The sequence below is a fragment of the Mytilus trossulus genome, chromosome 6, assembly GCF_036588685.1.
Source record: "Mytilus trossulus isolate FHL-02 chromosome 6, PNRI_Mtr1.1.1.hap1, whole genome shotgun sequence".
Lineage (NCBI taxonomy): Eukaryota > Metazoa > Mollusca > Bivalvia > Mytilida > Mytilidae > Mytilus > Mytilus trossulus.
In genome coordinates, this window is record NC_086378.1 from 36,473,687 (window position 1) to 36,544,171 (window position 70,485).

The window sequence follows — 70,485 nt, forward strand, 5'->3', positions numbered from 1 at the left end:
TGTTTAAAGCCATTGGCCCATATGGGAGTGAACTGTCACTGAAAAGTCTAAGACAGTACTTTACAATAAAGAAAGATATTGAAATATTGACTTCACAGACACTAAGGGAACACCCAAAAACTTCAAAGGGGTGGTAGTGGTGGTATGTGTGTGTGGGGGATGTTAATGTTTAATGTTTTTTCCCCTCAAAACATATCTTGATCCCCAATTTGATGGTTAAAAAAATATTCTCGTCAAGCAGATGGTTAAAAAAAATAATTTCGGAATGCAGATCCCCCCATACCTTAAAGTGTTAAATTTTGAAAAACCAATTTGATCAGTTAAAATCGTCAAAAAAATAATTTCTAACTCAGAAAAAAAACTTACCCCCCCCCCCCTTTTAATTTAAAAAAAATAAATTGTCTTTTTCCTTAGTACCAAAAAGCGGCTGGCTCATTTGATGCAAAACAATACATTTCTACTTTTGAACATATTTTCTGAATACTGTGAACTCACGGTCTATTGTTGCTCTTTAGACTGTATTAGTTTTTTACTTATTTTTATCTGAGACTACTATGGGAGTCTCAGTTTTTATCGATGGCTCGATGCATCATTGATATCATAACCTTGACGTTTACCTGATATCATCGTTGGTTTAATGTATCCTTGGCTTGATGTGTCATTGACTAATCCCTCACATCTCCCGTCAGTTATTCTGGCAAACTTACTGTTCAAAAACTGAGTATAGCCATGTTTATATACATGATATCAAGCTCTTAATCGTCACGAGTCAATAGACTGAGTTGTGGAAATGATTTATACAAATAATAAAAGATTTGCAATCAATCTTAAGATTTACATGAAGAAGTTCATGACACCATTGATATTTTAATAGGTTAAACATAGTAATAAAAAAATGGATGGAATTTTGTCATCGTGAACTTTCCTTTTCTGTGTAGCAGTAAAAAATGCTACAGCAGCTGTATACAATACAGGGTCGTAGCTAGGTATTCTGTTAACTGTAGGCACCAATCGGCAAGGGGTCTGGGTCCAGGCAAAGCCATGGTAGGTGGTTCAGGGGGGCGAAGCCCCCTCCACCCCGACGGAAAACGGTTTTCAGCATTTCAGCTGCAAAATTTTATGTACAAAAATATTAAATTTACTGGTTATTTAATCATGATAATTATAATATACATGATGAAAAGTTTGAAAATTATGAATAATTCACTAGAACATCTGAGTGGTGAATTAGATAACGCGCAGTACAATCGGAAATATGAAGAAAAAAATATTTACAATATGCATTGCCTAACTGTAGATAAGCGTATCCCTTTAATTAAGTAGTATTTTCATATCTATACTGTTCTGATTGATATAGATATAGGAAGATGTGGTTTGAATGCCAATGAGACAACTCTCCATCCAAATAACAATTTATAAAAGTAAACCATTTTGTTCAATGTACGGCCTTCAACACCACGGTGGGTATGGTTGTCCTGCGAGAGAACGTACTGTGCTGGTGATTAGGTCCTGACGGGTGCTGGTGATCAATGAAAAAATGTAAACAAAGACGAACATGATGATTTTTGACGTTTTCACTCATAAAAAATGGAAGATAACAGTTGAGATTTTTCAATTTCGTTTCTTATGGGTTCATAAGTAAATCATTAAAAAATGACCCTCTAAACTGTTTCAGTAAGCGTAACACAAAAATGCTCATTTTCAGAAAATCTCGAACTGAAAAAATAAAACAAAAATGCTCATAGAGTCCGCTTTCTATACCGCAATCCACACGACAAAACAATTTTGTGAAAAAACATTGCAATTTATTAAAATTTAGCATTTTCTCAATTTATTCATGTCCTGATACTGTGCTGGTGGGTCCTGTCATTGTGCTGGTGGGTCCTGATACGGTGCTGGTGATTTTGGATAAGAAGTTGGTCATATTTGAAACAAATGTTACAAAATCAATTAAATTAGCCAGATAATTGTTGCCAACAGGATCTATGACTCCTATTTTAGCTCTTGTTCATCCATTTGGCTGTTGAATATGTGTTTTCAAATGATCTGAACTTGTATTACATAATAACATAAAAGGGCAACATCTTTCGTCTAATATCAGATAACAATATATAGTATCTAAAATAAGTTAAAAATTCCACTTTACTATATAATTCATTTTATGTGTCAATTTGTTCGAAAAAAGTCGAAAAGAAGACTTTTTTTTAATGTCATGATTATATGTCGCTTTCTAGATCTATGCTTAGCATTTATTTCAGATGACATGGACTCCTCACCCTGATGACCCTGCTGCCTTTCATAACTTTATCCGTATACATATATTAATAGATAAACAAAAGGCTGCATGCAACACGTATTTTTGTATTTAAAATGATTCGTTGTAACGAGAATATTTGTGGTGAATGGAAAATGTGAGGGTCACAATCTTAAATTGCTTATAATTGTTGCTGGAACCAGTTTCGTTATCTGATCTGAATTTTCTGAAATGTGCAAGGTAGATAGACATTTTGATTTTTTTTATTCGGTAATGAACCATTGTGTTGATCCCATGCTAAACATAACAAAAGTCTCTGTACAAAGGTCTGTGAATTTTCTACAAAAATAGTGATTTTATTTTCACTAAATTCTCTTTTTCTACTAAATACAATAATGAACTATAAATAATAATGCTTTGCAAGAAGTTTCCCCTAGATATATGTACAAAATTATATCTCTATTATTCATTGTCCGTGCTGTTTTGATACTAATTACAGTTTGCATATTTTGGAATTGACAGGCCACAGGAGGGGTCATAAACCGTACACGAAAAGATAAAAAATCTTACAGCAAGTGATTCTTAATAGCTATAAGATACATCTTTCTTATACAATACAACTTTTAAACTTACGGGAAACTATTCCAAGCTTTCACTGTAACCTCGCTCTAACTTATCCCCATCCCTCCCCCCCAAAAAAAAAACCCAACACCAAACAAACAAACCCGCAATACTATTGTCATTCTTATAGTCAGCACTCAATTGTTCACAAACAAATGTGTTTTAAGCTGCTAAAGACAGGATTCAAACGCTCAGAAAGTCCTTTGTTCTATATTTTTGCTCTCAATTTTTAGGCAAAACCTTTTACATTTTTATTTTATGGGTTATTGTTGAAGGTCGTACGATGACGTATGGTTGTTAACACATACTTCCTTTGGTTTCTTATGGAAATTTGTCCATTGACAACAAACATACCACATCATCTACTTTATATAAGTTTTGTATAAATTACAACGTATTTTGGTGATCTTGCAAAATGATCATAATCCCGAAAATCGTAAACATATTTTCTTATCTTAAAAGGGGGCAAGAAGGGTTCCATTAACAGGCCAATAAATAAGATTACAGTTAGTTTACATATTTTTTTTAAAATAGGGGTATTTTTTCTCTCATAATAACAGTAAACAGATTCCCAACAATGTCAATTTCAAGAAAGCAGACAGCAGCTAATAAGTCAATACCAGTACAGCATCAATGATCTTGAATATATGCCACTTTTAACTAAAATATAAAAGCACAGAACCAGGACATAGGAGCACAGAACCAGGACCGTTTTTCTTATCACCAGCACAGCGTCAGGACAATTCCGTTTAACGAACTTGCACGACGTTTGCAATATAATATTGTTGTAATATACTTTGCATGGTACTTGTGACACATCAGAGAAAAATTAAGCAACAAAACAGTCGTTTTATTGCCGTTCTGCTACAATGTAAACAAACCCACCAGCACAGAATCAGGACCCACCAGCACCCGTCAGGACCAAATCACCAGCACAGTACGTTCTCTCGCAGGACAACCATACCCACCGTGAACACGGAGCCTTAGCTCACACCGAACAACATTTAAAAAAAATAGGCACGTAAACACTGATATTACTATATAATAAAACTATCCTTTTGGCTAGACAAAAAGAATAAGCTGATTGCTTGTTACTTGCTTAACGTCCACTGTCAATTATTTCATGATTATTTTAGTACGAATATATACGATATATATTTCCTATAATTGTTATGAAAGGGCTTGCGTTTCATTGATAGAGGATTGATTTTAAGCCAGCTTAAGGTTTCAAAGTGGTAAAGCTTCACTAATTCGCCCATCCGATAGTTTAACAAAAAATGTCATGATTTGGTTGATAGGCATATTATAGTTATTGGGGAACATTAGTTGACTTCTCAGATGACTTGTCACCACATTTATTTTCCATGTTTCGTTGCCACAACCTGTATCCTTTCCCTAGATAACGACTAAACCGGACAATTCATAAAGTAGTCGAAGAAAAATAGATAACATCGTACACACCAGTATTCAATATAAGCATCAAAGTGATTACTTGAACCGCTAGACAGGATTTTGCAAATCTCGAATCTCAAACGTTTGTTGGGTAAAGTTTACTTTGGCATGACCCGGACTTTGTCATTGCTTCCTATACACTTTTCTAGAATATTTAAAAAATGTCTCAGAACCTTACTTGCCATAATCTTTTTTCCTCTGTTTAATCAGACCTATTTTTGTATTTCCCTATGTATTTCATAAAGTCTCATAGTCGTTGCTTAATGAATAATGTATTAATTTGTTAGTTCTGATATATACCTTTAGTTTGAATCTGATGTTATAACACGCATTTTTCAGTGCAGTTTCTATGAAAGCATTCGAGGAATCGGTGGATTTTTAAAAATAAAACTTGGCACATTAGACTGAGTACCAATGTATAAACTTGCACGGTTTGTCAGTAATGTACATTCATGCAATTTTTATTCAACCGTGACTACCAAAGAATATACTAAGAAGAACTTTTCCTATTTAGTACTAATATACAATTTGTTTTGTTGAATCTTGATGTGAGCCCATTGAAGAGTATCTTGTATGGTAGATCATCACTCGGCTTTAGAATTTTCTGTCTGTCTGTCTGTCTGTCTGTCTGTCTGTCTGTCTGTCTGTCTGTCTGTCTGTCTGTCTGTCTGTCTGTCTGTCTGTCTGTCTGTCTGTCTGTCTGTCTGTCTGTCTGTCTGTCTGTCTGTCTGTCTGTCTGTCTGTCTGTCTGTCTGTCTGTCTGTCTGTCTGTCTGTCTGTCTGTCTGTCTGTCTGTCTGTCTGTCTGTCTGTCTGTCTGTCTGTCTGTCTGTCTGTCTGTCTGTCTGTCTGTCTGTTATATACTTCAAGATAACAGGGAAACATGTTAGAATTCGTTCTTTTAAAAGTTTTCGAGATACTAATAATGAGTAATAATAATACTTTTAAAGTTATGTCACCAACCAAAATGTTCATCAATGTAAGATTTTCTTAATTGTCACAATGGCAGAAATCCGGTTTATTGACCCCCGAAGGCACGAAATCAAAAGATCGATGTAGGATAAAAAAAAAACCTAAATCAAATAGTTTGGGGGTGGGGTGGGTCAACATTGCTGCAAGTTTTGTTAATCCAAAATCGATTTTACATATATACATGTCTTTAAGGAGCAACGATGATCCACAATAAAAAATCTTCAGAATCGCAATTTGACCAAAACTATATAGTGGCTTAGAATAAAGAAATTTTACACTTTTACAGTTTGTCAAATATAACGAAAACTATAATAAGTATATTATAAGTATCCTTAAATGACAATTCTATGAATATTGATCAACTCAACTGATTTTCATATAAAAATATCAAAAAGGCATTTTTGTTCACCAAATCAGTTTCAGTGGCGGTAAATTTGGTTGTTGTACTTAATATATTTTTCGAGATGCCAGTTATATTTTTGTGTGTATTGTTTGGTCAATTTAGAAATTACCAAAAGATATGAAAGCTTTTTTATTGATGAAGATGGTGAAGTTTTTTGTGTTGCACGCACTGTTGTTTTTTGTTTCCTATACTGTTGTTTTCCGTATTGTCTGGAATGTTGTTCTTGTGTTGCCTGTGTTGTTGTTTTTTTGTGTTGCCTGCAAATCAATGTTTTTTGTGTTGCCTGGAAATTCTTTTTTGTGTTGCCTGCACTGTTGTTTTTATGTTGCCTGGAATGTCGTTTTTATACAGCCTGTACTCTTGTTTTTATGTTGCCTGGTATGTTATTTAGAATTGCTTGCAATGTAGGTTTTATTTTGAGGTGTCTGTTATCATGAAGCGTTTTTATGTTACCTGGAATTTCGTTTCAGTAATGCCTGCAATGTTGTTTTAGCGTTGCCTGGATGTTTTTTTTAATTGCCAGCAATGTAGTTTGAGTTTAAGTATTGCCTGGAATGCCGTTTTTTTATTTGTTGCCTGGAATATCGTTTTTGTTTTGTCGTACTGTTGTTTTTGTGATACCTGCACTGTTGTTTTTGTGCTGCCTAGAAGGTTTTTGTGTTGCCTGGAATGTCGTTTTTGTATTGCCTGGACTGTTGTTTTTGTGTTGCCAGTAATGTCGGGTTTTTTGCTGTTGCCTGGAATGTCGTTTTTGTATTGCCTGCAATGTTGTTTTTGTGTTGCCAGTAATGTCCGTTTTTTGTTGTTGCCTGGAATGTCGTTTTTGTATTGTCGCACTGTTGTTTTTGTGATACCTTCACTGTTGGTTTTTCTATTGCCTAGAATTTTTTTCTGTTGCCTGGAATGTCGTTTTTGTATTGTCGCACTGTTGTTTTTGTGATACCTTCAATGTTGTTTTTCTGTTGCCTGGAATATCGTTTTTGTATTGCCTATACTGTTGTTTTTGTGTTGCCAGTAATGTCGAGGTTTTTTGTTGCCTGGAATGTCGTTATTGTATTGTCGCACTGTTGTTTTTGTGATACCTCCACTGTTGTTTTTCTGTTGCCTAGAATGTTTTTGTGTTGTCTGGAATGTCGTTTTTGTATTGCCTGCACTGTTGTTTTTGTGATACCTGCACTGTTGTTTTTGCGATTCACGCAGTTGTTTTTCTGTTGCCTAGAATGTTTTTGTTTTGCATGGAATGTCGATTTTGTATTGCCTGCACTGTTGTTTTTGAGTTGTCAGTAATGTCGTTTTTTGTTGTAGCCTGGAATGTCGTGTTTTTTATTGTTGCACTGTTGTTTTTGTGATACCTGCACTGTTGTTTTTCTGTTCCCTATTAGGTTTTTGTGTTGCCTGGAATGTCGTTTTTGTATTGCCTGCACTGTTGTTTTTGTGTTGCCAGTAATGTCGGTTTTTGCTGTTGTCTGGAATGTCGTTTTTGTATTGACTGCACTGTTTGTTTTGTGTTGCCAGTAATGTTTTTTTTTATGTTTTCTGGAATCTTGTAGTTTTTGTGTTGCATAGAATGTCGATTTTGTATTACCTGTAATGTCGGTTTTGTGTTGCCTGGAATGTTGTTTTCGTGTTGCTTCTGCTGTTGATATGTTGCCTGTCCTGTTATTTTTGTATTGCCTGCAATGTAGTTTTTGTTTTGTGTTGCATTGACAATACTTTTGATATAGTATTTGTGCTTGGCCAATTTTCATGGATTTAGTAGGTACATTTTTTCAAAGAAGAACTAATTTTCTTTAGGTTTTTATGTAGACTTATATAAACTTAAAAAATAAATTTGATATAAAACATAATTTTCTTAATCACTAAAACTGGTATCCATGAAAATAAATGAATCAACAGTATTTTTACAAACAGAAGTTTTCAAAACAATTTCAGCCTATGATATAAAAAGATGGAAAACAGCAATAAAATCAATGCCCCTTGATATCTTTTTATTATCTTCCAAAATTTTATTGAAAAAATTGAACAAATAGGTTTTTACTTTTCAAAAAATTTCTATAGAAATTATAATACAAAACCAGATTTAAGCAATTGCAGGATAATATATTAAAGGCTGGAGTTATCACTTTTGGTTAAATGTACATCTCCTCAACATCTGCCATACACAACTGTAAAACCTGTAAAGCTGGGATAATATCAAAAGATTATTTGTATAATTTAAACTTTATTGCACTTGCCATATTCAGTTAGAATAATTTCTCTCTTTTTAACTATAAATTGAGTAAAATAAAACCAATGCATGTACATATAAATAATTTTGCTTCATTTAAAATCATTTGTTAATTATATTTCCTTGATGATTTCCCTGCTGATGGCCTACATCAGACTTTTTATTGTGTATTTTAACAGTTTTTGATTTCTTTGCACTTGAAGTTCTTTTGTGCTGCTTTCCATTCTCTGTTGATTTTTGACATGTCTGCTGTCTCTGAGAATTTTGATCACTTTGCTCTGATTCCAGATCGCCATTGAGCTCCAATTTTGATTTTGTTTCATTTTCGTCCTCATTTTCACTTTCAATATTATCACCTGAATCGTTGTCAGACTCAGATGATACTTCTATTGGCGGACAGTGAGGAACTGAACACAAAGACGGACAATCAAATGGACACTCACGAACATCCAACGGCTTTTTAACAAAATATTGATCTTTAATATATTCGTTGTAATGCAAATATTCTTTCAGCTTATCGGGAAGTGGTAACTCATGGATTTTATTTTTTGGATGTCTTCCCAAATATCCATATATTTGAGCTCTGCAATGAAACATTAGAGGTCTTACTTTCCGAGATTCTTTCTTGAGCCATTCAAAGATGTCAGGTCTGTGATATATTGAAACAGGCCAATCTTCTTTGGTTATCCAAGGTTCATTTAAAAACACTGGTTTTAGAGCTATCATAAACTTAACAAGTTTAATCAATTTTTCGTTGACGGCCAACCAAAAGTATGATGGTCCTTTTTCCTTTTTGATACTACACCCATAATGTAACAAAGTCATTGCACAATTATCAGCATGCATAAAAATAGCCTGCTGAAGAGGAGTTTCTTTCCATTTAAATTTCTTGTCCATGTTATACCCGTAATCTAGAAGAATTCTAACCATGGCAGGATTATGATTTTCTATTGCAACTGCTAAAGCAGTAACCCCTGAGTTTGTCCTAGCATGTAATTTAGCACCATGTTCTAAAAGAACTTCACATATATCATAGCGTTTGTATGCAACAGCATAATGTAAAGCTGTTAGTCCATTTTCAGACTTTGACTTCATTTTCGCTAAAGAATTTAGAAGAAGTTGTACAATTTCTTTATTATCCTGCTGAATAGCTCTGAAAAATAAATATCAATGATTAATGGTTAGTAATAATTTTAGAAACAAATGTTAACAACAAATTATTTACTCAACTATTGAAGATTAAATGTGAGAGAGCGAGGATCACAACAATTTTTAAGTTTTGTCCCTTATAACAAAACAAGAAAGTCATGCTTCAAGACATTTGTCACAAGCATAATGACAAAACATTTGGTAAAATGATCTTAATATATTGTAGTTTTATTTTTCTTTATCAACTTTTTTTTTGCATGACTGAAAATACCACAATCTATGAGTGTTAAAAAGTGTTTTTTATAAAATACATTTAATACATTTTGGTAAATTTACAATTTATTCTGAAAACATTTCATTGAAAAAAAATCTCAATTAAAACTAAATAGAGTTATCTCCCATGCAAAGCAAAATAGATAAAAAACCCACACTTTTCTTTAAAGAATTGAAGTTCTTTCAAACCAAATTTTGTTATTTTCTTATTGTATGGTTGTTTATGTTGTTTTATTTTGTTTTGCAAAAAACTTTGTTTTTCTCTAATCAATATTTGAAAATTTCATATCAAAAATTTTACTTTGTCAATGGAGTATCAGGGCCATTCTCCTGACCAAGTTTCCTCATGTTCACATCTGCCCTAGCATGTATCAGAATTCTGGCCACATCTGGACAACTACCAATCACTGCTTCAAAAAGTGGACTTGTACCTATAAAAATGATAATACATTCAATTCATAAGCATTATTGGTCATAAAAAAAAATGAGATTGTAGGTCAATCTCATACTCTTGATTGTACGAAAACAAAAGATATCATGCTTATTGATCCTCATTGAGAGATAACTTTTAAAACAATTTCTCAGTTATAGAATTCTTAAGTAAAAGTATATATAAATATATACAGAATTCAAAGAATTATTTCGGTTTTAATTAATTTAGACTAAAATGAATTGGCGCAGAATCAAAGTCTAGCCTCCATTGTCTTTGATTTTTTTTTTGCCTCATAGGTGACAATTGCATAAATGTATGTTAGTATGTTATTTGATTGATTATAGTGATTTTAACACGAGCCCATTAGCAAGCTTCTTTGTGTTGACATGAAATATCATAGATGGCCCGAGAACACAGTTATTTCGTAGTGCATTTCTTTTAGACAATAAATTCAAGTTAAAAAAATCGCACCTGCTCTTTCTCAAAAAGCTTTTTACAGTGTAGTGTACTACCAGTGAGACAAATAATATCAAAATTATAGAAACTTCTACCAGCTCTAACTCAAAATATTGACAATTCTGTGTTAAGGGATTGTAAAATTCAGTTTGACAGCTTCAGACGTGATAAAATTTGACCTTTTAGAACTGAACCGATTCACTACTTAACATAAAGATTCAGCACCAAAATTTTTTTGACATGTAATTACATCCCCCAACTTAATATTTTATGCATTTAATATCAAGAAATAAATTGGGAAAGTATATCAAATAAAACATGCAAGTTATACACTGTTTACACTAGGGACTATATTCGTAGACAACGAAAACCAAAGGACGATAACTGTGTCCTTGGGCCTAAGAGGACAGAAAGACTTGACCAATCTTTATAAAACTTTGCATAAACTAAGCTTAGGCAATAATGAGATAGTTTGCCAAGTTTCATGGCCATATGTCATATATAAGAGAAACTGGGGTCATTTTAGTATTGACATTTGGATGTTTATTTTTGACGTATAAATTAAATATCTTCAATTGTCAAGATTTTGGCCTAAAAATTTTTAATTTTGCTAAAATTTCCTTTTTAAATGCTCTTGAATATTAAATATTAAGTATTAAAAGCATCTGCACACTCATTTTATTTATCAGATGTATTGTAATTAATCCAAAGTCAAATTTATATGAGCCTATGCCTGAACATGGAGATTTTCCTATTTAGGGACGCCTTATATAAATATGCATTTTTCTCAGCCAATTTGAAGTTTTTGAAGTTTTTTAAGCCTAAATTATTCTTTCATATATATTAAATGTACTTTAAATGTATAGAAAAGATACAAAAAGTATACCACATGGGTATAAAATGGTCTTGGGCCATGTAGTTCTGAGAATTATTTAGAGTCAATTTAGGCGGTAGTCCATATTGACATATAAAAATGCACACAGAAGCTATCAGAAGTGAAAATGTGTTACTTTTTGCTGATTTCTATGCTAAGGTGTTATGATACAAGAAGTTTAATTGCAAAAGGACTCTTGCATTTAAATTTTTTAAAAGACAATATGGTCTGACGGCTGTTTTTTTCACTTTTCAATGGAAAACTTGCATTTAGTTTTAGTCTCAATAGGCATAAATTTGGACCACTTACTATCATACAGGGAAAAAAATATGGTAGCCTATAAAGGAGTTAGGTGTACTGTATAAAGTAAAGTGCTTCTTTTACAGATTTAGTGAAATATTTGTGATGGACTACATATTTGATGTACAAAGCAGTTCACATTTTACATACATCAATTTGGCCGTTTAACCAGGGCCATGAATATAAAATATGCTGAACTTTTTTTCTGTGATAATCTACTTTTCTCTTTATTCAGAGTTCACAAATGGTTAATTAAATTTGATTTAAGCATAGCAACACAAATATCAGGTACAAAAAAGCTGTCAGATTTAAATTCAGCATGCCTCTAAGGCATAAAATGTAAACTGCTTTAAAATGCTTATTATAGCTGTAGAATGCCAAAATGGTACATTTTAACAGAATTTCTGTAAACCAAAGATGTAAATCCTTTACTTTGATTGAGTTTGACGAATTGAAACCAGCAAATCATTCAGGAAATTTGCCAAAGTACAGAATCTAGATTTCAGGAATCCATCTCTTAGGCCCGAGAACACAGTTATTTCGTAGTGCATTTCTTTTAGACAATAAATTCAAATTAAAAAAATCGCACCAGCTCTTTCTCAAAAAGCTTTTTACAGTGTAGTGTACTACCAGTGAGACAAATAATATCAAAATTATAGAAACTTCTACCAGCTCTAACTCAAAATATTGACAATTCTGTGTTAAGGGATTGTAAAATTCAGTTTGACAGCTTCAGACGTGATAAAATTTGACCTTTTAGAACTGAACCGATTCACTACTTAACATAAAGATTCAGCACCAAAATTTTTTTGACATGTAGTTACATCCCCCAACTTAATATTTTATGCATTTAATATCAAGAAATAAATTGGGAAAGTATATCAAATAAAACATGCAAGTTATACACTGTTTACACTAGGGACTATATTCGTAGACAACGAAAACCAAAGGACGATAACTGTGTCCTTGGGCCAGATGCATTCATTTTCATTGGTTTTTTATTATTTTTCAAAATACTAAGGTTTTTTACACAAAGGCAATAGATAGCCTAAGGCGTATTTGGCACATCTTTTTCTGAACATTTGATTTTAAATGCTCTTCAACTTTATAATTGATTTGAGCATTTAAGCTGGTTTTTTTTAATTTGCCTATGATAAGTCGTATGTAGACAAAAAGACCTCAAGGCCTACAAAATAATAAGCCTAAAAATCCTTGTGTTATTTTTGTTTTATGTATCATCTTCCAAGACTATGAATTTATGTTTCCTATAAAGTTTATAGGAATATTGTCTCATATACATTTACCCAATTTTTCTATCCAAATTTCCCCTTCAAAAGTTGGTGTTAAGCTGCTGTGTAAACACACACAAATGGACATGTATCAAATGGAAACATGAATTGTCATGGCAACCTACCTTTTTCCCTGTCTGTAAAATTCACTTGACATTCCTGGTTACCTTCAACCAAAAGCTCCATTATCTCTGTATTCTTATTTCTAGCTGCTATCCTGAAAAAGAATAGCACATGCTCAATGAAATATTTCTGGACATCGAAAATCATTTAAGATTTTCCTTTTTTGTCCTTTTTAATGATAAAGGATACTAATATTAAGTATGCACATATATATACATCTGTTATGCAGAGGTTAACAATTATAGATTATTTGAAAGACCATATTGTCTTTTTTTGCAGTTTGTATGTTGCAAACTTAAGGCCTATTAATTGCTAGGTTGCTATCTTATAGATATATATGCAACACACTATCAAACTTGAAATTCATTCATATATCCTGATTCTGTATAAAACATGTAAAAGTTACTACATATTTTTGTACAAAACTTATATTTCTTTCATTGAAAACTTTTTGACTGTCTTTAATGAAAAATAAATGCCTTGAATTTGGATTTACCTTTTTGGTCTTATCAACTCTTTGATGGTTGATATTTTTTTTTGATCTGAAGATTTTTTTGCATAGGAGGATCCAGGGGGCCCGGAGGGCCCAGGCCCCCCCTTTTGTGGGAAAAATTTGGTTGATTATATAGGGAATCATTGAAGCATGACTGGAGCCCCCCCTTTAGGTCAGTAAGCGGGCCCCCCCTTAGGAAAAGTTCTGGATCCGCCACTGTTTTGGCCTCAGCATCACTGACGAGATATTTTAAAATTATCCAAATGCCTATCTGGATAGTAAGACAAGTACCCATAAAGTTACTGTTTGATGTTTTTTCCAGTACTTGGACAGTTTATACAGTCTGGTTCAAAAGTTGTATATACAAACAATTCTGTTAAAACTTATTATTCAAATATACTTTTATATCATATAAACACCATACTAGTAACTAAAATTTGTCATGTTTTATTACCATTGTCTGGCTATATACAATATACCATTACATGAAACCACAAATATATAACTGTGAATTTACTCAATGCTAACCTTACAGTGTACATTTTAAATGGATAAATACAAATTAGTTATCGTACATATGTAAATATTACCTTCATTGTTTAACGAGTTGTTAGTTCAACTAAATTATGTTTATTGCAGATTTTAATCTTGTAACTTTCTTTGATATTACATATCTTTATATTGTAAACTTTTAATGACTTTCAATTTCTTTCCTTTAAATGTCAAATCAAGAAATCAAAAAAGCCAACGAATATTTGTTACAGTCTGAAACATAAAACCGTTTGATATTACTTTTGGGCGAACACAAATGTTTTAATAAATACATTTTTTATATGAAGATTGGACCAAATACTCTTTAAAGTCTTTTAAAAAGTGTTAGTTAATAATATAAAGCACCCTGAAAAAAAGTATTATATGGGTTTTCCCAAATGGCTTCAGATTGAGATAGTTCATGTTGCATGAACAATGTATCAGAGGAACAAGGTTTGAATTGCCCCTCTCAAAGGTGTTAGAGGTCTCAGCAAAACCAAAACCCCTCATCTCTACGTTTTGAAGGGAAACATTTAAAAAATATAATGTGAAATAACAGTAAAACGATATTACATATAGGACTTTGTAGTCCCTTTTTAAAAGAAGCTTTATAGTATTTTTGATGTCATTGTTTTGTTGGGTTTTTTTGGGGGGGAAGGGGTGGAGAGCTTCTAAATAATCTATAAAATAAAAACATATCTTTTATTAAAATGTGACTAAGCTATTTGAGTGAGCCTGTTAAAATAAGTTTTGCTCCATATACAAAATGTATTTACCAAGCAGGTCTTCTTCCATGTAAATTTTCATCATTTACATTAGCAGGACGCTTGGCACTGACCAACAATTTTACCATTTCAGTATCATCGAGTTCTGATGCAACAATCAAAGGTGTTGGAAACAAAGGATCTTCAACATCCCTTCCATTCTTATCACAGTCTTTTGATTTAATCAATTTCTTCACTTTAACATAATTTTTTTGACGAATGCATTCGAATAACTCAGCAGTTTGTTCACTTATGGGTGGATAGTTCTTAACCAATGCTCTTATTTCTGGATTGACCATTTGAATGCTAAGTGCAAATTTTGTTTGTTCGTCAATATTGTTTTTCTTTAATCCATTTTTTGTCTTTTTTGCTGATTTACTTGATTTTGGCCGTGTTCCTCTGGCAGATGGTGTTCTTTCATTTTCTATGTGCCTAAAAAGATAAAAATATTATTTTTACAAATTTTCACTTGCATGAATAAATTTATAAAGACCTTATAGAAAAAGAAGTAACATCTCAAAAAATATAGGGAATAACAAGACAGAAGACCAACAATTAAAAAAAAATCAAAAAAATCTAAAACTTCTTAACTCATTTACCCACAAGTGTCTAGGTCTAAACTAACTGCCCAGCATAGTTTTGATTAAATCAATATGTAATAGCATAGACTTTTAGAGAGACCTTTGATAAACATTGACCAAATAAAAAGAACTCTGGTTTTATTGCAAGCATTACATTCTCAAAAATGGCAATACATGTATTTGTACTGTTACCTAATTTTTAAATTGAAATCTTTGACACACAGAAAAACATTTCATGATGATACAAAAAGTTATATCAAACGAACAGTGCTTTCATTGCAGTTCTGCATCTTGAAGTTTCTTAATTATTGGATTACAGAATTCAGAGGCTGTTTTAAAGCCCCCCCCCCCTTTTTCTGGGATAAATTTGTTGACTGTATAGGGAATCACTGAAGCATGACCTGAGTGAGCCCCCACTTATGATAATTTCTGAAACTGACACTAGAATTAACAACCTAACAACAAGCAATTATACATTGGAGTTGCCAAGTCTGTAGCATTTATAATAACAATACAAGTATCATGAAATATAAAACAAATAATATAATGTGTACTTGCATTTTCCCCATGACCTGTACTTTAAAAAACCAACTAGAAACTAATGTGTTCACATCTACATAAAGTAATTCAATAAAATTGTAAAGTATTATAATCAACTTCTAAGGGCTATTTCTGTACCTATTCATAAATCACTGTTAAATAGCAATTCATATCAGGGTGGCGATAATAGGCAAATTATCACTATTACTCAACATGGTTTTAATTTTCAGAATATGTCTGGACAAATTCTTAATTATAGTCAATTGTGAAGATAAAATTACAAATTTAACAAAAAATGACAAACAAAATTTAAAAAATAATCCTGGATTATTAACTCACCCAGTCCCCATGTTGAAGAGAAAGCCCAATAAATCCATTCTTAGCGAGCCAACACAAGTTTTACCCCAATTTAAAAACCACGATAGGACCTACATGTGAAAATTTATGTGAATTAGATTGTGAAGATTGTTTCTATAACCAAGTATTAACTTTACCTACGGAAGGGTTCTTTAAAAAAGTAGCATGTTAAAAAGAGAACCTGCCGATTCGTTATCAAACTTTTTTACAGGTGGTACCCATTCAACAAACATGTTTTAATTTATCAGATATTTTCTATTTTAAGTTTTTAACCATGAATGTATCTTTTATCTATCAAAGTTGTTTTAAAAATCAATCTTGTTACAGTTTTAAGATTACAAACTTAGTTGAAATTAATCTTATTAAAGAATGCAAACATATTTAATTAAAATCACAATCCTCTTAAATCTTAAACACTGTGAAGGTTGAGATTAACAAAAGGTCCAAAAACTAGAGCAGATGTGGGAGGGGTGTTGTTTTCTTCCCTTAACCTGGGTAGAAAAGTGTTTTTGACTTACATTGGTTGATCTAGGCCCCCTCCTTTTGTGGGAAAAATTTGGTTGATAATAAAGAGAATCACTGAGGCCTGACTGCAGTGGCCCACCTTATGTTTCTGGATCTGCCACTGACTTTTATGTTAATTGAAGAAAAAAAATTCCTAATACTTTGTTTTTTTCAAAATTTGAATCATTAGTTCAAAGGTAAAACTTAACCAGAACAACTGAAGGATATGAACATAGTGTCTAGCAGCAAATATCACAGGTTGATTGATTTGATTTTTGGTGTTTTAACGCCACTTTTAGGCTATTTCGTGCTGGCCAGTTTTTATTGGTGGAGGAAGCGGGTGTGCATGGAGAAAACCATATGACCTTCTGTAGGAAAACTGACAATCCTAGTCAATTAAGATTGGAGTTGAGTGCACCTGCACCAGCGGGGTTTCAGACTCAAAACCTCAGTGTTGACTCGCTTTTTTGAGGGGGATGAGGGGTTGGTGATGACAGTTTAACTAACTGATAGCTTGTAATAAGACAATAATATAACAGGGAGATTTTAACTTTTACTCTAAACAAGATCTTGCATGTTTCTTTATCATGAAAAACCTTCAATTAAGTTCCTAATGAAAAGCTGCAGCAAAGACCTTTTCCCCTACAGACAGCAATAGCATTGATTACTGTTTTTAAATAATTGAATGGATTTTTCAATATTTTAAATAGATTTATTGTTACATGATATTATTTCATCATTTTAGAATGAAATGTAATCCTTTTTTAACAATACATGTATAATTAAATAATCTTATCCTTATGATTTTAATTGTAGTATTAGCAAATCTTATATAAATTATAAATAATTATTTTTTTTGAACATTACAACCTGTCTTAAAAATATATAGATTAAGAAAGTGGCAAGTTCTAGATATGAAATTCAAAGATATATATATATATAATCAAGATCAATTTCAGTTCTATCAAATACCTAAAACTTGTTTAGCCTTTTAAAAATCATATTTATATTTTTGAATTCAATTTTAAAACACCTATTGTACATTTGAAATTATACAATTTCAGTTGTGCTGTTATTTACTTTCATTAATTTAAATAAAACATTTTATGTTGACGTGATCGATAATTTTTTATTGAATCCAGTAATAGGTCCCCTTCAAAGGAAATGAAATTAAGTTAATGATATGTGAAATGAACTTTCGTTGTATAATTATATTTGGAATTTTGACTTTAGAAATATCAATGGTGTACACCCTCGATGTGGTCTTTAAAACTAGGGCTTATTTCTGTCATAGCAGGAAATATGTGAACAAACTATCTTTATGTTCTGACTAACAGGTACTAGTTGAGATATGAATTTTTAAGAAGATTTAAAAATATACATGTACTTCAATGTTCATTTGAAACTCTTTATTTTGTTGATAAATGAATAAAAGATAGGACTTCAACATTAATGAGACAACAATCCAAAAACAATCTAACTAAATAGACAACTGGAGATAAATAAATGAACTACTGTGGACTCATTATTATTCCTTGGATACCAATTTTCGTGAATTTCGTTTGCACAGTGAAACCACGAAATTAAATAATCAACGAATGATAATTTTTCTATAGGTTTGTATGCAAACTTCAGCAAAACCACGAAATTAAATATCCATGAATATGCAAGTTTTTCTTAATCCACGAAAATTGGTACCCACGAAAATAAATGAATCCACAGTACATGAGGGATTGGATTTGTATTCTTTAATTTTTTAGGTCATTTTCTCTATATTTTCTGTCCATTCTTCTGTACCTTATTTTCCCTATCATATCTTTTCTTTTTTTGTCCATTTTTTCACTGGTGATGACCCATTATTCTCTATTCTGTAAACCCCACATTTTGGAGATCTATTAACAGAGGCAGATTTAGGGGGGGGGGGGGGGCAGGGCCCCCCCCCCCCTTTTTGGGAAAAAAAATTTGGATGCTTATATAGGGAATCACTGAAGTGTGACTGGAGCGGGCCCCCACTTAGGTCAGTCAGTGGGCCCCCACTTATGAAAATTTCTTGATCCGCCACTGATTAAAGGACCCATATTCGCATTTATCACTTGCAATAAGCATAATTTTGAATAGCATCAAAGACTTAGCACAGAGAAGCATCTATCTGAAGATGCCGGACAACACATTATGAAGAATTAGGGAAATTGCATAGTCAGCATTTTAAAATTAGATAGGGATAAAAGAGACTTGTTGACTTCCTTTCAAAAAAAACAAGTGTCAAATATAATTTTCTTTGAAATTATTATAAATGAGGCAGGTTTTTAGATCCTTGAAATTATTATAAATGAGGCAGGTTTTTCAGATTATGAAATAAATATTGAATTAAACTTTAGAAAAACTGCAAATATTGGCATTGAATAGTTTTAAGTCCTCTGAGTAGGCATTCTGAAATGTGGACTACATTCATTGGCACTTTTAAGATCATCATTGATCGCAGATATTTAAATGCATACAATATATTGATAAATTGTTATGAGCAGGTTTACATACATGTTAAAGTTCTTCCCACCAACTGATTCATTCAAGTGTTAAAATTGAAATTAAAAAAAAATAGCGAAAAATCTTTATGTAAAATCCATAATATAAGCAAATAGAGGAAGAAAATAATGGTCATTAATACTCGAGTTTAATGATCGAAAAAAAAATTATGCCTTTAAGATGAATTCCCCATGTGTGAATCGATTTGCCATAATTGCTATAAATATATTTTAACTTTACTTGTTTACATTAGCATATAGAATATAATAGATGTATCAAAATGTTAATTTCAAAGCATTGAAATTTAACATGGAGAAACATGACACAATTTAAATACAGAAATGAACATTATAAAGTCATATAACCAGGAAAACTATATGTATTATTTTCAAACATTATAACTTTAAATGATAGATTTTAACATTTAATTATTAGTAAATATGAAAATCAACCATACTTGCATATCATATAGACATTTAAATAATTTTAAAGACATTATCAAAAGTTAATTATGCAGATATCTCACAAGAAAGCATCAGGGGAATAGTGGAAAAGGGGGGTAACCTGTTTTTCATTAATTACCTTTTTGGCTTGATTTATTTACAACCACATTTAAAAAAGAGAGGTGAATCCAGAGGATTACATAGTGGAGGGGGGAATAATATAAAGACCCTAACTCTTACATTATATCTACCTTAAATTATGACTTAATCCCCCCATCTTCTTGATATTTGTTTTGCTTGGTGTTATTCTTTTTTCAAAATTTTAAAAACATTTGAGGCAACTTCCTCCTAACCCTTCCATCTCTTAAAACTATGAAGCCAGGAATTTTTTATGCAAACAAAGACCATTCTTACCTTGTCTCCATGTTGTCTAGGAAATGTTATAAAATTTCAGTATTTAAATCTTTTTGTACAATATTCCATATCAGTATAGCTATTTTAAACATAAATCCATCAACATTTTCACTATCCATTTTTCCAATGATAATCAATATTAAATGAAGGCAACATATCTCTTCAAACCTGAACAAAATCTCAAAATCCCAAGTTAAACATTGAACATTTTTCGATAGACTGACGGTGGCACGAGGACACTTTCCAATAAATTAAATATCTAACAACATCAGAGTTTATTCTTGTATGAAAAGACTTTTTTAAATCCTTATGAATTAAAAATTCCTATACAATGCCTTTGACAGGCGTGATATGCTCTGAACAAATGAAGCATGACTCCTCTCTGGTCCTTTAAGATAAACAAACATCAGTCGTTTACTACATAACAAATTTTTATATCAAGTTATCGATTAGATATGAAGAAGAGGAATTATGGGCACATCTCTGATCAAGGTCTTTTTATAAATATTGAAAATTTCATTTCAACAGCTATTGTTAAAATGGTAATGATTTTTAGAATACACAAATTATAGATTATTTCTTTAAACATAAACATCTGAAAAGCAATTTAAAGGTAGTTACAATGTATACTTGTAAAAATAATTACAATCTTTTAAGCATGTTAAGAGAAGAATTTTTAAAAACATTCCATATCTGTTTATTTAAAAATGACGCTATCTTTTCAGAAATAAATATTAAATTTACAAATATGGCAATATTGCAACTGTTTGACAACAATTATCTTTAAAGGTCATGATTCGTCAAAACTATATAGATTTTTGTAAAAGATAAAATTATTTCAATGATCTATCAAAAATAATAGGTTTTTTTTTATGGTCTGAGGTCACACCGCCTGGCAAAGATTCAGCATTCAAAAACAATTGACAAATTAATCTTATTTTTTTTTATAAATCTAGTTTAAATAACAAGTACACCTGTACCTATAAACATTGAATCATCATTTCATAAATCATTTCTGCAAATCAATTGAGTTATTGTTAGTCTATAGGATTTGAATTCCACACAGACCATTTTGAAACAATTTAGTTAACAAGTAGGGGAATATTATATACTATATATACATGCATATCAAGTTTACATAGTTCTAAGTATCCAATTTATATACCTAAAAGATAAATGTTTACATACTAAATATTAAATTAATATACCTTAAGATAAATGAGAAAATTAATATGAAAAAGATAATTTAACATTAATTCTTGTCATATAAAGGGAGATAATCAAGGGAACCGCCTCTATTGTTATTCTCCATCATGTTAGTGACTGAAATTTTACTGCAAGAATTTCAAATAAGAGCTTAAAAACTAAAGGCATTAAAAGCACTTAATTTACTGTGGCATTTGGATTTAACCATTTGTTGTCACTAAATAGTGGTGGATCCAGAGGGGGATTCTTGGGGTTGAACCCCCCTTTTTTTGGCTGATCAATGCATTTGAATGGGGACATGTAGTTGGAAATCCCCCCCCCCCCTTTTTTTATCCTGGATTGTGAACTCCCCATTTTTAAAAAGGGCTGGATCCACCCCTGCTAAATTTATCCAAATGGTCTCCTGTTTTCAATCTGGTTTGTGGTTTTCTTTGTTTCCTGTAGCAACAACCATCACACCCTCTGAGCAGTCAGCTTAGCTGTAATGCAAAACATTTACATTTATAAAAAAATAATTAAAGTTTCAATTTTACCTATATGTTCTTAACAGATTTACAATACATTCTGTATTATTTAAAGTTTGAGAGTTTTAAAAAAATCTTCTGAAAATTCCATCAGCTTCATGGTTATTTCTTTTGTTTTTAGAGGAAAGCCAACAGCTCAAATGAAAAGTCAATACCTAGCATTTAGATGACAGAATATATTGTTTATCTTTTAAATCATATATAGTTTTAGAGTAAACTCAGTGCAATAAGGAGCTTGTCATATTGTTTAAGACACTGCTTGTGTAAATGTTAGACTTGACCTGAAGATTTTATTTTATTGTGTTGTTGGGTTGCTGTTTGATTGTTTTATTAATCCAGCAATCTCCCTCCATTCGCATTTTGTTAGCACCCAGCTATTGCTATTGAGAATAGACTGCTTTTGTTATTTGGGCAAGGATTTGTATGTATATAAGTTCTTAAGTCCCATAGTGCTAATATGGGTAGCACATAGCAGCATGTTTTTTTTGGTCAACAATGTACTTTTGAAGTGCTTCAAAAATTACGTCAAGAACAGATAAAAACCTTCCAGGAACCATCCAAAAAATGCCAAAGTGGAGATAAAATTAGAGTCAACAACCCAGAGGAACAATAAATTGTTTTGTTCTGATAACTATCACAGCTACCACATGTATCGTGTTATCTCCCCTTGTCAATAAACGATTAATTCTCCTACCAGTTTAATCTAAGTAAACATAGATGTCAAATTTAACAATTTACCTGAAACAAATTGGGAATTCATAAATCGCTCATCGTAAATTTTAAATACCAATTTATTTCATTAACAGTACAATGGCTTAGTGCACTAGTTTATCTTCACAACATAAAAGACTCATTGTATGAATACAGCATTGCAAGTAAGATTATATGGTCTAATATCCTTTTCTGAAAAGAATATAACACGTTTATAAAATTTCATTTCATTCATAGCTACATTACTTTTTCAATTAGTAAAGATGTTTAAAAAGGTGATACTAGAATTCATCCCCTCATCAAAAATATTTCTTTTCAATACAACCCAGGACATTTGGAAAAACCTGTTTTAACTTCAATCTTCAAGAAGATGTTTGGATCAGATGTGGATTTAAGAGGGACAAGGCATGGGACTCGGCCTTCCTTATAGAGCTTTTTAATTTAAAGGCTTTCGGTTAGGGTGAAGGTTGGTACCTCTTGACGGTTTAAACCCGCTGCATTTGTTTTAATCTGTCCTAAGTCAGTAACCTGATGTTCAGTAGTTGTCGTTTGTTGATGTGGTTCATAAGTGTTTCTCGTTTTTCTTTTTTTTTATATAGATTAAACCGTTGGTTTTCCTTTTTAGTTATGCACTAGTCATTATCGGGGGCCTTTACGGCTTGCTGTTAGGTGTGAGTCAAGGCTCAATGTTGTAGACAGACTTTGACCTATAATGGGGTTTTTTCTTTTACAAATTGTGACTTGGATGGAGAGTTGTCTCTTTAGTACACATATCTTCTTATATCTATTAGACTTTTAACAAGTGTTATTTCAAAAGTTGCCCCCTCCCCATTTGTCTTGCCTGTGAATGTGAATTGACATAATAAGTATACCTATGATGTTCATTGATATGTGAAAACACTTCAAGATGCTTTTAAAAAAGACCAAATACTGATACAAGATGAGTCTCATTGATTAACTCCATTTTATAAATAAGTCAAATAAGTCATCTGCACAGGCTGTAAGTGCCCTATATAAACAAAGCACTAATAAGTCAATTATTTTTATACTTAATTGATTGTGCCCTCAAAATGGCATGTGTCGACTTTGCTCTTGAAAAAGTCAATAAGGTTTCATATACAAGTCTGTTGAACATATCTACATCTAAATCCGTTTGTTTGGAATTGTAGTTACAAAATACCAGTCATCTTTGCTATAAAATCATCAAAAGTTAATTGAAATAAAAGGTAGAAACGAGAAGAGAGCAAAATCGATGGTTAATTCCCAATCGTCATAGAATAAGAAAAATTGAAACAAAAATTACTTTTTTTTTATTATACAGAATCTTTGTGACTTTTGTTTGAAACTAAATCATCGTGCAATAAGTATGCCAATTACTAGTTTACACATTTAAATATTAAAAAAAAATGTATTGAGTTTTGAAATTGTTCAAAAATCATTTGCATGCAAAATATTATATCAATATGAATTTTACAGAAAAGTGATCAGTTCTGAAATTCTAAAATATATGAGAAGACAAACCACAGATTTTGGCAATCCTTCAGATTTTGTAAATATTGTTGAATTTATAATCCCTCTTTTAGATTAACAGGTGGAATTTTTCAAATCCAATAAACCAAATACTTAATATATATGAAGCTCAGGGGGAAATGTGTCACACACATCTTGTTTAATTTCACATTGTAATTAAACCCTTTCAGAAAACATCATATGTGAATAAATAAACTCATCATAGATACCAGGACTAAATTAAGTATATACGCCAGGCGCGCGTTTCGTCTACAAAAGACTAATCAGTGACGCTCGAATCCCGAAAAGTTAAAAAGGCCAAATTAAGTACGAAGGAGATACACCTCATCCAACTATCGTTTTGGATAACATGAATAAAAATAAAAAATAAAATGGAGTGCGGATCGATTTAATCATGTATGTCAATTTAAAAAAAAAAACATAGAAAATGTGCCTAATTTTGTCATGTTCAATCATTTTTTTTTAATATCTGTTTCCATGCAGAAGTGTATGTTTGTGAGGGGAAACCCAATAAAGCCATAATTCTATTGAATAAAGTTCTTATAATTCAGTGTCAGTAAAATATTGAATTGAATTGCCCTACTACATGTGTGAAATTAAAATGTAGCGGAATGTTTGAAGGGATAGAAAATCACCAGGACCCTTAAGGTTATGGATAGATTGATTGATGCTTGATGTCCAGTGTCATATACTACAATGACGAACCACAGTTATGGAATCCTGAATGCTTAATGTCAAAATGCATATATTACATCACGAGTTGGTTGACAATTATAAAACACCCTTTTCACAGATGATATCGGATATGTTCCTTAGGATGTAACTACAATCCGTTCCCCTTTCACGAATATGAACTACCGAATCATGTGTGTGATAACATAAGAAACACATGCGGAGCGTGTTCTGCTTACCCTACCGGAATACCTGAGATCACCCTTAGTTTTTGGTGGGGTCCATGTTGCTTAGTCTACCAGTTTTCAATATTGTGCTTTGTGTGCTATTATTTTTCTGTTTGTATTTTTCTTTTTTAATCACAACGTTATCTGTTTCTGATCTATGAGTTTGGATGTCCCTCTGGATACTTTCGCCCCTCTTTTACAATGTTTCCTTTCTTGTCAGTCGAAGTGCTAGCTCGTTCAGTAACTGTCTGAAAGCATGTCAACTATTTGTCTTACTTCTAATGGCTGCATACATAGAAGAAACGCAGATAATGCCAGATTAAAAGCGACGGTTTTATTTCACATAGCCTTATACTTAATTAAAGAAATGTCACTTACGAGTGGAGCAGGGTCTACCCTTCTGGAACACCTGAGACCACCCCCAGTGTTTGGTGGGGTTCGTGTTGCTTATTCTTTAATTTTCTGTGTTGTGTCATGTATGCTATTGTTTGTCTGTTTGTCTTTTTCATTTTTAGCCATGACGTTGTCAGTTTGTTTTCGATTTATGAGTTTGACTGTCCCTCTGGTATCTTTCGTCCCTCTTTTCTAAGGAAAGGATGTTATAGAATCCATATATTTGATGGTAGACATACTTTCTATATAATATCGTACAAAAATATAGTGAAATAGTATGATTGTTTTCAGATCAGTATAAGAATGTAAAAACTACACTGATCTTGCTCAACTGTAACATACTAGTACATGTTCACAACTGGAAAAATGAGGGTGAATTGTAAAGGATCTCTCTACATGAGGCATTGCTCTCTCTAAATGAGGCACTGGCATTAAAATCCTCATTCTGAACAGATGTGTCTGCAAAGAAACGTGATCACTAATCTAATTCTAAGTAACATAAACACATTTTAGTCTTTTGTGGATAGTTGTCTCATTGGCAATCATACCACATCTTCTTTTTTATACCATCCATTTAATCTGCCTAGTGAAACTATATTGTATAGCAGTTCAAAAAAATTAAAACAGTTTTATAACATAATTAATTACCTTTTCTATAATTTAAAACTTTTCTATGATTCATGTCACATATGTACCAAGGTATATCATAGCAAGAGCAGGTAAAACCAATTATAAAAGTCAATAAATGAATTTTTCAAAACAATATAAATTTACTATAATGGCAACACAATACACTTTAAGAAGTGTTAGTTTGATGAAGCACATAATAAAATAATTGTAACTGCCAATATAACTTTAGGAAATTCACACATTAAGATTAATAGCTTTGGTTGCTACGTTACTTTTAGTACCACAGCAGCTAGAAAAGCATATTAAAAAAAATACATAATTAAATTGATTTAAAGCCTGTAAACATATTCAGCTCAAGAAAGTATAAATATTTGTTTCAAGGAAACACGCATTGGAGTAAAATAGGTGCTTTCGTAAAAGATTGCTGATCTTAAGGAATCTTTAGATTATTTTGTCATTGTAACTAGAGATTCATACGACCTTCCTGTGTCGCTCGCTTAGGACTTTATATATATATATGCATCTTGTACAGTTGACAGTCTCCCACGTTGTGAACTAGAATAGAATTCATGACGAAAAAAACTTTTTGGTTGATCTTGCATTGTTGATTATTTCTCTGTTTACAATTTCTCTCGGTTATTGCACAAAACACCAAAACATTGTGATTTAGAGCCTCCTTACGGTTTCTGCAAATGCTGACCAATTTGACATGCATTATTTTTTGTCTATCTATCTCTTATAGTTTTCAAGGTAATAGCCAAACACGTAAAATATTGGTAAAAATCATCTTGAAAGACCAAGAACTCAAATTAGGAGTCGACTGAAAATTGTTGCTATATGTTGAATTATTTGTAGATCTAGTCATACTGATCATTTTTGCTTTTTGCAATGGCTATAGATCTACTTATAATAGTTTCAAGATAAAAGCAAGAACAATACAAATAGGTAGAAATTGTAATTTAAACAGAGAAATAAGAGTAAACTGACGGTTTTGTATATTAGATTATGGATGTCTCTCTGGAACATATTGGTATATCTTATCTTGCTTATGATTTTTTGCAAATTTAATTTCCGTCTATCTATCTATAAAAACAAATTCAGATATTCGACAAAAACGCAAACAAAAATCGTAAAAAATTATGGTTCCAACGACGATTTCAACAATTCAATTCAATTCAAATCTTTATTGCCACAAAACTACATATTTATAGTATGTGACACAACATAACAAAATGAAAATAAAAAATAACAACAACATCAACAACGTAAGTTAAGTTTAGATCTTGTCTTGCTGATCACAATTGCTAAAAAATATTCAAGTTCAATCTATCTATTTTAATTTTTAACCTTCTTGTGTATTTTTGAAGGAAAATGTTCAAAGAATAACATTTTCTTTATTATTCACCATGGAATTGTACTTTATTCTAATATGACGTTCTTCTTTAGCTTTGGGTACAAAGCCATGTTCTAATTTGAATAGAACATGGGCTACACGTGATTGACGTCACAATTGAAATTGCAACGTCAGATGAATTTTGAACAACGCCAGAGATCAAAATGGACATTTTTGTTGGTGTTGCTCGCTAGGAAATTAAATAAAAACATTCTAAAAGTAAGTTTAAATGTTTCTGTTCTTTTTTTTATTGATAAACTGTTGATTTTTCTATAACGTTTTTGTTCATCAAATCAAAATGGCGACATTTCGAGCGTCACTATAGGTCCGCTTCGAAGAACAAAACTTCAAAATATTCCTATTAGAATCGAAATAATTCTATCATGCCATGCTCTATGCTCATTTTAACATGGGTAGGCATTATATTTGTAAACATTTAATACCTCGCTAACGCTCGGTATTAAGATATTAACAAATATAATGCCTACCCATGTTAAAATGAGCATAGAGCATGGCATGAAAGAATTATTTCTTAATGCTATTTTATATCAATATTAATAACTTTATCAATATTGTACCAATCCATATTAAATGTTGTGCTTGTATTGGAATTTATATTTCTGCTCCTTTGGGGCGCTCATTGCAGAAATAAATCATTGCATAATGAAATTATATGCATTTTTGTACCTTGTCCAGATTTTCTAGTTTAAGACTTTAATAAATCATCACTGCAAAATAAACTGACCGCGTATTAAAGCCAAAACACAAACACCATAAAAAGATTTCATTTAAGGGCCTCTTGACTGTGCTACACTACATGACAATGTAAAAGAACCATATGAAGGCGTACTTGATGAAGTACACCATAAAACAAACCTTATCACCAATATCCTAGTGACATAATGGTTGAACGCTCAAAAACATGTTTAACCCCGCCACATTCTTTATAAGCATGTCTCAAGTCAGGAGCCTAACGTTCAGTGGTTGCCATTGGCCTATGCCATTAGTTTATTTGTTTTGTCGTATTTTTTTTTTTATAATTTAGGCTGTTAAAACATTTCTCTAAATTGAATTGTTTCATATTTTTCATGTCGGGCCGTTATGTTTCGAATTTTCCTTTGACCACGGATTAAAGCCAAAACATATATAAACACCAAATAAAGAAACCATTCAAGCACCCCTTGACTGTGACTTTGCTACATTACACTATACATGACAATGTAAAAAGACCATACGAAGGCGTACTTGATGTAGTACACCATAAAACAAACCTTATCACCAATATCCTAGTGACATTATGTTTCGTTTGTGTTAAACATCACAAGATCAAAACAATATTAAGATCGCCTATCATAATAAAACACTCATGTTTGGAAAAACATCTGATGAAAAGAAATTTAAATGTTTGTCACTAGGAGAATATCAGAGAGATTATTTTACCTTACTCAAAACGTTAACAAATAATTAAATGATAAAATAAATAGATTGTTCACTGTGAAATAAATCGCTTGCAATTGGATTGCACTTGATAGTCTTGCCTTGCAACCTTTGTAACACAGAATGGTTTTGTTAAACAGTAATGTTTAATATGTTTAAACATATTACTTTACACTAATATGTAATTAACATATTTATCAGTATTTACATTACAACAGTTACTAATATTGTTTTGTTTTATTACTGTCTTATTTAGTAAATGTGGTGAAGACCAATTGGTGGTCTTTGTGCATATTTCTGATCTTTGGTAGGATTGTTCATTGTTGTCTCTTTGACGATTTATGACTTTGAACAGCGATATACTTCTGTTGCCTTTATTTGACACATTCCTCGTTTCTGTTCTCTAATCATTTCATTTGACATATTACTTTTTGATGAATCAAGTAAATGTTTTCTAGAAATGACAGTGGTCCTTCTTATCATATTTGGTATATTTTTTTTTATATCACCCAGTCACAATGCCGGATTGTGATGCGATCATCAACCTTTCTATGCACATCATATTGGATGTTTTTCAGTGACTGTTTATAGACCTTACCGCTACTTGGGATTCTGCGACTCTTGAACTATTGACGTTATACAACAATCACTTTTCTTTTGTGACTTTTGTGGCGTCAGACATTTTCTATTGTGACGTCCAACTTTTATGGGAAACTTTGTGATGTCCAGTAAATATATAATCTTCGGAGCGTCTGTCCTTTACCTGGTACCCATTCATAAAATTGATGAAGTTTAATGCGAATTCAAAGAAACTTTACCATGGCAATAGGAAAAATTATGACCACAAAACACAAAACAAAACATAAGATTGAACATCATGAATTTACTTAAAACGAAGCGGTGAGCTGATGGGGGCAGAAAAGGCAAAAACTTCCTGCTCACCAAGTAACACCTATATTAATAGTTTTTGTACGAAAAATTGATGAGTCGTATGTCCAGTTATAAGGCATCTCATATTAGAAAATAAATCAATGTTTCTTGTCTTACCCTAGGTTACGCGAAAATCCTATTGGTACATTGCATTTTCACACACTTAAACTTGACAAATGTAAAATTTGAAATAAAAACAGATCTCGAATTCGGATATACATATCTATCAGATAACGACGCCATAAACATTAAAGAAAAAAGCAACACTAACAACTTGAGCAATAGCAAACAACACAAGGCATAACTGAGGGTGAACTTGTGTGGTACAAAAAGATTAAACAGTGCCTGTTAAAGTAGAACGTGAAGTTGCGGATAAAGTCAAGATACTTTTTATTCTTCACGAGAAGCTACTCCACAAATCTGTCTTATTTGGATAAAGGATCAAGAAGAAGAGGAGAGAAGAACAGTTGGTGTCAAAGAAATGCCGATTGCTTCAAAGTTGACAAAATGGGTCTTTAAAGCATAAGAAATTAAATCAATAGACTCGTCATAGATACCAGGATTGAAATTTTGTGTTTGCGTTAGACGAGCGTTTTGTCTATACAAAAGATTCATCAGCGACGATAGATGAAGAAAATTGTTGATTATAACTGGTTTTATAGCTAGCTAAACCTCTCACTTGTATAACAGTCACATACACTTCTATGAAATCTAATGCAGAACATAGTATCTAGAGAGTTTATTTACAACTGCTGGGTCTATGCCGCTGATGGTGAAGGTTTCCTCTCCGAGGGTATCACCATACTAGTAGGTAGCACTTTTGTGTTTATAAAATGATCATTGATTTGGTCATAATTATGAAATAATAGTACTGGTAATTGTTGACATATTTGAAAATAGTCACGGAGAAATAGTATGGATTTTCTACCCAAGGAATAGTTTTCTTTAGCTTGATTTGACAACACCTTTCGGACTTTTGGGTCCTCAATGTTCTTCAACTTTGTATCTTGTTTTCTTTTAATCGAGCGTCACTGATGAGTTTATTGATACTGTTACGTCCTGTTAATTAACTTATTCATGTTATCGTTGTTTTCTATTTATGCACCATGTTTATAATGTTGTTTTACTATTGTGTATGTATGTAAATAATTATTATCGTTGACCTGTTTACCTATAGGAAACAGGTTTACATTTGTTTCACAAGTGACATGATTGACTTTATGTTGCTGATTTACCTTGTATGAGTGTATTATGATATCACGTGACTGGTCAGTTCTACTATAAAAAGCTTCTGAAATTACATTTGGGTGTTCCATTTTCAACAATCACGTCTCAGTCCTTACAGCTGAACGGACGTGCTGGGTCAGCTCTCCTTTACCCGCTATCTTCGATGAGGGTTTATTGCTAGATGGTCAACGACATACTACTAAGATGACAGAAACCAATCCATGCCGTACAGAGAGACGTAGTAGTTGGCGTACCCGCGTTAACATGCCTCCAAAACCATTGTCTATTATGGGGAGTGTCATGCCGATTAACGTCCGAGGGCTGTATCCTAGGCTGTTGGGTGATACGACCTTCATTTTCCTGCCTCACGGCTTGGGTCCTGATAACGCTTCCTGTCATCTTTAGAACTACGTCTACGATTCATCTACCAGTACTCCATCATCGAGGCTAGCGGGCTGCCAAGCTGACCAAACTGGCCCTGAAAGCAGCCGTTGTGAAGAAGTAAAATCCAAAATAGTCAACAAACCAAAAACAACTCACCAAAACCAAGATGGCGGCCTCCATTCGGCGTCCTTTGCTACCCGTTCCTGACCCACGGCACAAAATATTTAAATGCTCACCAATCGTCTTCGGGCACCGAGCCGACCGTGCGAGGGCTGAAAAGCCAGTCAAGGTCGTTAAACACTTCCATATATTTGGGTGTTCAGTCTGTCGATGTACACAGAACGTTACGAACCCTTGGTGAAGGCAGCCATGACAATTATAATCAAGTTATAATTAATTAGTAGACATTGGTTGCAACCCATAATTGTGGTTAATGATAACCAGGAACTGTGATATAACGAATAACTGTGCCGGTTAAAGTATCCCACTAAATATGGTTAAAGTATCCCACTAATTATGGTGAAAGTATACCAATAACTGAGGTCAAACTTTACCAAGAATTGTGGTTAAAACTATACCAAGAATTGTGGTTAGAACTGACCAGTTGTTATTGTTTTTTTTTATATAAAGACTTGTTACTATTACTATAATTAAAGCAGTCGATACTATCCGACCGCTAATAAAATCATTTATCCTTAGAAAATCTTGATTCATCTAGCCATATTAACGATATTGGTTCATGCTCGCAACTGAGACACTTAATGCACTGAACCCAAAATTGTAGCGAAAGGCGAGCTCGTTACATTGGTACCTCCGACTGGACACTTTAAAAAAGTGTTTTCAAATTAAATATTTCTACATAAATCTATTTTGTCGTTTTGAGTTTAATGAATTTGAAGAAGGATATTTGAGTCAGTCTGATCCTCATACTGAAGAGGATTTAGAAAAAAACTGAACCTAGATCTGGTTCAGGATTCAAACTTTAACAATGACTGAACTGAAAGTTGGAATTGAACTCCTTCAGAATCTCAATTTACATTTGCCTTCTAAATTCTGAATCTTAGTAACTAGATGAAAAGCAGATAATATTTTACCCAACTGAAAAATGAACAAATAATCAAAAGAAAAAAACATCCTAGATTGTTCAAGGTAAATGCATTTTAAAAAATGTACTTGAAAGTATAAAACTGCAACTATTTCTTTCAGAAAGAATTAATTGGTAAAATAAACATTAAAAATGAAACAAAATTGTCATCCACCCATATGCTATGACTGGTTTATACATACTAGCCTTTGGATAACAAATGTTAAACATAACAAATAGCTGCATCATGAGCGCATGATGCGCCTGTCACGTTTTCGAAGAATAAACTTCATTAACTTATCAATGTTAGATCAGAAATTCTAATATGACGTCATTATTACGCTTTGTAAACAAAGCCGTGTTCTAATTAGCACAAAACATGTTTGACACATGCGTATTTCCATCGTTATCTTTTACATATATACATTTAAGCAGCACACATAAACTTTTATTATACATTTTTATGAAACAACATATATTTAGCCTGCTCATAGTTTTTAGATATGAAATGCTATGCATAGACTCCTCGAAGAGGAAACTTGAATAGCCAAATATTTTTACGGTAATTTCGTACGCTTTGACCTATACAAATACTGTATTTTTCCTATTAGAATCGAAATAATTAAAATTCCTTCATGTCATGCTTTATGCTCATTTTAACATGGGTAGGCATTATATTTGACCACATTTTACACCTCTCTAACGCTCAGTGTAAATATCGACAAATATAATGCCTACCCATGTTAAAATGAGCATAGAGCATGACATGAAGGAATTATTTCTTATTTTAAAAAAATCAAAAGGGATCTTACATCAATAGATATAAAAATTCACCAAAGTGTCATTACAACTGCTGAAAGCATTTTTGAATTATTGTCCTAAATAAAGGCAACAGTAGTTTACCGCTGTTCAAAACTCCTAAAGACAAAAAACAAAAAATCATAAATATAAAATCTTGAATTCATAAAAATTGAAAGGCAGCTCATGTCATAAAGAATTCACCACAATTTCTTGCAATAGGTGAATGCATTTTTAAGTCATTGTCCCAAAACTGGAAAAAAAAACATAAAATCTTAAATTTATAAAAAATGAAAAGGAGTTCACGACAATAGTTATAAACAATGTACCAACAGTTTGTGCTAATAAGTGAAAGCGTTTTTGAGTAAAAGAGGGACGAAAAATACCAAAAAGACAGTCAAACTCATTAATCGAAAATAAACTGACAACGTCTGGCTAAAAATGAAAGAAGACAAACAGACAAACAATAGAACACATGACCTAACATAGAAAACTAAATATAAGCAACACGAACCCCACCAAAAACTAGGAGTAAATGTTGCAACGGATGGACGGACAATGATATACCATAATACGCCCTGTAAACGGGCGTATGAAAACAGGGAAAACTATATACCGAGTTCAATCTTATAACAAACAAAAGTTATAACATGGTAACCAGTAGCAACCAGGACTGCAAGCAAAATCATTTTCTTTTAAAGCTAGGTGGTAATATTCACTTTAACTTTTGTCAACATTTAAAAAAAAATGAAATTATGAACCATCCACAAACAAAACTATAAAAACATGAAAAAGCAGCATAATGATGAATGGCAGCAATTTTTAAAAAGTTGAACCTAAATTTGAAATATAAACAATAATGAGCATATACACATTTATAAGAAGTACAATAATTGATGATGTTATTTGATTATTTGAATGCTAGAAAAACCTTTGACCACAGAATCAAAATAAAATCAAAACATACATTGCATTGGATATTAAAGATCTGAACACAGATTACCCGTACATACATCATCAAATAAAATAAAAGAAATAGTAGAAGATATCTTCCACATCAATGAACATTAGAACTTTTATCTGAATACAAACAGATGGTTTAAGGCAATAATAAAGTTACAGAAATTAGTTTGAATCAAGATTTCTTTTGCAGTAGGGAATCACCGGGTGACATGGTAATTCAAGAAAACAGAATATATATTCCTAAAGGAGCAAGGGTGAGATTTTTTTGGGACAAGCTTATTTTTAAGCTGAAAATCATATACATAAACCATGAAAAATATGAAAACGTTTGTAAAAGAGGGACGAAAGATACCAGAGGGACAGTCAAACTCATAAATCGAAAATAAACTGAAAACGCCATGGCTTAAAATGAAAAAGACAAACAATAGTACACATGACACAACATATAAAACTAAAGAATAAGCATCACGAACCCCACCAAAAACTGAGGGTGTTCTCAGGTGCTCCGGAAGGGTAAACATTATAAATTAATGTTCTGTTAACTGTTGCAAAAACATGAATCAAATATCCACTAAATTGCCAGTTTTCTTCAATCCACAAAATTAGACAAAATGATCTCATAAACACAATTATTTAATTTTTTTTACGTAGAAGTTATTTTGTGACATGGACATTTTTATAAATAAAACTACTACAATAGTTAACAAATGAAAAAAGTGGTGCATGATTCTGCATTTTTATGCTTACTTCTTCTTAAAGGGACATCACGTCAAATGTAGCGAAGTATCCAACGCCATGAAACAATTTTTATATTTCTTAATTTACATTCTTGTACAATGAAATAGTATAAACCCACTGGTTATTAGCTTTAGGCTATATAGTATAATGAAACATCAAGTAATCTTAAATTACTGAAGATTCAGGAAACCAGTGGAATTTGTGCAGTTTTTTTTTTATGTTTAACTACATGTATATGCATATTTCTTTGACAACTGAACAAGATATTACATGTTCGTTTCTGATTACTTCCACAGAATAGATAAAATTCAGCAGTGTAAAAGCAAATAAATTTAAGAGTAGTTTTGATAAATCAATCAGATCTAAATGATTCAGATCATTATTCTATATTCTATGGAATGATACATATATTGAAACAGCAGAATACCACAGAAACATTAACTCTAATTGTCCATTTGCTGGATTTGGCAAAACCTTTAGGAATTTTGGTTCTCTCAATGCTCTTCAACTTCGTACTTTATTTGGCCTTTTCACCTTTTTTGGATTCGAGCGTCATTAATGAGTCTTTTGTAGACGAAACACGCGTCTGGCGTATTATTTTTTTTTGTCCTGGTATCTATGATGAGTTTATTTACAACCACTGGGTCGATGCCACTGCTGGTGGAGATTTCTTTCCCCGAGGGTATCACAAGCCCAGTAGTCAGCACATTTTGTGCTGATATGAATTATCATTGATATTGTTACATTTATAAATTAAATGTTTACAAAATTTAGAATTTTTGAAATACTAAGGCTTTTCTACCTCAGTCATAGATTACCTTAGCTGAATTTGGCAAAACCTTAAGGAATTTTGGTTCTCAATGCTCCTCAACTTCGTACTTTATTTGGCCTTTTTAACTTTTTGGATTCGAGCGTCACTGATGAGTCTTTTGTAGATGAAACGCGCGTCTGGCGTAAATACAAAATTTGTCCTGGTATCTATGATGAGTTTATTTGCCAATTACCGATTTGAATATGTTATTACACACATTTTAAACAAATTACTTCCCTTTGTCAGTCGTAGACTGGTTCCATACCGGACAAAATTGGCCTTTGCCAATGCAATGCATGACGAATTGAAAGTGGTGTATCGGCGGTTTAACTTATTTTTCAAGAAAACCTATTTCTTGTGTCAAAAGTATTTAGCTTAACAACAAATGAATGTAATTGAAAGATTTAAAAACTTTTGAAATAAGATAACTCATATTACGCTCAGGTAAATTTGCTCTCTCTGCCAGCTCTCCATTGTAAATAAATAATTTAATGTCCCTCATTAGGGAGACAACTAAAAAATGGATCTCTAATTACAGGGTCAATTACGGGAATTGGCAAGTAGCCTATTCATGTGTTCGGTTTTCAAGATTCCAGACAACCTGACCTCTACCCTTGCAGTATTCCTGAAGAGTTTGACAAATATGTGTAATGAATATGAACTTGGATTTCTGTTAGGTTTTTGATCCCTGCTATATTTTCTGGAAAATAATGGAAAGAGACTAAAACCCCCTTCCCCTTCCCCCCAAAAAATATTGCACCAACAAATAAAATTGTTTTTCAGCAAAGGACACACATTATCTGAACTTAACACTCAAACATCAACTTGTCAAGATTTTCTTTAAATATGCTATAACATCTTTGTTCTTAAGTATCTTCCTATGCTCTGCATATTTGACAGGAACATGATAAATATTCTGGGGTTGTTTCCCTTGCCAGTGTAAACATCCTTTCAGACTACGAATATTTACTGTACCATCTCCAAGATCATTATCTGTTCTGACATTAGGTTGTGTATCAGGCCACATATTGCCTGTATACACAAGAGTTTTAGGCGTAGGAATACCGTAACCATGGACACAATGAACCTCAACACCAGGGGGCGTCAGTAATCTGATTAGATTTGCTGTGTCCTGTCTCATGTACCACCCATCTATGTAATTAATATCCATGAAGAATTGTTTGTAATCATTGACTGTGTAATTCCTTCCAGGTCTTTCAATTAGGATTTCATCCTTACCCCAAAACATATCTGACGGCAACAGCCAAGCAGTGCTAGGCATGGATCGTTGTTGGACTCTCACATTTAATGCTTTTACAAAGGGTACATCCAGATTATCGCCTGAAAAGAACCAATTGATACAAATATTACTTTTTATTGGTGATGGTTGGCTTTAACAAAGGCTACATCCAGATTATCAACAGCAATAAACTGATTGTAACACATAGAATGTTTATTTGTGATGTTGAGTGAGGGTTGCAACCTGTTTAATCTATCTAGCTTGATTAATACCGTTACTAATATACAAAAAGTAAGATGTACCCTCACATATACAACGCCTTTTACAGAATTGTTTTTTTACCTGAAGCGTTATATTTTGGTACCAGAAATATCAATCCGAAATTTTTACAATTTATAAAAGAAGAAATAGTTCATTTATGTGATATAAGGTATGACTGTTGTTTATTCGTTTTTATAATTTATATAAATTTTTTACATAGTATGTACAATGGATTTAATATTTTCTGAAAATGTTTCTATTCTGATTTTTTTAAACTTTGGTTTAAATTTCTTGGAAATTATTTAACTTGGAACTGATGCAAGTCAGCAAATGTTTAAACAGCACCGTGGTTGAATGATCTAGTTTGTAGTTGTGTATTTTGTCAGTTAAAAAAATATTTTGAAATCAACATAAATCCTTGAACAGAAAGTAAATAAAAAAGGCTTTTTGAATGCCATCATAAATACATTTTTTGTCACATCAATACAAGCAATGTCTATTACAAGTTTGTAGTTTCAGTTTAAATTATTTCATTTTTGATTGGGACACAAATTTAGGGAAATCTGAATTTAAAAGTATTTTAGTGAAAAATCTGGACATATCATTAGGCTTTCATCTTTTATTTTAAGCATACATTGGATTATATCAAAACATAAATGATGGTGATCCTTCAATCTACCCTCACATATATAATGCCTTCTAAGTATTGCAATGTGCATTGTGTTTAAATGTAATATCAGTATTTAGTTCTATTATAATCTTAAATCAATCCTAATTCTATCTTACTTTTGAGATATAGTTTTTCAAATGTGACGTAATTTTTGTGCTTTTTCAGAAATTCAAATGTGACGTTATTTTTGTGCCTTTTCACCACTTCGTATGTGACGTCATTTTTATGATATTTTGCGTTGAGGCCTGGACTAAGTCGGGTGTGTCTATTTTTCTGTGTTGGTCTTTGCATTATGTATTCGGGTTTTGTTTTCTGTAATTAGTTAATACTTCAGTTTCATTAAGTATATCTTTTATATTCATTTCATAAAATTTACTGTTTGCAATAGCATAAATTGATTTAAATAATAAGGATGTTCTTATTCCAAACATAAAAACATAGCCGTATTTGACACAACCTTTTTCAACTTTTGATCTTCAGTGCTGTACAACTTTGTACTTTTTTTCACTTTCGATCTTTTATATCTGGGCGTCACTGGTGAGTCTTGTGTGGACGAGGTGCGTTTTCGGCGTATTGAATTTTAAACCTGATGCCTTTTGTTATCTATTAATCATGTGTTCCTTTGTCTTATACGTTCTCCTGTTTATTTGTATTGTAGTCCTGTAATATTATGTTGTCATTTCAATGTTATATTTAACATTGCCATTAAAGTGCGAGGTTTGGCATGCCACAAAACAGGTTCAACCCACCATTTTTATCTTTAAAAATGTCCTGTACCAAGTCAGGAAAATGGCCATTGTTTTATCATAGTTCGTTTCTGTGTGTGTAACATTTTAACGTTGTGTTTCCGTTGTGTGGTTTGTTTTCTCTTATATTTGAGTGTGAATTCACATTACTATAAGACGTGTCACACTACTTTTCTATCCCAAATTCATGTATTTGGTTTTGATGTTATATTAGTTATTCTCATCGGATTTTGTCTAACGCTTAGTCCGTTTCTGTGTGAGTTACATTTTAATTTTGTGTCGTTGTTCTCCTCTTATATTTAATGCGTTTCCCTCAGTTTTAGTTTGTTACCCCAATTTTGTTTTTTGTCCATAGATTTACGAGTTGTGAACAGCGGTATACTACTGTTGCCTTTATTTTACAAAAAAATATGTCTTACCTGAAGCAAAGAGTCTTAATGGTTTAACAGATCCTCCCCATACACCAGCTAATGATATAAATGAATGAATAAACTTATCTTTCCATGACTGTGGCTGGTGGTTAAGGAAGTACAGTGTGGTAGGATTCCCCATGCTGTGGCCTAGCAAGACAACTTTAGTATTGTTGTTTAGCGCATATGTTTCCTCAACTAAATTTCTAAAATTCTGGTAAAAATCAGCATATTCATCTGGAAAAGGGAAAATTTTCTTTATGCATGAAAATCATTCACATTCAAATACTAAATCAATGTTATACAATACATTCTGTTTTTACAAAGATCATTACAGTGCGTCCTATTTCATTTCGTTTCTTCTTGTTCAATGGGAGACAACTCAAGGTATTTTTTAGATTGATAGAATGTTATCTCTCTGTTTCTGGTGTGTAAGAAGGGTTTAAAGTACAACTATATGCACTAACAAATAAAACCCAAAACCACTAGCACTGATAAAATTCATACAAAACAATTTATATGAGGGTTGGCCATCTACAATTCTCCAGTAGTCTTGTTCACTTGTACCTTTCCATATGTGTGATTTATCTTATACAAATAAACTTATCAAAATCTAGCTTTATACATGAATTTCACTTTAATATCAACAGCCTTTTGCAAAATATTTTATTTGTTTTCAAAGTAGAAGGTTTGGATAAGGCCCTATAATGGCCCCAAATTCTAGCTTAAATTTTTCAATTATGATTAATTTACCAAAGTCACAATGGATCATAGAAAATACAATCACTAGATAGGAAATACATCTTTTCGTTGAAATTAATGTTCTTGCGTTCTATTCATGACAGCACTCATTTAGATTTTCAAAGAAAATTCGATGAAAACAAGTCGACATCTTTTAACATAATCTTTGTTATGAAATTTTACATATCAGACAAAATATTAAGTTTGTTGCACTCTATGTTTCCTTGCACTAACATATACAAAATTTAGATCCTATCAGCAATAAGGTTTAAGTACAAAGCAGAAGGTTCAAGAAAGGCTACATAAAGGCAACCGTAGTATACCGCTGTTCGAAATTCATAAATCGATTGAAGAACAAACAAATCCAGGTTATTAACTAAAACTGAGGGAAACACATCAAGGTGAAAACAACGACACAACAGAAACACAACACTAAAATTCAACACATACAGAAAGGAAATAATAATATAACAATGGCCATTTTCCGGACATTTTAAGAAAAAAAATGGTGGGTTGAACCTGGTTTTGTGGCTCTCCAAACCTCCCGATTTTATGGTAATGTTAAATATAACATTAAAATGACAACATTACATGACAGGACTACAATACAAAAAAATGGGAGAACATATAATTGGCCCTTAGATTTTTATGTTTTTCAATCTGACAGTTCAAAATACAACATATTTCACATATTAGTTGTTTTATGACTATTCGTGTATAAAACCCTTCTTTTTGGCACTTCACATTAAAAAATCGCGAATTATACTCCTTCTTATATATGATTTGTGTTGTAACATTGGTTTTACTCCAATTTTTCATTATTTATGACAGTTTAATGCCTACATTTAGGTTTGTTTATCATATAACCCTTTTTATTCAAATAAAAATAAACTGTTTTGAAAAAATATGATTTTTAATAGTAATTATTTAAAAACAAAAACTTTATAAAAAAAATAAGGCTCTAGTGTTAAAATATATATCAAGATATCAGTAAAATATCGTGCTCAAATATCTTATCGCCTCAAGGTCATCATTGTAAGTCTTGAAACAAATTTGAATTTTCCTTTGATGTAGCCATAAGCTATCACATTCAACATGATTTTTGTAATTATGATAAGTCACAAAATTAGAGTCTGCAGGTAAAGGTGTCACTCTACCATAACATAATTATTCTGAATTGAGGTCAAGCTGACCTGTACTTGCTCTTGTAAACTACGAATTTTAAGGTCAATGACCAGATATCAAACGCATGACATTCCAATGCAAGATGGGAACTCAACAATAAGACCACTGACACATATGAGGACTTTTAAAAACTGATAAGTATTTCCACCTGTACTTGTATCATGATAGTCTGTCTGATTCCTGTATGAATTATTGTAAATTCAGAAATTAGTGCCCAGGTTTTATAAATGCGAATGATGCAACTTGTGAATATAACGATAATAGGAGATATATATTATACATATATCTGGATGCAGATTTTCCTGAAAATGCAATAATTGATATCACGTTTTTGTCCATTTTTTTTAAAATGGCAACAATAAATGTAAACAATAATTTATGATTTTACAGTAAACAATTTTAATGATTAAGTTATTACGCTTACTTGGAGCTTTCCTAAAGTCATATGGAGCACCTCTTACTGATACATTTCGTTCATATCCCCATTTTACCATTGCATTAACAATAGATGAAAAGTAATATGCTGAAAAGAACCAACACAATTAATTGCTTTGAGAAAACTTTCAATGAAAGACTGTATTTCATGTCATCATAGTGCATTTTTTAAAATACCATATTGTATCTAAAAATATATAAAGTTCTAATAGATTATTTTTTTAAGGTTTTGTGCAAACCATATATGTTGTGAATAAATGATTATTTTTTTCCAGTAAACTCAATTTGGCAAATAAACTCATCATATATACCAGGATTGGAATTTGTATTTGCACCAAACGCGAATTTCGTCTACAAAAGACTCACCAGAGACGATCGAATAAAAAAATAATAAAAGCCAAAAAAAAAAGTACAAAGTTGAAGATGGATTTTACACTTAGGATGAGGTGCTTTGTGTTATCTAATGTATCTATTCCTTTTGCATAGCTTAAAAATCATGATGTAAGTCATATATAAAACCAAAGCAGAAGCTGATATGCAAAGGATTATCCTGTCTGTATTACCAAGGTGTAAGACGGATCATCCTGGTCTGAATGCTCAAGATCTGACACTTATTAGAACAGATATCCTGCTTTTGACAATCCCCTTTTAGAAGGAGTTAGCAACTGAGTCCAATACCCCAGCCTTTTATTTATATATATTTTGAATAACAAAAATACAAACTCTTTGATATTATTTTCACAAAAAAGATACATATACATGTAGTTATCATGATTATGATATTTCATGGAGAGATAACTATACATATACATTACTAGTATGTAAAATCAACATCTGATTAGTTTCAGATATTTATGATTCCATCAGCAAATTGTCATATATTTCATCTTACTTTTTTCAACCTTATCATATGTATCCTTATGATTAAGATAGTGATCTATTCCAGGAACTCATTCCAAAATTAGTGACCTCCTTCCCCTGACTCTGACATATACCTACGTCATATACTTACTAGGACTGATATGTGAAGAATCAAGCCACTCCACCGTCCTTGTATCTCCCCATCCTGGAATCTTTATTTCAACACCTGGTGGATTGCGGGTAATATGTTTTTCTCTGTCATATAATACTCTGAAATATAGGAACAGCATATGCATAATTTGTATTGCATGAGGATATACATAACACATACAAACAGTTGGGCAATGGAAGAACCTGAAAATTCATACATATATCATATTTTCTACACCAAATATATCAATATATTACATAAACAGCGAACTTGTGCATAACAATTTGGAGTTTTGATACTTAACTACATAAAAAATAACCTCTATTGTATGCCAGTTGACCCAATGAAATTTGCAAGACAATCGTTCATGGTCTTTGACAATATTTCTATTGCAAACCTTAACCATTGCAGGGAAAGATTATATTTTCTGCAATGACAGAACATCGTTTAGTAAGAAGCACTATGATGAAGAAGCATCCACAAATAAATTAATTATTTAAAAAAAGAGGTAACATATAGTCCACTTCCCCATACAACCAATCTGTCGTTAGGATTGATTGATTAATTAATATTTAATGCCATTTTCAACACTATTGTGCTATTTGATGGCGGTCATTTTAGTGTATGATGCGGAAGTGCCCGGAGAGAACCACCGACTTGTAGTAGAAAAACAGACAATGTTAATCAATTAAAATCGGACTGTAGCACACCTGCCATACGGGGGAATCGAACTAACAACATCAGTGTTGATAGGCTAGTAATACAGTAGTTCCACTGCTAATACCTTCTGGCCACTGAGGTCCCTTTCTGCCACGAGGACCTACAGGCCTTACATTTTCTAAACTGCACTGTGTTCTGAAAAGCGTGATCAATTTAAATGAGACAATCATACATTGCATATCTGACTACAAAAAAAAAACCGCAATAGACAAAATTTCTTACAAACAGCGAAAGTTGTATCATTCAATATATGTACATTTTTAATTAAATATTGCGTATGTACAATGTATTTAATTCTATTTATCAATGAACAAAACTGTTATTTGCAACTAAAATCACCAAGTTTTTACTTCATTTGGTCTTATTATAAAAAGTCATTTTCAGGATGAGTGACAGGAAAACATGCTTTTCCTGATGTTTTTTGTTTAAATTATGTAACAAAGAAATTCTTTATCTTTTTTAAATATTCCCAATGCTGTATTATATCTATTATACATTAACCATATAAATTGTACATGTACCTGTTGAAAATGTATCAGGTATAAATTCAAATAGCAAAATTTCGAAAACATTTTCCTTTGACTTACTTCATGTTATCAGTGAAGCAATCTATTACAAAAGGAGCTAACTCTTCGAGATTTAGCCATAAACTAAAGTAGTAATCTGTATGAAGAACACACCAAGAATGAGGAGCAGTTGTCTTGTTTAGTTTTGCTACAAATTCACTTCCACCATCACCAGGTACTACAAAATATTCAAAGAAATGAAAAATTAAGTAAACATTTTTTCTATATTTTATGCTGTTTCCAGCATTCATTGAACATTGCAGACCTGTTGGTGACCTTCTGCTGTTGTATTCTCTATGGTCGGGTTTTGTCTCTTTGACACATTCACCATTTCCATTCTCAATTTTATTTACCTTTCTTATATCATATTCAATGTATATCACCAATTTCAAAACTTAAAATGAAAAAATAAAACCACATGAATGTATTGATGCCGCATCTTTTCACTAAACATACAAAAATTCGGTTATCTTCGGGAGGAAAACTTAAAATCCTAGACAATTAAGATAAGCGTCCATCACCTGAAAATAATCACCATTGTCAACGTGTGATGAAAAGGATAAGGTCCCTATTTCTAGCAAAGATTTTATGTAGGGATTTATTAACCAATATCCCAATGAATCATACATAAAACAATGACTAGATAGGACACATGTATTTTTACTGAAAACTTGTGTAATGGCCATCTTTTCACGACTTCACAAATAGCAGGCATTTTTATTTTTCGCAAAATTTCTATGTAAAGAGGTAAATTTTCTTTTTCATTTTGGACTGAAAACATGTAGCAAGCATCGACAAAAAATATCTGTTGAAATAATGTTTTTGAAGCCTGCGCTTACTGTTTTCTAGGCCTAAATTCGTTTGAAATCCAAACGATTTTTTTCAAATTTGACCAAAATCTCAATTTAAGGCCCAATTTTAAAGTATGGGATGCATAACATGTACATTATGTACCTTTACATGAAGGTTTGCACTTGAATCAGGAGCATTTTCAAAGAAAATTCACAATTACTGCAATTCATTTGGACACAGAAAATCATTATAAAACAATAAAAAATACAAGCAAATTGTTTGATTATGGTGTGATTTGTACATTAAAATTAGTACAAAATGTATAAAATGTCTATTATTAAAACTAGTACAAAATGTATAAAATGTCTATCATTAAAACTTCAAATTTCATACTTTATTTTTCCACAAAATGACGGGAGACACAATAATTTTTTTACTGTTAAATTAATTTGTCTTTATACATTGCATAACCATTATTATTCCCATGATTAGAAATATATATCTACATGTATGTAACTTAGCCTTTTGCATAATTATTTATTGTAACATGACATAAAGGAATTTGCATACAAAAAATCATTGTTCTGCAGTGAAAATGGGTTTATTTTGAGTTAAAACAATACTGAAGAATTGAATGCTTAATATACATGTATAGAGTTGTGCAAGCTTGAATGTGTGAACATTAGTTGTATGAAGGTCAGCCTATGGTTTGTTTTTCCATTCATTGCTTGAAGGTTGTCCATAAGAGTATGTGCAATTGGCCGTTTCAGAATCTAAAGCATAAGGGTTATTTCATTGTTCGTAACCCAAAATGAAAATAAGGTCACGTCATTGGTTAAATTTCCATTGTTTATGGCATTTTTAACCAATCAGGACGTTTTGGTGTTCACTTTTGAAAATATTACCCAGGATGCATTAGATTCTGAAACGACGAATTATAGATGTTGCATTGTAAAGGCAAACAAATATATCTTTAGGAATGCCTCAGCCGTAGTATCAAAATTACGTAATTATTCAAACTTTTCCTAATCAAATTATAAATACATGTACATACATTCTAACCTTTTCATTTTGCTTTAACAATTAGTACTAAATGTTTCTTGTCATTTTGGTATTTGTATATACCAAAATTGTCAAAAATCGTATTAGGCATGTAGCTGCAATATTTGTTCTGTATAGTATCTGATCAGCAAAAATAATACAAATCATCAAAACGTTTACAAATTACTAAAACATTTATCTCCTAGGATTTATACCTTATAACACCAAACTGTATTCAAAAAAATATGTAAACTTGAGACAATTTTGAAACGTTTCCATGTTTTCTAACAAACAAGTGTTTACTCTTCTTAATGCTTCACATCTGACGTGTGCATGTGCAATTTGTCTTTTTTTTTTATCATTTGCCCGATTACATGTAAATAAAGGCAACAGTAGTATATCACTGTTCAAAAGTCATAAATCTAATCATTAAGCTATGTAAGTTTTAAAACAAAGATGTACATTACCTAATATCACAGGATTCAGGATCTTACATTCACAATAAAAAATTAATAATAAACAGGTAAATATCAAACGAAACATATTTGATAAATATCGAGCTCTTAAAATCGTAAAAGTCGTTAAGTGAAAAAGCATACGGTTGGAATGATTTCCGGAAAGGAAACTTGTGACACGCCAATTGACAATGAGGTCACATCTTTTCTGAAAGTGGTCACATATTAAAATTTATAATGAATACACATATTTTATAAGAAAAAAATAAACAGATTTCCTCTCAATGTCACTATTGACCGGATGCAGGACGAGAATCATTATTTTCTGTGATACTGCACAGGACCAATAGATATTTCATGTATAACAATATATGTTGTTTTAGTTTCAGTTTACATATTGATATGGTAAATTTAAATTTACTTTATCACTTCGACGTATTTTACTTGTTTATAACATCCCAATCTTGTCATGCAGTCTTTATTCATAGGCACTTGTCCCTAAAAAAACACATGTTACCTATATACTCATCTCTGAATATGTTTGTACATATAAAGCATAACCAGAGACATTTACAGGTCTCAGCCTTAATAAAACTACACAAGTGCCGGTGCTATTGTGTTCTATCTGTCAGTTATCCTTTTTTCTTACAAAATAAAGAACTGTGTTGCATTTTGTTTAGAATTTTGAATAAACTGCATTACGTGTTGAGCAATACTATCAATCAAGCCACGGTAAGTTTATTTAAATTAAGTTACGTTATTATTATTCCGTATTCCAGACTCTCAGGTGACGCTCGAATAAAAAAAAAGGCCAAATACATATGAAGTTGAAGAGCACAAGAACCCAACGTTCCAAAAGTTTGCCAAATACAGCAAATGTAAACTATTCCTTGGGTAGAAAATCCCCAGTGTTTCAAAAAAAAAAAATCCAAAACTTTAAATACAGTGAATTTATAATTATGGCCATAATAATCAGTGATAATTCTTGCCAACAAAAAAAAGCTGTTTACTAGGCTGGTGATACCATCGAGAAGAAAACCTACACCAGCAGTGGCATCAAGTGGTTGTAAATAAACTCGTCATAGATACCAGGATAAATAATATGTACGCCAAACGCAATTGTACAAAAACTCACCAGTGACGCTCGAATCATAAAAGTTTAAAAGGCCGAATATAGTATGGAAAAGTTTTATAAACAGTTAATTTATAAATATGACCATATCAATGATAATTCATGTCAACACAGAAGTGCTGACTACCGGGCTGGCGATACCCTCGGGAAATTAAAACTCCACAAGTAGTGGCATCGACCCAGTGGTTGTAAATAAACTCATCGTAGATACCAGGATAAAATTTTATATTTACGCCAAACGTGCATTTCGTTTACAAAAGACTCATCAGTGACGCTCGAATGTTCATTTTTCTATTATTTGTTGTCATTAATTGTAGCAAAATTATTATAAGTAATGAAAGAATTGATTTTTATGTTAAATCAACATTTTGGGTTTCGCTGTTACAAAAGAGGGGAAACGATAAAACGGATAGATGAAGTAGATTAAAATCCAAAGATCCGGATAATTTAAAAATCAGCATATGTGGGTTTGGTTTTTGTTAACTCTTTTTGAAAAATGTTCATGTCAACACAGAAGTGCTGACTACCGGGCTGGCGATACCCTCGGGGAATTAAATATCCACAAGTAGTGGCATCGACCCAGTGGTTGTAAATCATCGTAGATACCAGGATAAAGAATTGTGTTGCATTTTGTTTAGAATTTTGAATAAACTGCATTACGTGTTGAGCAGTACTATCTATCAAGTCACGGTAAGTTTATTTAAATTTAGTTACGTTTTTATTATTTTTCCGTATTACAGACTCTCATGTGACGCTCGAATAAAAAAAGGCCAAATACATATGAAGTTGAAGAGCACAAGAACTATCCTAATTCTATCTCACTTTTCAATGATAGTTTTTCATATGTGACGTCATGCTGTTTCTAAATTTCATAAATTCAAATGTGTCATAACGTTTGTGCCTTTTCGCCATCGTATGTGACGTCATTTTTTTTTAATAACGTTGACGCCTGGACTGATTCGGGTGTGTCTATTTTGTGATAAACTTGGCATTATGTATTCGGGTTTAGTTTTCTGTAATTAGTTAATACTTCAGTTTCATTATGTATATCTCTTTCAGATTCATTTGTTAAAATTTACTGTTTGCAATAGCATTAAGTGTTCTATATAATAAGTATGTTCTTATCCCGTGCATAAAAACAATGCCGTAATTGGCAAAACCTTTTCAACTTTTGATCTTCAGTGCTGTACAACTTTGTACCTTTTTCACTTTCGATCTTTTATATCTGGGCGTTATGTATTCGGATTTAGTTTTCTGTAATTAGTTAATACTTCAGTTTCTTTATGTATATCTCTTTCATATTCATTTGATAAAATTTACTGTTTGCAATAGCATGAATTGTTCTATATAATAAGAATGTTCTTATCCCGGGCATAAAAACAATGCCGTATTTGGCGAAACCTTTTCAACTTTTGATCTTCAGTGCTGTACAACTTTGTACTTTTTTCACTTTCGATCTTTTATATCTGGGCGTCACTGGTGAGTCTTGTGTGGACAAGGCGCGTTTTTGGCGTATTGAATTTTAAACCTTATGCTTTTTGTTATCTATTAATCATGTTTTTCTTTGTGTAATATGTTCTCCTATTTATTTGTATTGTAGTCCTGTAATATTATGTTGTCATTTCAATGGTATATTTAACTTTGCCATTAAAGTGCGAGGTTTGGCATGCCACAAAACCAGGTTCAACCCACCACTTTTAGTCCCCTTTAAAAGTGTCCTGTACCAAGTCCGGAAGATGGCCATTGTTATATTATTGTTCGTTTCTGTGTGTGTTGCATTTTAACGTTGAGTCGTTTGTGTTTTCTCTTATTTTTGAGATATTGAGATAAGACGTGGCACGGTACTTGTCTATCCCAAATTCATGTATTTGGTTTTCATGTTATATTTGTTATTCTCGTGGTGTTTTGTCTGATGCTTGGTCTGTTTCTGTGTGTGTTGCGTTTCGGTGTTGTGTCGTTGTTCTCCTCATATATTAAATGCGTTTCCCTCGGTTTTGGTTTGTTACCCCGCTTTTGTTTTTTGTCCATGGATTTATGAGTTTTGAACAGCGGTATACTACTGTTGCCTTTATTGAGCATCTTTGACATTTGTAAAATGTACTCAATCATTCTCTGGCTTATTTTTTCCCTGATACATCTATCCCTCGGTGTATAACTTCCAATTAAACCCTGCTTGGCAGACATGTTTACCAAATAAAGTAGACCGATTACCTAAAAGTATCTAACAAATACACCACGAAAGATATACTTTGATCACTGATCCATGAAATGAGGTCGAGGTCAGGTGAACCCTGTCTAACGGAAATGTAGATCTTGAAAGGAACATATTGCCAAATATATTTATCCTATGACTTGTTATAAATTGGACAAACAAGTGTTTTTATGTAGTCGCTGAACAATGAAAATAAGGTAAAGGACAATGGACATAAGACAGTTGTTAACTAGAAAACTGTTTATAATAAAGTCAATATTAGTGTCTAAGTCTGTGTCACTACATATGCAAAATCGAGGTGTTTTCTTGTTCTAAGATCTTGAATTAAATTATTCAGTACAGATAATCAAATAATATGCCAGTGCAAAAATGTACAAAAACGAAAATTTACTAAGGTTCTAAAAAGTGTGCAATATCATCGATAGCAGACTTGGGACCAATGAAACATTACATTTCCGCATACAATTAATACGTTAGCAGATTCGTAAGTACTCACTCACACTCCCAATCTTTTACATTTTGCCTAATCCCTTCAAAAATTATATTCAATTTTACATCATTTTAATCACAGTATCTATGATGAGTCTATTCAAAACTACTGGGTTGTTGCCACTGCTGTTTGAGGTTTCATCCCAGATGGTATCCGCAGCCCAGTAGTCCGCACTTCTGTGTTGACATGAATAATCATTGATATGTATAATAAAAACACAAATCTTTTTCTACCCCAGGAATAGATTAATTAAGCTGTATTTGGCAAAACTTTTTTTTAATTTTGGGTTTTAAATGCTTTTCAACTTCGTAATATATTTGGTCTTTTTAATCTATTCGATTCAAGCATTACTGATGATAGTTTAAAGAAAAAATTTGATCTGATAGTAGTGAGGAGAACGCACTCACTGAAAAGGAGAAGTTGATGCAGTTAAATAAGGGGCTACGATTACAATCCCGTGAAGGTAGAGTTGATTTATATGAAATTGAGCAACCCTTATTTTTCGATGCACAAGATGAAATGCTCTCTGTTTTAACTGTTGTATTCATTTCTTTACACACAGATAAAGAGGATGACGTTTATGGAATATTATCTGTAAAGGATCAAACACTGTATAATTTCCTATTACATATTTTCGTACAATTAACGATTTTGCACTTCAGATATTTCTGAGTTTTCTTCGTTTTTGAGTGAGAGATTCGGTACCGAATTGATTGACCATTTTATAAATGGTTACAGTAATACCTGGGACTATCACATTTATATAATATGTTATTCCTAGGTCATATTACTGTTTACTGAAAAAAAAATCATTTTCAAAAATACTTTTAAAAACTTGAACAAGGTGTCCTTTGAAGTTGATCAAAAGCACATTTTGTGCATTTTCGCATGGAGTGCTCAAATTTAAAGATTTAGCTTCTTGAAATTGACGTCCTTTTATAAATATTTTTTTATCTGAGAACTTCCAAACAAACATGTAACCAGGATCTGATTTGATAATTTTTCATATGTACATATGATTTTGTTCATTGAAATCCAAGATGACAAATCACACAATTGCATTACAAACGACTTTGAAATTATACATACCATTAGAAAGTACCAATAAACATGAGGAACCAAAGTAAACAGAAAGAACCTATGTTGTAAATGTGAGTAGGCATAGTGATATTTTCCTTTGTGAGGTTTATATATTCAAATGAATAAAGGACAATAGATCACAATATTTTCAATTGAAAGTTTTTCTAGTGTTTACATGCAGACAAAAGAAGCAAAGGTTGTTGTTGTTTGAATTGAGTATTATATTCCTTTACTCATAACTCAGATCACAAATTCGAGTACTTCAATTTCAATGAAGATAATATTAATTGTAGATGACTGAACTGATATTTGTTAATGAACACCACAAGTATCCCATTTTGTATTAGCTTCTTAAAGGTTTATCACTAGGGGTAAACAATTACCCCAAAAAAAACCAGAAAAGGAGATAACAAAATTGTTCCGTGTGAAATAAATTCGATTTAAATGCACTGAGATTCTAAGATTGCAACCATTTTTTTTTCTAAAAGAATTAAAATTAAACAACTATAAGACGTACATACAAACTGACATATGTATAGATGGATAAGGGTAAAACTTACTGATCCATGAACACAAACACATACCTTTTCATAATTTGTATAAACAGTATAGTTGCAAAATGTAAAATAACTTTCAAATTCAAATTCATCATTTAAACCATAACAATATTTTCCATACATTTAATTAAATCAAAGATGATAAGACAAATATTGACAAGTTACCAGTACATTCAAACTGAATAAATACATTTACAATCACTTATCAAACAATGCAAATTTAGCTCAATGGGAGTGTTAAACTCTCATCCATTTTTTAAAACAATAGTTTATAATTTTACACTTCTGACTCAAATTTACATTACAATGTATTCATAAATGTGTTAACCATTTAATTGCAAGGGATCGAGTAATATTTAAAAAATTAAAAGTTCAAACAAAGATCAATCTAAGATTAAATCATCATGAAGTCAAGCAAAAAACTTTTTATTTCAAAATGACAAGATTCGTTTTATCTTAGTCTCAGAAAAATACAATAGAGTTGCTTTCCTGCAAGAATAAGGTGTACACATATTATAACCTTCTGATACAAGTCGGATTGTGTTATACCAAAGATTAATATAGTAAAGTTCACCATATAAATCTTTGGATATACAGGATTTATGATATGCATTTAAAATTGATTGTTACACAACATGACACATTTTGTGCCAGTAAAAATACAACACAAATAAAGTAAATAACACTCATTCAAGACTCATACATATACCAACATTTGTTTTTACATTAATCACTATTTCATGCTGTATCTATCCTATATGTATAACTGTATGAATAGCACTTCTCTTAAATAATAATACTATAGTGAGGAATATTATAGATTCAAATGGAAATCACAATTCAGAATGACTCAATCATGTTATTGAAACATAGTATTAATTGTAGAACACAAAGGACAACTGCAAAGAAACACTTTCTATCAAGGGTATTTAATGACTACAAATATTTAGTAATATAAATATAATATTGACTAGGCATAAGAAAACTCGATATGTATCTTCCTTTCACATAATTGAAATCTTTCACAGTGAAACTTTGTTGATAATGGTCATTCAGCATCATTGATACAGTTGATTAAAGATCCACACTTGTTTCCCAAAAATCCAACTTATTAAGAGAAAAAAGGGGGTGATCAAATTATCTTTTCAACATTTTGTTGACCTACTGTTGGTATGACAACAAAGAACAAGATACAAGGTTAACTTTTTGTTCACCTTTGGTTATTGGACTTATATAATAGGTAATATTAGTCTGCATTTTTTTCTAAATAATTTTTCAAAAAATTAAAATGTTCTATTTTTTTCCCTTCAGTTTTATAAAGGAAATACTTGTCTTAAATGGTTTACAATTCAGACTCAAAATACAAAAATAATGCACTACCCTCAGATATGTGACCTTTGCTCTTGACTTTCTTAATTAAACATGGAAACCAGGTGTTAGACTTTCTACCGAATAAAAAAAATGATGAAGAGATAAAAGTTATCAAAGGTACCAGGAATACAATTTAGTACGCCAGACGCGTGTTTCATCTACATAAGACCCATCAGAGATGCTCATTTCAAAATATTTATAATGCCAAACATTTACAAAGTTGAAGAGCATTGAGGATCCAAAGTTCCAAAAAGTTGTGCCAAATACGGCTAAGGTATTCAAAATTTGTCACTTTCTTTTAGGCTTGTTAAACAATCACTTCAATTGAATATCACCTTAGGGCTGTGTAGAATTACTTACCAATATAAATATGGAAATGTGATCTGATTGTCAATAAGTTAACAGTCCACCAAAAAAACTAGGATGTAAACATTGACAGGTCACTGTAAGACCTTCAACAATGATGAAAACCCCAAACTATGTAGTAAACTATAAAATCTTTGGATAACATCAAAACAAAATGTGTACAATAGAATAAAAAATAAATGCCTGATCAATAAAAGCCCTTGGATAACAAAATGTGAAACATTATAAGATTGGAAACTAAATGCCTGATTCAATCTAATAACAAACAAGTTACAACAGATGACAGCTAATAGCAACCACCAGTCTACAAGCTTGCTCTTGTTCTTTCAAAAAAAAGTGGCAATATAAATTATAAACAAACTTTTGTTGGCCTTTCAAAAATATGAAATCAGAAACCATCTACAAATAAAACTATAAAAAGTAGCAAAATGATGAGTGGCAAAAGTCCCAATAAAATAAAAGTGCACCATTTTATAAAACAGTCAGCAGTTTACTAAGGAGTTTCATTTGTATCAGATCTTTAAATAGGCTACAAGTTGTCATATGCATGAGATAAAGTCATGTGGAGCTGTGACCTAGTTAACCACTGGTCGTATACAGTATGACTAATTTTTACATTTAAGCCCCAGATTTTGACACGTACATAATAAATGGCACTTTTTTCATATCCTAAACCTCTATATAAGGCACTAAATATATGAATGACATATGTTGTACAATGTATGTAAACTAATTTAAATCATTTGAATTAAAATGAATATTGCCATATTATATCATAAATGAACATATTCTTACAAGATGGTTTATTAACTTAATTAAATATAATATACACACTATATAGAAATAAAATGGTAAAAAAACTAAATCTCACTCCTTCTAAGGTATAGACAGGTTTTTGCATGGTAAATCCCTGTCTATGACTGTAAAGTGTATAGTGAACAAAATTATTGGTATAATAGTTTTCCATCGTCAAAACTTAACAGTGTTTAATATAAACAAAATCTGCAGTATTAAGAAGTTTGATGTTGAAAAGTTTCACTATACTATAAATCTGACTAAATACGGATTTCAAATATTATGCACCAATAAAATACCTTCTGGTTATACATATCTGACAAGAAAAGGCTCAAATTTAGCTCCCAAAAAATATGAAGCTCACATTATATTTACAATCATAAAACAATTTGTTAAATATGTCTGATCAAAATTTAAACATTAACAAATGATTTTTTTTTGTCTTGTCAATACAACGAATTGGTTTTTTTTGTTGTTATAATAGTGCAAAATATGTATAACTGATTGCCAGCAATCTTTTTAAAAATATACCAATTAACCTAAATTTGAAATAAACAAGAATTGATGCCCCACTCGCACTATCATTTTCTATGTTCGGTGGACTGTGAAATTGGGGTCAAAACTCTAATTTGGCATAAGAATTAGATAGAACATATCAAAGGGAACGTGTACATGGTGTACTTAGTGTCAACTTCATCAAAAACTACCTTGACCAAAAACTACAACTTGAAGCGGGACAGACAGACTGACTTATGGACGAACAAAAGGAAAAACATAATGCCCTTAGATAGAGCATAAAACAATAATGAGTATATACACATTTCTTATCATAAGGAGTACAATAGTTGATGATGTTATTTGATTATTTAAAATGCTAGAAAAACCTTTGACCACAGAATCAAAATGAAATGAAATCATACATTGCATTGGATAGTAAAGATCTGAACACAGATTACCCGTACATACATCATACAATAAATGAATAAAAGAAAGAGCAGAAAATATCTTTCCAATTATTGTGTCTCGCTAAACTTCAAAGACTTTAACTGGAACCAAACAGATGGTTCACAGCAATAATATATTGATGCAATGCATTTACTGTAGTGGTAAATTCTAGATATTTTTTTAAAGGGGTCTTATTTCTGAAAACTGAATTTATAATTCTGAGGAGTCCTGATGAAAAATGTTTTGGACGATTTTCAGCTAAATCATGAAAAACATGAGATTTTTTTTTTATGGCAATCAAATTTCCTCACATAGATTCAGCACTGTATATATATTAGGAAAAACATACAGTATATTAAGGACTGGTCTTCAAAAAACTTTAAAAACATTGAATTATATTGCAACAAATATTGGTAGTGATTATATCATGACCAACACATTGGGTCAAAACACATTTTGAAGAAAAGAAAGATGATCTGAAAAGTTTTTTTATTTGAAATTTGTTTGATAACACATACTGTTCAAAAGTTCAAAGAGGGCAATATGAACCTAAAGTTTGAAATAAAAATGAGGCCATTTTCAGAAAAATGCTTTATGGGGAAAAAAATAGAAACTGCACAGACTCCATTGGGAATCTGTGAATTGTTTGTAGGCAAGAGTCTAGTTTGTCATCATGATGACAGAGACAAATTGCTTAAATTGCAGAAAAAAACAAATTGGTATCAGATATTTAGATACTGCAAATAATACTTTTACCTGACTGCTACGGGATCAATCAATATTGCACTATTTAACCTGAAATATTTTGATTTGATTTTGAAATTTGTAAACTTCACTCAACAAAAAGAAAAAAAGACTTTAATTGATAAAGTATAAACATGAGGTCTACAACAATAGTGTCTTTGGCATTAGTGAGAAATTTTCAACATAAAACAAATATTTAAAAATTCTAAATTTAAAGTATATTATGCATACATTCAAGATTGGTTTACATATTATGTCCCTCTTTACAATATCACTCACAATGCATCTATCCAACTTACTCAACAATTTCAATGAACAAATAATTCTTCTTTTGTATACTAGTACATATAACTTTTCTCCTCTTCACTGCATAAAAAAGGGACATCACTTCAAATATAGCAACATATCCCATGCTTTGAAACAATTTAAAATTTTTAAAATTTACATTCTCATACAATAAAATAGTACAAACACACTGGTTATTAGACTAGTTGAGTCGTCATTTGATCTCAAGTTACTCAAATCCATTTTTATTTACAGAAAATTAGTGGAATCTCACAATCTGTGTACATATAAAGTGGCATTTCTATTTTTTTAACTACATGTGTACGAATATTCTTCTGAAAAGAGTAAAAGATAGTTCTTGTCCAACCATTCTTGATTACTTTTTAGTATTTCCACAAAATAAGACAAAATTCAGCAGTGTAAAATGAAATAAGCAAATAAATTTTAGAGTAGTTTTGATAAATTGATCAGATCTAGACTTTTAAAATCATTTTTCCTATATCCTATGGAATGTTATGGAATGATACATGTATTTACACAACTAAAACCTTAGAATACCACTGAAACATTAGCTCTAATTAATTCATATGGTTGGTTGGGAATTTAGGTCAACTGTTCGTCTACACTTGTAGTATCCCTGATGAGGTTGTCAAATTTGTTTAATAAAATCAGCTTGGATTTCTGTTATGTTATTCTTAGGCCTGCTATATTTCCTGGCAAATATTGGACAGAGGGGGCTAACCTCTCAACCCCTACCCCCCCCCCCCCCCCAAAAAAAAAATATTGCATCCACAAATTAATGATTATTCAGCAACTGACACAAATCAACCCTAACCATTCAAACATCAACTTGTCAAGGTTTTCTTTAAATAAGCTAAAACATCCTTATTCTCAAGAATCTCCATATGCTCGGCTCCTTTGACAGGAACGTGATAAATTTTCTGGGGTTGTTTCCCTTGCCAGTGTAAACATCCCTTCAGACTACGAATATTAACTGTACCATCGCCATCGTCTGTTCTGACATTTGGTTGTGAATCAGGCCACATATTGCCTGTATACACAAGAGTACCTGGAGTTGGAATGCCGTATCCATGGACACAGTGAACCTCCACACCAGGGGGCGTCAGCGATCTGATAAGATTGACAGTGTCTTGTCTCATATACCACCCATCCATGAAATTAATATCCATAAAGAATTGTTTGTAATCATTGACTGTATAATTCCTCCCAGGGCGTTCAATTAGGACTTCATCCTTACCCCAAAACATATCTGACGGCATCAGCCAAGCAGAGCTAGGCATAGATCGCTGTTGGACTCTGGCATTTAAAGCTTTTACAAACGCTACACCAAGATTATCACCTGAAATGAACCAGTTTATTCACATATTATTTTTTTTGTTGATGATGCTCACCTTGAACATGCTGAACAAAGGTTACACACAAGTTATTGCCTGCAGTCAACCAACTGAAACACATATTACATTTTAACCCAGATTGTTACCTGTAATGCAACTCATTGACACATCTTTGTATTGGTGATGCTGTGTGGGGATTGTAACTTCTATAATATTTTTTTTATCTAACTTGGTTTTAAGCAAAAATACTAAAAGTTGGATGTATAATATGAAACAAAACCAGATGCTCCGCAGGGCGTAGCTTTATACGACCGCAGAGGTTGAACCCTGAACGGTTGGGGCAAGTATGGACACAACATTCAAGCTGGATTCCGCTCTAAATTTGGATTGTGATTAAATAGTTGACACAGCATAGGTTTCTGACACAGAATGAATGTATTCAAATGAACTTAAAATTTTTGTTTTCTCTTAGAGCAATTCACTATGCTGTTGAATATTAATCCTGTAAAAAAAACTGCTTGTTATCACTGAATGGTAAAGATTATTTAAATTTATCAGTTGGTAGTAAAAAGTGAATATACATTGTATATTGTATATAACAAAGATTTAAGTTGATTCTGGACAAAGAAAGATAACTCCAATTAAAAAAAATTCTTGCAGATATTTCTTGCTTACTATACTGGACAAAGAAAGATAACTCTTAATTAAAAAAAAATTTGCTATTTCACAATATTGTGAAATTAGATATTTCTTGCCATTGCACAATACTGTGCAATTGAAAAGACTTGCTATTGCACAATACTTAATATAATAATTTTAGATCCTGATTTGGACCAACTTGAAAACTGGGCCCATAATCAAAAATCTAAGTACATGTTTAGATTCAGCATATCAAAGAGGCCCAAGAATTTAATTTTTGTTAAAATCAAACTTAGTTTAATTTTGGACCCTTTGCACTTTAATTTAGACCAATTTTAAAACTGGACCAAAAATTAAGAATCTACATACACAGTTAGATTTGGCATATCAAAGAACCCCAATTATTCAATTTTTGATGAAATCAAACAATGTTTAATTTTGGACCTCAATTTGGGCCAACTTGAAAACTGGGCCAATAATCAAAAATCTAAGTACATATTTAGATTCAGCATATCAAAGAACCCCAAGGTTTCAATTTTTGTTAAAATCAAACTAAGTTTAATTTTGGACCCTTTGGACCTTAATGTAGACCAATTTGAAAACAGACCAAATATTAAGAATCTACATTCACAGTTAGATTCAGCATATTAAAGAACCCCAATTATTCAATTTTGATGAAATCAAACAAAGTTTAATTTTGGACCCTTTGGGCCCCTTTTTCCTTAACTGTTGGGACCAAAACTCCCAAAATCAATACCAACCTTCCTTTTATAGTCATAAACCTTGTGTTTATATTTCATAGATTTCTATTTACTTATACTAACGCTATGGTGCGAAAACCAAGAAAAATGCTTATTTGGGTCCCTTTTTGGCCCCTAATTCCTAAACTGTTGGGACCGAAACTCCCAAAATCAATACCAACCTTCCTTTTGTGGTCATAAACATTGTGTTTAAATTTCATTGATTTCTATTTACTTTAACTAAAGTTATTGTGCGAAAAACCAAGAATAATGCTTATTTGGGCCCTTTTTTGGCCCCTAATTCCTAAACTGTTGAAACCAAAACTCCCAAAATCAATCCCAACCTTTCTTTTGTGGTCATAAACCTTGTGTCAAAATTTCATAGATTTCTATTAACTTAAACTAAAGTTATAGTGCGAAAACCAAGAAAATGCTTATTTGGGCCCTTTTTGGCCCCTAATTCCTAAAATGTTGGGACCAAAACTCCCAAAATCAATACCAGCCTTCCTTTTGTTGTCATAAACCTTATGTTAAAATTTCATAGATTTCTATTCACTTTTACTAAAGTTACAGTGCGAAAACTAAAAGTATTCGGACGACGACGACGACGACGACGACGACGACGACGCCAACGTGATAGCAATATACGACGAAATTTTTTTCAAAATTTGCGGTCGTATAAAAATATAAATCCCGTAATTATGGTTACGAATTCTTACAATTATGTAAGAAACAAATTTTGAACTTCTGAAAAAGAAGTTCTGACTGTTGTTTGTTTATTGTACACTTTTCACATAGATATAGTAAGTACAAGAATTTTTTGCCTTTGGTATATAATTGATATTTTTTACTTTGGTATATAAATTTCTGGAATTAAGGGGAAATAATTAAGCTAGATCCTAGTTATACATGTTATAGGTCAATCAGTTTTAAAAAAACACCTTGTTAATTTAACTTTTTTGTTCATAAACAATCAAAATCTTTGTACATAATATTTAAAAAAAAAATTTCAATGCAATCATAAATGTTTTTATTGTAAGGTCATTACCCTTACACTACAAGTTTATTGTTTTGTATCATTTCATTTTTCATTTGGGCATATATAAAGCCAAATCTTTCGTTAAAAGATTAATTTTAAAGAGAAATTTTAGGACAAATTACCGAGGCTGGTTATCACTTTGTTCTTCCAGCATTTGATTAAAAAATAAATATTAGTGTTCTTACTATCTACCCTTAAGGTGGTACCTAACACTACAGGGAGATAGCTCTTTAAAGTCAGCTAAAGGTTTTAATTACATTGTGTTGTAAAGGTATTATTAAGCTTCTCAATGATCAAAATTGGTGTTTGTCAAACTACTATATAACCAGTGTAATTTTTCTGACAAAACGGTTGGTTCAAAATTCTTTATTTTTTTATAATTTTTGTTAAAGGGTCAAAGTGATTACTTTGACAAAATTTTATGAAAATTAAACAAGCCAAATTAATCTTAGTGAAAGTGTTGGGTACCACCTTAAGTATATAAACCCTCTAACAAATATATTTCTTACCTGAAGCAAAGAGTCTTAGTGGTTTAACAGATCCTCCCCATACACCAGCTAATGATATAAATGACTGAATAAATTTATCTTTCCAGGACTGTGGCTGGTGGTTAAGGAAGTACAGTGTAGTAGGGTTCCCCATGCTGTGGCCTAGCAGGATTACTTTTGTATTGTTGTTTAGAGCATATGTTTCCTCAACTAATGTTACCAAATTCTGGTAAAAATCAGCATATTCATCTGGAAAAAGTGAAAGGTTCTGTTTATAATATGCATTCAAATCATATTCATTCAAATAATAACAATTTCATACAATAAATTTTGTTTTTACTTAGAGCACCACCATTCAACTGAGAATAAATATCTTTTTAGTAAATTGTTCATGTTCTATGGGAGATAACTCTTTTTTTTGCTGATTGAATGATATTGCCATTTTATTATTTCTGTCCTATTCTGATGTGTCAGAATGTTTTAAAGTACAACGATGTGCATAAAAAAACAATCAAATCAATAGCACTGATCAAATTTATACAAAACAATTTATATAAGGGTTGGCAACTTCCGTTTACTTCTATCTCCTACATGGGGAAATTTAAAAAAAACTTTTTTAAATCTTGCTTATATTGTACACGATGACTGATGCTAAGGTAAATAGTTTAATACTACATATGACCATGAATATATATGAGTATTTCAATCAATCAACATGTACTACAGCCATGGTAGTCTGCTAATTTCTGCGTAAAATACTTTAAAATTCAGAAACTATCGCGATGTTTATATCAATATGGATAATACAACCGGGTGAGTTTTGCAATAACTAATCTCATACTTTTGTCGATCTTTTTTGATGAAATTGCATTGACAACTACAAAATGCACACAACAATAATGGCTTTGTGAAAACTCTAATGAAGTGTTAACACTTACTAGGGGCCTTCCTGAAGTCATATGGAGCACCTCTCACTGATACGTTTCTCTCATATCCCCACTTTACCATGGCATTAACTATTGGCGAAAAGTAAGATGCTGGAAAGAATAAAAACAAAAATTCTAATAAACATTTTAATGCCATTTTATTTCATCAAAGTCCTTTTTATATGTACCCCATTTAATTCAACAATACATACATTCTAATAGGCCTTATTTTTTAGGATTTTCTGCAATTTGTATATGTTTACCCCCCTTTTCCTTTCTCTAAAATGTAAATTGTCAGTGCATGTTAAGGTGTCTTTGGTTTTCAATTGTACAAATGTACTCATTACTTTTTCATTGTTTAAAAATCATGATGAACATTTAAACCAAGACCAAATCTGTTGTGCAAATTACAGGATCATCCTGTCTAAATTACTGGTCTGATACACCTAAACCCAAAACTGGTAAGAAAACTAAATAGAACTGATCATTACCTGTCTGACATATTTATTATTAGACTGTTGGTTTTCCCATTTAAATGGTTTTACACTAGTAATTTTGGGGCCCTTTATAGCTTGTTGTTCGGTGTGAGCCAAGGCTCCATGTTGAAGGCCATACATTGACCTATAATGGTTTACTTTTTTTTTAAATTGTTATTTGGATGGAAAGTTGTCTCATTGGCACTCACACCACATCTTCCTATATCTACTTGTACTTACTAGGACTTATATGGGAAGGATCAAGCCACTCTACCGTCCTTGTATCTCCCCATCCTGGTATCTTTGTTTCTACACCTGGTGGATTATGGGTAATATGTTTCTCTCTATCATATATTACTCTGAAAAAAGGAGCAGAATAATTTGAATCCCTAAAGGATATTAATGACCGATAACAGGAATATAAAAATTTATACATGTATTATATGATGTATTACACATATTTTCTCTAATTCGTACTTGATTTTTTCCTTTTCCTCACCTGTTAACCATATGTTTCTAATCAACACTTTTTTTTAAATTATCTCAGTTATTTTATATCAGACTTGATGCAGTGGTTGAATCTAAGTGGTTGAATCTATATATATATTCATATCAATTTATGACTTAAATGTATCAAACTTGAAAATGGACACTTATGTATCAATTTTGATTTTGAAAACTTTACTGCATCTAACCAGTGTTGAGCATGTCAACCTCATTCCTATTAACATGATTAATCCATCCATTCGAAACTGACTTTTATAGTTTTTCTTATGTTGTGCTGTTACACCAATATTCAAGAATAGAAAGGATTGAGAGCTCCTTATGTTGTGCTGTTACACCATTATTCAAGGTTGGGAAGGGTTGAGTACTCACAACCAACTTCAATCCTACCTTATTTTTTATATATCTGTCTCATGTCAAGAGCCAGTTATTCTGACAGTGGTTGCCATTGGTTAATGTATTTCATATTTGATTTGGTAAAGTGTGTTGTTATAAATAAAGTCAACAGTTTCTAATTTAAATTGTTTCACAATTTCATGTCAGGGCATTTTGTAGCTTTCTACATGTATACTGTTATAAACGAAAATGGTGACTACCAGTACCAGTACAGTAGCTATAAAATAATGAACATGTTATTGTACAATGTATTCTTTTTAACAATGACCAAATTGGTTATTTGCAACTACATGTCTTAAATAACCAAGTTTTTATTCTAGTATTTGGCCTTAAAATGATTGTAAACATAATAAAAAATCATTTTCAGGATGAGGGACAGGAAAACATGTTTTTTCCTGTTGTTTTTAGTTTACATTATTTTACATAGTACAAAATGTATGACAAATTCTTAAATTTTTAAACATACATGTAAGTTTATAGTGGCTGATGTTTACATGTGCCTATAGAAAATGAATTACCGTAGCTTAAAATTCAGAAATCAAAATAAATCTTCTGACTTACCTCATGTTATCAGTGAAGCAATCTATTACAAAGGGAGCTAACTCTTCAAGATTTAGCCATAAACTAAAGTAGTAATCTGTATGGAGAACACACCAAGAATGAGGAGCAGTTGTCTTGTTTAGTTTTGCTACAAATTCACTTCCACCATCTCCAGGTACTGAAAAATATTCATTTAATGAGTTAAAAATTAAAAGAACATTTTGTCTGTGTACTTTCCAGCCCAACCTAGGGGTTCAAATTAACCTTTGGTCCTGGAAGGTCCAGGACCTTTGACACTCCAAAGTGAAAGGTCCACAACCTAAATTCCGGGTCCTAAGTATACTTTAACTTGAAATATTTCATAACTCAGTAAATTACAAAATTAATGTGCTTTTGGTGTTAGGTAAACTTGTGTCATTGTCATGATCAGTGTCACTGGTGTATAGACTTTGGTTATAAAGATGTACGACATGTTTGATAATATACATGTACAATGTACATGTATGTTATTGTCTTGTATATTATCATGATTATGATTTCAATTCTTTTTTTTTTTTTGATTGGTGAGGATGTCACCGTACATGTATATATATATCAGCAACTGAGCGTTCACTCCCATTCATTGATTAACATTTGAAACCTACATGTACATGAATCTCATATTTGAACCCGATTTTAAGTATTTGTGTTGAATTATCTTTAATAATGTTTCAGTTAGTGTATAGCTACATGTTCATGTATACAATAAAGGTGATAAGTTTTTGTTAATACATATGGATTCAGTTATAAAATGTTCATTTTTGGCAACCTTTAAATTAGCGTCAAATTGGTTAAATTTTACTGTAATCCATCAAACTTTATCCTTATTGTGTATTGTCAGAGGTCTCTAATAATTATCAATACCATTATTTTGGGAAATTATTGAGATCCTGGAATTCTGAATTCAAATTTGGATGTCATGATTTAAATTTCTTTAAATTCGGGACCTCAGGATTTCATGTATTTAAGCCCAGGATTTCGGGATCAGGACCACCACTAGTTAGTGTTGTTCCGATGATCGGAATAAGTCGGAAATCAGTTGGTTGGGACTGGCGATGTCGATAATCGATTGGGATTTTGTTCAATCGATTGTCGTTAAAGTTTCCGGACTTTGAGCTTGTCAACTTCCGGTCCGTTTACTGTTTGCATTTCATATGCGCAGTCAAACAACATTAACAAAAAATATCAGTCGATGACAGTAACAATGTCAAACATCCTATAATTAAAGAAATAACTAATTTCCTTCTTGATAAATGTGACAAAAAGCATTTACAGATTGATGGAATGGTATTTAAGATTAATAACTTTGTATGAAATACTTTCTTTCAATACCGGTACTTGTTACTTGAGAGCATACAAATAATTCTGAATTTGGACAAATTAATTCCTTGCTTCATTAAAATGTGTTGCAAGTTGCCTTTTATTAATGTGTTATCCATTTGTAGCGTCAAAAACGTCATATTCCTTTCCAGATTGCTTGCCAAACATTGTTTACTTTTGTAAATTTTCCGAATTTGTCCGCCATTTATAAAAATTTGAGAATCATGAATCGGATACGGTTCAACTATGTAAAAATTCCGCATTCTTGCAATTATAAGTTCAGACGCACAAATGACACAATTGAAAGAAAATAATGATTACAAAAGTAATAAAAGCGTTCTACACGAATTAACAGACATTGGCTTAATACCCATGTTTACCTGTAAAATGCAAATGCATTGTTTTATTTTTTTCTGTTAATTTTAAATTTCTAAAAGTTAAAAAAAACTTTATATATCTTTTCCTAATTTGAAGCATTCAAATGTTCATTCAGCTATGTAATTGATTTTTTTTTGTGAGTTTCACCATTGAAATTTAGAAATGTTAGTGTCACTGTTGGTAATTAATGTTGTAATTATGAGATAAAATATGTTCAACATGAATCTTGATTCTTATTAATTCATTGTTTTAACTGCTAAATAGATAATTATCAAAGGTACCAGAATTACAATTTAGTAGTAAGTACGCCAGAATATGAAATGGAAACAAAAGATCAACTATGAATATATAAACTCTGCAATGATAATGAATACACACATTAGACAAGTACAATGAGACTAAATGCATGATTTCCTTTAAAAAAAGAGGACAAGGTGTTATGATCAGATTATAACCGATAGTCAGTTGGTTGCTGTCAACGGATTGTAATAGATAATCAGTTGGTAATTTCAACCGATTATCCAACACTACCACTAGTCCAAATAATTGTGACGTCTGGCAAGGCTATTTTATTTTTTCTTGGACGCCTTCCTACTACTTGCCTTGCCAGACGTCATAATTAATTGGACTAGACCACCACTACCCTAGTCCTATAACATATGACCTCGGAGGCTTTATCATGTTTATTCACTATTTACATTTGCTGTTCTGATATTTTCTTTTTACTATCAATGTGCCACCCGAGACAAAAAATAAAAAATGAAAATATCAGCATGAAAACGTTAAATAGTGAATATATAATGCGAAGTCATATATTATAGGACTACCACTACCCCTACCCCCCTTTTTTAATATAGTTCGTCAAAACCAGTTGATAAATGAAAGTATCAGAACATTTTATCGTCATGCAATAAAAATTACCGTAAACGACATTATGCAAGAATTTTTACCGTTATTCGTCATGAGGGTACACTTTATTTACGACCCGTCAAGGATAGTCGATAGAAAAAAGTGCTTGTGCACCTGACATGTGCATTTGATATTTGTATTTTTCGTCATTTGTTCGATTAACTGGAAACTTTATAACTAAGATGTACATTACCTAATATCACAGGATTCAGGATTTTACATTCACAATAAAAAAATAAGAACAAAAACGTAAATATCAAACGAAACATGTTTGATAAAAATCGTAAATTCAAGTCGTTAAGTAAGATGTATATAAATACAGAACTCTACTTCCGGTTGGAATAATATCCGGAAAGGAAACTTGTGACACGTCAAGTCACATCTTTTCTAAAGCGGGCCTTAGCGCCGTTAGCGGTCATTATTAATGGATAGTAAAATTTGGTATTTTCTCTGGGTCGTTTAAATCACTCGAAACTAGTTGAGACATGCACAGAAGTGATAGATATGTATTATAGATATAGAAAATTGAATATTTTAATAAAAAAAAAAAAATAAAAAAAAATCTGTATTGAATATTTTAATAAAAAAAAAAAAAATAAAAAAAAATCTGTATCATAGACCCAAGCGCCTGTGAAATCATGGCTTTACAATTTTAACATTTCAGTTAAATTTTAGAGGGTTTCCATCTTTAAAAATGAAAGTGGTCGCATTTGCGTTCATTCTTGATATTGAAATGTAAGTTGTATTTGATGATAATACATAACAAATATAACGGTTGAGGATGAAAACGGATAAGGACAAAAACATCTGAAAAGTTACCTATTTTTTGACATATTTGATAGATTTTTCATATCTAAGCTTGAATCGTAGCGTATTCAATGGCTAAATCAGTTAAAATCTTTCACATAAACAAATCAATCAACTGAAATAGACTTAACTTGAAAAGTGTCCAAAACCCATCGTCAGATGAACATGAAATTTGAGTCTGCAAAATAGGCCCCTACCGGAACTACTCCTTTGCGAATAAAAATCTTTTTAATGTTTATTCAAAGCCATTCCTTAATTAGTTCAATTGGGAATGTCGGATTTTGGTTACATTTTTTAAATTCAAATAAAAGTGAGTCTTTATTATATAATGTTTATAAAGTTAACAAGCAGTTAGATGATGGACTTGTCGTCTCAAAAGTTAAAAAGCTACTATCTGAATTTCACTCATGTCTTGGAAAATCAAAGAACATTTTTTTTGTACTTTTCTATAAAAAGGATTACTTTTAGCCCTCGCAAAGAAGCGCAATGAAAATTACATTATATTTTGGAAAAGTTGTCTCTTTAATGATGATAATTCAATAAATGTAAATGAACTAAGAACCTACAGAACATTTAAAGTAAAGTACTAACTTGAAAAGTACCTTTTATTCACGGAATTTAGATAAAAATGCTACATACAATTATACCAAAATAAGAATAAGTAATAGTATGCTGGCTGTTGGACCGCGGTAGATACAACAAAACACCCTAGGCGAATATAATATGTCCTTTACATGTTACGTTTTTCCCTCACGGAAGCTGCGACTTGCTCTGTGGCTAAAGTTCTAACAAGAGGTCTAGTAGTTAGAGTCACTACATACGGAGAAATGTATGAATTAATATATGTGAAGACACTAATGCAATAGCACTTTCATTTATAAAGATTTGATATTTGATATTTGACTTAAAAAGCAACGCATTATTCAGTGATCTAAATTGTATACTGCAGCTGGGGGAATTGAAACTATGATGTTGCATATGACAATTGATTGATTGTTGGTTGCTCAACTTCCAGTGTGTCGCATGACATAGAGCAATTACTAGGTGGCTCATTGGTATCTTTATATTTTTGCACCCCATTATTTTCTATTCTTTATATTTTTTTAAACTATTTTTCTCTATTCTTTATATTTTTTTTGAACTATGCTCTTTTCTGATAATCCCATCAATAGCCAACTTTACAGGTCCTGGATTAAGGACAAATGAAAACGTTTGACACCACGAGTTCAACTTGCTAGGTCACTCAAGTTCAATCATTTAAAAACCAAACTTTACAGTTAGCGACAGCAGAATGTTTCCTCCCATTTCTGATAAGAAAGATTTCATAAACAAACTTATATAACTGTCCATGCCTCTGTCCACGTGAGGTGATAAGACGCTTCTATAAAACAAAGTTTCTGACAATGAGTGCTTTAAATCATCAAAATGTGGTACATCGTATTAGTAGCAGCGGTAGTTACTGTTGCGAAAGCACAGGTCTTTGGGGCTCTTGGATGTCCAACAGTAAAGCCACAGGCTAGTTTCGATCTCCAAAAAGTAAGTTTTCTTTTATTTACAGAAAATGCTTCAATTTTACTAGTGTAGAAGGCTTGGCATTGAAATATATAATTCTTTTATTTTATACATTTTGTATGCGCCTGTATCATTGTTTCGTTACTGTTTACTTTTTTATTTGTTCAAAATAACTAATTAAACAAGTTATAGATTCCCGATGCTGCAAAGATCTATGTAAGATTCCATGTAGTATTTGAACTAGAAGTTTTTGTTTGGATTTTGTGGTCCGTGATAACCAATGAGTCAGCTATCCACCAAAGCCGAAATGAACTTTATTGCATGTTTTGATCATCGTTCGGCTGCATTGTGACACACATTTCTTAAGGATATTTTCGAAATTTTTGTTATATATGTTAGAATGCAAATCATAAATGCGCCTTTCGTCGTTATTAATTCAAAATTAAGATGTAAACGTCCCAAGCCAATTTGAACCCTGCTTGCAACAAAGTCGGCGGTCAAATAAGGATTAGCATTTATCATTTATATATTACATAAACGTAATTAACATTTTTTTATTTACAGTATCTTGGTGATTGGTATGAGATATACAAATTCAAAGCTAATTTTGAAAATGGACAAAAATGTGCTCATGCCAACTATCTGTTGAAAGACGATGGACACATTAGAGTGAACAACTCTGGAAAAACTGCGTAAGTATGATATTTTTTCAAACTAAATTTTTAAGATTTAAGATTCAGGACTTTTCTTGCATTCACTCATAATACACACAAATGACATGCGAAACAAGATGACACGCAATAACGTATATGAAACTTCCAGACATATTTCACAAATGATACATGATAGTGAAGTCTAGGCCATGTGTTTTTGGACAGTACAGTTATCACCTAAAAAGCATATGGACCGCGGCGAAGTTGAGGTCCACATATTTTTAGGACATGTGCGACAGATAAACCGATAAAAATTACAGAGAAGTGTCAGACATAAATTACATTGTTACCAATCATATGTTATATGAAAACTATAATAGTTGAGAATGAAAACGGGGAATGTGCGAAAGAGACACTGACAAACCGACAGAAAAGCAGAAAACAACACAAGGCCACCAATGGCTCTTCAAAATAGCTACCGGTAGTCGGGCTTAAGCTGGCCAATAAAACATATAATATATATTGGTTCAGCAAATATCATGTCGGTACGTCACACATAACCCCGAAACTTAATGATTGAACCTAAATTAAAAAAAAACACACACAAGACTAACAAAGGTCATCTTCGTTAGCCAAGTGTTACGACCAAGTTCCCTCGTAAACCTTGGCTAAAGAAGTGACAAAGGCAAGAGGTTCCCGACTTGGGACATTCGCAAACATGTTTTGTGAGTTTTAATACTCCTTCTTCATCTAGCCGATTTAAGCGATAAGTATTATATAAGATGAAAACACACTTATATCTCGTCATCAAACAGTTTATTATTTCATAACTTTTATTTTTATAGTGATGGTAAAATGGTACAAGCATTAGGAGACCTATATATGCCAGACTCAACTAAGCCATCAAGTCTGAAAGTTAAATTTGCCAGCGGTAAGTAGCTAATCTGTTTTAGTGCCACTTCTTTCGTTTACAAACTCAATATTCCTCATTTTTTAAAACCAAATAACACTTTTTATATTGGCATGCTCGTTTGGTTTTGACACTTTTTATATTGGCATGCTCGTTTGGTTTTGACACTTTTTATATTGGCATGCTCATTTGGTTTTGACACTTTTTATATTGGCATGCTCGTTTGGTTTTGACACTTTTTATATTGGCATGCTCGTTTGGTTTTGACACTTTTTATATTGGCATGCTCGTTTGGTTTTGACACTTTTTATATTGGCATGCTCGTTTGGTTTTGACACTTTTTATATTGGCATGCTCGTTTGGTTTTGACACTTTTTATATTGGCATGCTCGTTTGGTTTTGACACTTTTTATATTGGCATGCTCGTTTGGTTTTGACACTTTTTATATTGGCATGCTCATTTGGTTTTGACACTTTTTATATTGGCATGCTCGTTTGGTTTTGACACTTTTTATATTGGCATGCTCATTTGGTTTTGACACTTTTTATATTGGCATGCTCGTTTGGTTTTGACACTTTTTATATTGGCATGCTCGTTTGGTTTTGACACTTTTTATATTGGCATGCTCGTTTGGTTTTGACTAAGAAGAAAAAAGCCTTAAGATTCCTTCATTGGAAATAATATTCATTCAGATATTCATAAAAGCCAAAGACAAAATTTTAAGAAAACAAAAGCTCCATGTCATAATCATATTAGGTAATCTGTGGAATTGAAAAACAATAATATCTTATTTTCGGAATATTCTCAAATTTGTATCAGTGAGATTTTGTTTGTATTATTTATGGTTGTTGAGGGTTTTACTATCATTTATGGTTTAGTTTAGCTTTGTATTGTTTATCTATTCATTATATTTTTATTGTGTTTTTTTTTTACATTTCGTTTTGTTTTCAGCTGCTCCATATGGAAATT

The 70,485-nt window shown here is 31.8% G+C and overlaps 4 protein-coding genes across 9 annotated transcripts in view; 1 reads left to right on the forward strand and 3 right to left on the reverse strand.

The window, feature by feature from the left end:
* Positions 1-7,812: 7,812 nt before the first annotated feature.
* LOC134721253 (putative ankyrin repeat protein RF_0381) lies at positions 7,813-22,361 on the reverse strand. 6 transcript variants are annotated; one of them, XM_063584094.1, is made up of 5 exons: positions 22,249-22,361; positions 14,626-15,045; positions 12,828-12,919; positions 9,652-9,781; positions 7,813-9,081 (listed from the first exon to the last, which is right to left on the reverse strand). In XM_063584094.1, exons 1-5 carry the CDS (start codon positions 22,260-22,262, stop codon positions 8,031-8,033), a joined length of 1,707 nt encoding a protein of 568 aa, XP_063440164.1. In that variant the 5' UTR covers positions 22,263-22,361; the 3' UTR covers positions 7,813-8,030. The 6 variants fall into 6 exon arrangements, with proteins under 6 accessions (XP_063440164.1, XP_063440163.1, XP_063440168.1 ...); XM_063584093.1 differs by lacking the exon at positions 22,249-22,361 and adding an exon at positions 16,074-16,169; XM_063584098.1 differs by lacking the exon at positions 22,249-22,361 and adding an exon at positions 20,144-20,467 and having other exon boundaries at positions 7,814-9,081.
* Positions 22,362-34,372: 12,011 nt separating this feature from the next.
* On the reverse strand, positions 34,373-46,066 carry LOC134721255 (phospholipase A2 group XV-like). The gene is made up of 6 exons (XM_063584101.1): positions 45,920-46,066; positions 43,641-43,797; positions 42,334-42,452; positions 41,311-41,409; positions 38,970-39,197; positions 34,373-36,974 (listed from the first exon to the last, which is right to left on the reverse strand). The coding sequence occupies exons 1-6, from the start codon at positions 46,047-46,049 to the stop codon at positions 36,454-36,456; spliced, it is 1,254 nt and encodes a 417-aa protein (XP_063440171.1). The 5' UTR covers positions 46,050-46,066; the 3' UTR covers positions 34,373-36,453.
* A 10,583-nt stretch (positions 46,067-56,649) lies between these two features.
* Positions 56,650-65,970, reverse strand: LOC134721256 (phospholipase A2 group XV-like). Its single transcript, XM_063584102.1, has 6 exons — positions 65,827-65,970; positions 63,009-63,165; positions 61,788-61,906; positions 61,084-61,182; positions 60,167-60,394; positions 56,650-57,244 (listed from the first exon to the last, which is right to left on the reverse strand). The coding sequence occupies exons 1-6, from the start codon at positions 65,900-65,902 to the stop codon at positions 56,730-56,732; spliced, it is 1,194 nt and encodes a 397-aa protein (XP_063440172.1). The 5' UTR covers positions 65,903-65,970; the 3' UTR covers positions 56,650-56,729.
* A 1,867-nt stretch (positions 65,971-67,837) lies between these two features.
* Positions 67,838-70,485, forward strand: part of LOC134723403 (apolipoprotein D-like) — a 2,946-nt gene continuing 298 nt past the window's right edge. Inside the window, exons 1-4 of the mRNA XM_063587017.1 lie at positions 67,838-67,976; positions 68,517-68,644; positions 69,451-69,536; positions 70,468-70,485. The exon at positions 70,468-70,485 is cut by the window's right edge and continues 298 nt beyond it. Of these exons, the coding sequence (XP_063443087.1) occupies positions 67,866-67,976; positions 68,517-68,644; positions 69,451-69,536; positions 70,468-70,485 (343 nt within the window). The 5' untranslated portion in view covers positions 67,838-67,865. The remainder of the gene's footprint in view (positions 67,977-68,516; positions 68,645-69,450; positions 69,537-70,467) is intronic.

What these genes read in the sequence shown, in the direction of transcription:
- LOC134721253 (XM_063584093.1), bottom strand. Translation starts at nt 16,111, where the DNA reads ATGGATTTATTGGGCTTTCTCTTCAACATGGGGACTGG. An exon ending in CTCTTCAACATGGGGACTGG is followed by an intron (nt 15,046 to 16,073) that starts GTGAGTTAATAA and finishes TTATCTTTTTAG; the next exon opens with GCACATAGAAAATGAAAGAA. An exon ending in TTTTACAGACAGGGAAAAAG is followed by an intron (nt 9,782 to 12,827) that starts GTAGGTTGCCAT and finishes TCATTTTTATAG; the next exon opens with GTACAAGTCCACTTTTTGAA.
- LOC134721255 (XM_063584101.1), bottom strand. Translation starts at nt 46,049, where the DNA reads ATGCTTTTTCACTTAACGACTTTTACGATTTTAAGAGCTCGATATTTA. An exon ending in TGCTTCACTGATAACATGAA is followed by an intron (nt 42,453 to 43,640) that starts GTAAGTCAAAGG and finishes CCTATATTTCAG; the next exon opens with AGTATTATATGACAGAGAAA. An exon ending in ATTAAGACTCTTTGCTTCAG is followed by an intron (nt 36,975 to 38,969) that starts GTAAGACATATT and finishes GGTTCTTTTCAG; the next exon opens with GCGATAATCTGGATGTACCC.
- LOC134721256 (XM_063584102.1), bottom strand. Translation starts at nt 65,902, where the DNA reads ATGTTTCGTTTGATATTTACGTTTTTGTTCTTATTTTTTTATTGTGAA. An exon ending in CCTGAATCCTGTGATATTAG is followed by an intron (nt 63,166 to 65,826) that starts GTAATGTACATC and finishes AATATTTTTCAG; the next exon opens with TACCTGGAGATGGTGGAAGT. An exon ending in TGCTTCACTGATAACATGAG is followed by an intron (nt 61,907 to 63,008) that starts GTAAGTCAGAAG and finishes TCCTTTTTTCAG; the next exon opens with AGTAATATATGATAGAGAGA.